Source organism: Boleophthalmus pectinirostris, unplaced genomic scaffold (assembly GCF_026225935.1).
Source record: "Boleophthalmus pectinirostris isolate CB_2022bp ecotype Guang Dong unplaced genomic scaffold, ASM2622593v1 HiC_scaffold_15, whole genome shotgun sequence".
Classification (NCBI taxonomy): domain Eukaryota; kingdom Metazoa; phylum Chordata; class Actinopteri; order Gobiiformes; family Gobiidae; genus Boleophthalmus; species Boleophthalmus pectinirostris.
Genome location: NW_026571070.1, coordinates 10,949,118 through 11,021,206, shown reverse-complemented (window position 1 = coordinate 11,021,206; position 72,089 = coordinate 10,949,118).

The window sequence follows — 72,089 nt, the reverse complement described above, 5'->3', positions numbered from 1 at the left end:
TGATTATTTGGTTTAAACATTCCTAAAATATTTTTTAAAAAGGACATAGAATTGCTGTTGTGAATATGCAGATTTTTCTTTTGTTGGTTGAAGATTTGGCGATGGGGCAGGTTTTTGAAGCTGGTGGAGAGTAGGCGAGACATTTCTACAGATATTTTGCCACAGAAAACCATTAACTAGAAGTTCCACGAGCTACACTTCTGGCCGTTTTGAAAAATATCATGATTTTGGTTGAAAATCAAACACCTAAACAGGAACATGAACGCTCGTACTGACCACACGCTCCTGAAAATGTGCTGTTTAAATCCATTTTGTATGTCTTTTGTCTTTCTTTTCTCATGTGCGCATTGTGTCACCGTGGTAACTGCTACACATCCCTCCATAGACATCCATGCAGAAGTCAGCAGGAGGCGTATTCGGCGCCGCGGGAAGACAAAAAAACCTGGAAACCGCTGCTGCCGCTGCACATTTTGCATTATGCATCCCGTCTCCCGTGTTCTCTTCCTCTCTGTCAGTCTCTCTGTGGTCTGAGAATCCGCAGAGTAAAAGTACTGCATCCCCCCCCGCTCTCTCTTCCTCTTCCTCCTCCTCTTCCTCCTCCTCCACTGTGGGCCATTAGCTGCAGTTTTGCCTTCATCCTCCATCCATCTCGCTCACTTTAATGGGAGCCTCATAATTATTTAGATGATTATATGTTGCAAGCCATTTAGCATGCCCAATGACACATGTTTAATTTATTTGCCTCTCCAGCTTTTCCCCCCCCGAACCCTCACACTGATACACAGAATTGAACTTATATAGCGCCGGTATTGCTTTGTATGGCGCTAGCGATGCAAAACAGTGCCAAAATTGCATGATAAATTGAGGCTGTTGTTGGAATATGCCATGCCACATCGGCTAGCTAATGCGATACAAATAAGGTACGCGAATACGGCAGCGTTTGCTAAGCTAATGGGCTGTGTCTTGGTTGACCGGTGAACCCTCATATCACATCGCACCATTGAGCAAGCTATTAGGACGTGATAATGGCTTCCAATGCAGACAGGAGGTTTTTCTTTTTTTTTTTTTAGTAAGATTTTTATCCCCCAGCTCACAAGTGCTACGGTTAAATCCAGTGATTGGAAATGCTAATGAAATGACCCAGGCGAAGTCGAGGTTTTTGTAGCCGAGTAGAGGGCTTTAAAGTTAAGGGATGTGTTTATTATGAATTATGTAATAGGTTACGAAGAAATAGCGACGATTTTGTCTCTGGGAATCTCGTATTATTATTTCGGAATAGGCTGAAGGTGTAATGGGAGTGAATGTGGCTTTAAATCAAAGCGGTGCAATGTTGCCAGTGACCACACGAGGGCGACAGAGGATTAGTAAAAGGGAAACGTGACTCGGTTTAGACTCAAGAACGTAACAGCTTTAAATATGAAAATAATCCCATTAAGAACCAACCAAATTTGGGTTAAAACATGAAAATTAAGCACTGGATGAAACAACTATGATTGGGTTTAGTCAAACGATCAAAAGTCATTAAATTGTGCATGTATGAGGTTTTAAATGTACAGTATTTGCACGTGGCCATAGTGTATTGTTGTTGTTGTTGTTGTTGTTGTTATTAGAATAAAATAAAATAGAATAGAATGTATTTATTGTCATTATACAGAATAATGAGATTCAGAGCTGCATGAGTTCAGTATGGTTTTAGATCTGTTTTAGACCTGTTTTAGACCTGTTTTAGTCCTGGTTTAGACCTGGTTTCGCCCTAGTTTAGTCTTGATTTAGTCCTGATTTAGTCCTGGTTTTAGACATGTTTTAGACCAGTTTTATTCCTGGTTTTGACCCTATTTTAGACCTGTTTTAAACCAGTTTTAGTCCTGGTTTAGACCCTGTTTTAGACCTAGTTTAGACCAGTTTTAGTCCTGGTTTACACCTGGTTTAGACCCTGTTTTAGATGAGTTTTAGACCTGTTTTAGACCTGATTTAGTCCTGCTTTTTGGAATGTTTTAGACCTGTTTCAGTCCTGGTTTTAGACCTGTTTTAGACCTGTTTTGGTCTTGGTTTTAGAGCTGTTTAGTCCTGGTTTTAGACCAGTTTTTAGACCTGTTTTGGACCCTGTTTTAGACCTATTTTTAGAACTGGTTTAGATCTGGTTTAGACCTGGTTTAGTCCTGTTTTAGACTCTGTTTTAGACCTGGTTTAGTCCTGGTTTAGACCCTGTTTTAGACCTTGTTTCTAGACCTGTTTTAGACCTGGTTTAGTCCTGGTTTAGACCTGGTTTAGACCCTGTTTTAGACCTGGTTTAGACCAGTTTTAATCCTGTTTTAGACCTGGTTTTAGACCAGTTTTAGTCCTGGTTTAGACCTGTTTTAGACCCTGTTTTAGACCTGTTTGTTTTTAGACCCTATTTTAGACCTGTTTTAGACCAATTTTAGTCCTGGTTTAGATCTGGTTTAGACCCTGTTTTAGACCTGTTTTAGTCCAGTTTTTAGTCCTGGTTATAGACCTGTTTTAGATCTGTGTTAGTCCTGTTTTAGACCTGTTTTAGACCTGTTTTAGTCCTGGCAGCGTATGGGAGGGAGGGACAGTCCACGCATGGGAGTCGAGGGGGTGTTATTGACCCCTGATCTAGAAGTCATTGTATTCTTTCTTTTTTCCTTTTTATAAATTGCCTCTTCATTTGTAAGTTATAATTTGTCTAACTTCATAAAAAAAAGTTATTTTAGCATTCCGTTATGTTCATCAGATCAACATTTCATAGCAGCTGCTTATAAAAGTGACACCGAAAACACGATCAGAGTCCCGTCCCCATGGAAAACGTTGTCAGGTTGTGAAGACGCTGCTGCTGAATCCACAGTTTCGTCACATGCCCAGTGTCGGGAACTACACCGGAAGTCGTCATCTGCATGTCTCCAAACTTTTTCCAGTAAACGTGACTAGAGCCTGTACAATAATTTATCCTTTTTAGGTATTTGTAGATTTTTTATATTTCTTTTTTAAGTTGACACAGCCTAATTTTACCATTTTATACATAGAACACTCAAAAATGAATTGCTGATCCTGAATAAATACATAATTAAACGCATTTTGGATAGATTTTGAGCTATTATTCATATAAAATCATACATTTCATCTTCCTTTTCGCCACATTTCGAAAGTCTTTTTCCCACTCAAAAGATATAATATTTAGTTAACTGCTATGGCAAAGGTCTTAAATGAATAATCATTATTCTGAAATGCATGTTTATGTTTCATTTTAACATCAAATTTAGGTTCAGTATTGTTTTGTTGAGTGAATCCATGCCCACAAATCTGTAAACCATGCTTTCGTTTTGCAATTCATACATAAAAAAGACATTAAAACCAGAATAGAAACAATTAAAACGATAAATAACCCTCAAATTAGCTTTAAAAGAGAAGAGAATAAACATGTTTACCTCCCTCTTCTGTTGTCTCAGTGTGGACAGTGTTTGGTCCTGTCATTAGAGCCGTGTACCTGCTGCTTCTGCTCCCACCGCCTGTCACTCTGCTCCTGTCACAACACCAGCCTAATATAAACCATAAACTCAAGGCACAAGATAGAAGAGTCATTATAGAAGCTTGAAATGTACAATACTAATCAAGTTTTACATCTTTCAGCTTCATTTATAGTCACAGTAAACCAATTTTGTAATGTATTGTGATTTTTTTTAAAATATTGTGTTTGTGATTTCCTCTGCTCGACAAGAACTGCTCTTCTCTACGATAAAATCATCTTTCTTTTTTTTTTTTTTTTTCTATCTTTAAGTGTAGTGTTCAGCTCCCACAGATAAATGCTGTCGTTGTGTCCTTGGGCAAGACACTTAAGCCACCTCGCCCCCAGTGTCTGCGTACTCTGGTGTGTGAATGGGTGAAAGGTTCCTTGATGTAAAGTGTTTTGACTTTTAAAGGTGGAAAAGCTGTATAAAAATGTGACATATAATATTTACTTTTAACCCTTTAAAAATAGTTACACTTAAATAAATGTACATCGAAAAAGAAGACCGCAGTATTTTTATGCAGTACAGGTTTTTGTCCAACTTTTTTCATCAATGTCTTTATTTACATACCAAATATTATATCATATTTTGACAATTTAACCCTTTAAATGCAATTTTTGACAACAAAAGTCTCAAATTTTGTGTATAAAAAAAAAAAAAATAAATGAAAAAGATGCATTATTTCGATATTTTTCTAATAATTTTAATTTGTTATAAAATATTGTCAGCACTCATTTTTTTTAACATTCTTTTAGTTTTTGCACAAACTCAAATAGTTACACCCATGGTCCTTCATGACAAAAATAGAAAAAGAATACCACAATATTTTTTATGCAGTACAGATTTGTGTTCAACTTTTTAAATCATTGTCTTGATGTACTTCTGCCCTAATCACACAAACCAAATATAAACGTCTTTCTGTTGCTATAACCTTGTAATGGAAGATACACAGTAAAAGGAAAAATATCAAAACATTCAAAAAGACACTAAAACTAAACATTTTGGAGGGTTTTCAACACCAAAGAATGAAAAATGAATCAAAAAGTAAAAATATGTTGGCAAAGTTATGATTGTAAAAAAAAATGCCATTTTGAACGGAAGTCAATGGGACAAAAATGTACCAAAAGACTGCAGGTGTGAGTATTTTTTACAGACCGTTTAATTAAAGGTTGTATAGAGGATTTTTTAAGGGAAGAGAAATACAGCGACAGTTTTTTTTCAAATACTGTGCATGCGTGACACCACCTTCCTCCTCCACAGCTCCTCAGTAGAAACATCTCCTCTTGCCTCTTTACTCTAGAAATCACACTTGTTTACATCCAGTGCGCGTTCAGAATTCCTGTTGAAGTGACCTGTCTAGAAATAATTTAGCGACCGACACGTCTTCAGTTTTTAGACCCTTCGTCTGCTTCAGTCGTGCAATCGCTGGAAGAGATCTCCAAGAATCACCTCAGTTTGGTTTCACTCCTTTTCCCCTTCACTTCTTCTTTCGGCGACCTCAAAAACGGACTTTCTTTCGCGGCGAACTGGTCGTGGATTCTCGTCCGCCAACGCAACAAACTTTGTGCGAACTGCGAGGAAACTACAGTTTGAAAAAGCCTCTAAGAACCGCTGCATAAACCACGTAATCCCCACCCGCCACGAGTCAGTTACACTAGAAACGTAGGGAGTTTGATTGACAACCTAACAGCCAATAGAAAATGAGGCAGCCTCGTTTTCTATTGGCTGATCTTTATCTGGTGTCACTACGTCCACAGTTGATAGATTTTCATTCTTGTTTTTTTTTTTTGGTCATCATAATTACAAAGCTGCTGCATCTCTGTAAAGGTATTTTAAACTTTAATTGACAATTTGAAACAAAAATAAATAAATCCTCCATATAACCTTTAATGTGATCTAGAAATAAAATACACAAACTGGCCAATTTTAGTGCTATTTGGTGTAATATAGTCAAAGTTATGCAAAAAAAGAAAAGTTGAGATGTATAAAAATATACCTAGGGGTGCAGGAGGGTTAATTATTTCTTTACAGCAACGCAACTAATTATAATTATAACACTATTTCATACATTTTACTTCATTTATTTACATAAAATATGAACTCTAACAATTACTCAGTGAATTCATGACTGTTAATCATGTTGGTAAGTACATTTTACTTAATACTTTATAATACTTAATACTTATTCTACTACTACTACTACTACTACTGCCACTTATACAATACTAAATTACTTAATAATACTAAATTGTACTTGATATTACAGCAATAAAATGTACTTAAAGAGTGCTAGTGAAAATTGTCACGGAGGGTTTTTTCTAGTAAATCTTACCAGTTATTTTTTACAGTGTATGGAAACAAGCACGTGACGAACCCGGCACAAGAAAGTTACACAATGCAGCTTTAAAAATAGAGTATAATCCTTTGTTCAGCTTTTGTTTAGTTCCTTGAGGGGTTGTGGGCGAATACAGATGCCACAAATTATAATATTGTCACCTAATTAATTAATTGAAGAAGAATTTAACTCTGTCAGTGTTATTTTATTTAAATTTTATGCTATTTTTGTCTAATGTATTTTCAGACCACGCGTGCAATAAGGCCAAATGAGCAGAGAGAGTCCGGCACAGAACAGGTAATCTTCCTTATGTTTTAATATCCAGAGAGAGCCGTATTGATGAATGTGGCTCTTTTCTGGGTCACAGTCTAATACTGAAGCAGATGGCTCCATTTAATATGTGGGAAACTCACAAACTTATGCTCTGTTCATTTATATTTAGACAGATCTGCTGCTTAAAACCGCATTTTATTACGAAAATGACTGTTGCACAAATATGTTTTATGGAAATTAAAGAGACGGCATTTAAGACTTTACTTTATAAGATTGAAAAGGGTTTAATCTCAACATGTTCGTTGACTATGAGCACAAAACAGTTTAAGATGGCAATTTTTGTAGAGTTTTGAAACAAGATCATAATACATTTAGATAACAATACCAATACAATTAATTAAACTGTGATTTGGTAAAACAGTAACTCTCATAGCATGTTTTATTTATGGTTTTAATCTGTATTCTTCTGCCATTGCATTGAGAATCTCTGTTTTCCCCTACCCCCCATCCACGCCCACTGCTTTTTACTTATTATTATTTTGCTCTCTGATTATTATAATATATATATTTTTTTTACAGTGATACAGAATTGAGGTGCTTTTCAAGGCTGTTTTTGCACAAATTAGAACATATATATATATAAAAAAAAGTTGCTTTACTATTACTGTTATTTTAGATCAATATTGTGACTTTAAAACATCCAAATTATAACAATATATAATGATATAATATAATAATGAATCACGGGTGTCATAGATTTTGACTACATAACAGACAAAAGTTTATTAATGTCTTCTTTAAAGGTGCACTACGGAACATTTCTTCTCCTTCTTTTTTTTAAAATTTAATTAATTTATTTTGAGGGAATGAATACCGAGCACATTAATAACAAAATAAACAGAAGATATAATGAAATATAAGACTAAGGCCTCATCCACCTATTTGAGTTGTTTTCGTTGCGGATGCAGTGTTCGTCCACACTAATCCGATGGAAAATAGCTCCAGAGATGGAACGATCTGGTGCCTCCAACTCCTACAAATTCATCTGAGTACAGATCTGATCCGGCACCGTGTGGACGCCTGAAAATGTTGATACGCAGCAGCTCTAGTTGTGTCCTTATTGGACCACGTGACTGTGACTTGTGCCTTCCTGATTCGTTGAGTTTGTGACTTCAGTCATGTGACGCTTTTGTGGAAAACAGTTTAAACAAACCAGAGAAAAACAGGAAACAGTGTAACTAGAAATACTCACACTGAACAGACTCACTATCAGCAGAACACCCCTCTGTCACAGAAAGAACACTCATATTCCACTGAGTCGTGTCCTTTTTAATCCAGAAACTGAAACTGAACCACATCAGTGCACAAGGAGTGAACTTAGTTTATGCAAATTAGCCATGTGCTTTTCTGTTTTGTTTTTTTTTCTTCTGTAAAACGTAAAAACAAATAAATCTAAAATAAAACTTAAACAAAACTGTATGACTAGGGAAGGCTTGCGGATACAGAAATGACTTGTCTGGACATTTCCGATACGGCAAAACAGTGATTAGTTTCGGTGTAAATGTAACCTAACACACATACAAAAATAAAACAAAAACAAAAAACAAAACAAACACAACAACAACAACAAACAGCAAAAGAACAGCAAAAGAATAATAAAAACATAAAACTATGGGGCATTTCTAGTGGATGATTCACCATCTGCTTGTCTCCATGGAGATGCGATTGCTTTGTCTAGAATGTTCCACAATACAGATTAAACCTACAGTATCTATAACGAGGACTACGCTGCATTACAGGTCAGATCTGTGGAGAGTCGCCCCTGTTCACGAAAGGAATTATTGTATTTTTGAGCCATAGAAACACCAGTGATGAAAAAATGCTAGATGGAAATGTTTAAAGTCATACTGTGGAACATTCTAAGCAAAGCAAAAACATTTCTCTTAAAGTAGGAAGAGAAAACGGGAATGGGAATCTCACTTCTTTTGTGTCTTTGTTGAGAAAATACAACAAAAAAATAAAAAAATAGAGGCAAATTTGTGCACAAAATAGACTAAAATATTAACAGGATGATTCAAAATACATCGTGTCATTCATTAATTTATCATCCACATACTGTTGTACTGCTTTTTCCTCTCTGTATTTTCATCCGTGTTTTTCCCCTGTGAACTGGGGCACACTGTCACGCTGTGCCTCGTCTTCATCATTATTAATTAGCGTCTAAATGAAGACTGGAGTTTTTCTCACCTGGATCCTTGTGGAAATCCAGCTGATTCTTGCCTCTCAATCAGGAGCAGCGCACAAGTCTGCAATCAAATCAAACACACACACACACACACACACACGCTCCTCTCCTCTGCCCCTGCGCTCTAAAAAAGACTACACGCATCCATTTATCTCAATTAATCCCATAAAGCTCCATTGTTGTCCAGCTAAATAACGACACGGACCCAGATAACAGAGAGGAGCTGATCGTTTCGGGGGCCAAAGGTCAAGCTACGGCGACATCATTGTGTCCGCACGCACAATAGAGGTGATTTTTGGGGGTGATTAGAATTTATAGCGGGTTTTTGGGGCCACATAAATAAGCGTTTAATCATAATAGAAGAAGAAGAGTTTAAGTTTGGATAAAATTAGGAAAGTAGGGCGCGGAAAGTTTTGGGGTTCATAATGCAAAATATAACAATTAAAAACCTGACTTGAGACTTGACATGATAAAATAGGACTAAAACTTGGGACTTGACTTGGACTTGAGGCCTGTGACTTGAGAAGACTTGACGCTTTACCTAAAAATATATGTTTTAAATACTTTTCTCTTTTCAGTTGATGCATGTGGTGCTTAATTTTACAAAAACAAACTGGAACATGTCCCTCCCACTTCTCTGTTGTGGGTCTCGGAGGCATTAGGTCACAGGTGTCAAACATAAGGCCCGGGGGCCAGATCCGGCCCTCCAAGACCTTTAATCTGGCCCTCGGCTGATTTTCTACTAAAATATTTTAATTATATTTTCTATTAAAATATTGTTAATTTTCTGTGGTGTTTATCACAGCAGCGTCTCCAGCGTCTCTGTACGTGGCCCCTCCCACCAGAGCAGCACAAATGAAGACTTGTCTCTTTCCAAACGCTCTTAAAGGACGATCGTTTTGACTGTTGACCGTGACACCCTCATCAGAAAAATGTCCAACATGACAAAAGTGGAGCCGAATGCAGGATTTTACAACAAAAAATAACTTATTCCAATTTACATACAAGTTAATATTAAAACTTTGTGCTGAAATTGTATTTTTCTTAAAGTTTCTGGTTGTTCATAATATTATAATATTTAGTAAAAAAAAGAGTTCATCAATTAAAAAAGATTTCTGTAATAGATTTGTGTTTCTCTGCACAAATATTTGAACTTATTGTTATTTTTGGGGTTTATATGACATGAGTTTTCTGATCCGGCCCCTTTGGATCAAAGTCGGTTGAATACGGCCCCCGGACCAAAATGAGTTTGACACCCCTGCATTAGTGTAAGAACCACAGCCCAGGATAGTTTCTTTACATTGCAGCTTTATTCCAATAACACTAAGCAAACAACATTATCTGACTACAAAACTGGTCCCACTTTTGAAAGGGCCCACAGCCTCCCATTAGACACTACCAACAATTCAGGTGACCAATTACCCCTTTTACAATAAGACATAATTCATACCTTAAAATAAATATTCACATATAATACACATGTATCAGTAAAAACATAAACATCCAATTATACAAATCCCAGTCAGTTCTCTTTTTGTAAACCAAGCACTCCTGCAAACTCTACACTTTTCAAAGTTCCCACCTGAACCTGTTGGAGAGTTTGTGGCAGACACTAACCAGAAGACGGCACCACAGCTGCTCCGAGATGCTCCGAGATCCTCCGAGATCGGCCGACATCGGTAAGTTTTACACTTGTAGCTCCACATTTATCCATATTTGGTACTCAAGACTTGCTAATTCCCCGCTGCCTGTGCTTTACAGCGTGTCCGATCGACTCCAGCGTAGTGCTCCCAACCTCCAACCCACCACCAAGCCCCCGACCCACACCATTCACAAACAACGTCTCACTTTTTTTTTAGCTTTTGTAAAAAAAAATATATATATATTTGCATCACTTTATTGAAAGTCATTTAAAATTACCTTGGTAGGGACTTCACTATCACTGTTACTTTGGATGTAACAGAAGTATTGTGATGTAGTATCCTCAAAAGTACTACAGTAATTTACAGTACAATGCAGTAAAACAGAGGGAACTACAAAGAACATGATCCTTCTTTTTCAGTGCAGTCGACATGACAAAATAACAGATATTAAGCACGTTTAAGTCTGAATACTTTCTGTTCTGCCCGGGTCTTTCTGTGTGGAGTTTGTATGTTTCTCCCCGTGTCTGGATGGGTTTCCTCTGGGTGCTCCGGTTTCCCCCATCAACCCAAAACATGCTACAGGTCTCCAGGAAGAACAGTTGATAGTCGAGGTCAGTTAAATACAATCAATCATTGAACCTGCCCAGGGACGACAGGTGGAAATTAACACTGGGGCTAGTGGCAATAACTGTGTCCTTAGGCAAGACACTTCACCCACATTGCCTAGTATGAAAGTGGTGTGTGCGTGAGTGATGGTGGAGGTCGGAGGGACTGATGGCGCCGATTGGCATGGCAGCCTTGCTTCTGTCAGTCTGTCCCAGGGCAGCTGTGGCGACAACAGTAGTTTACCATCACCAGGTATAGAGTGAATGAATAATGCTGAATAATGCTCTGTGACAAAAATGTCGGTGAAAAGCGCTATATAAATAAAGACTTAGTTACTTACTTACTTGAAGCTCAAAGTAGATGACTTGGATTTATGGGCCAGTGACTCGAAACTCGACTTGGACTTTCCTGTCTTCGACTTGAGACTTAACTCGGACTTGAGGTGAAAGACTTGAGACTTACTTGAGATTTGCAAAAAAACGACTTGGTCCCACCTCTGGACGATACCACTGTTTTTGGTACTGATACGATACTAAATACTTTGGGGACAGAGTTTTTCGATACTGATACTCAACTGATACTTTGCGGTGACGTCATAGTGGGTTTGTCCACTGATCTGAAGGTTGCGGTTCAAATCCCACTCTTGACACCAACCATCATTGGTTGAGCGGTCAGATCCACTGACCCACAGGTTGGCGGTGTGATTCCAGCTCCCACAGATGTTCGTTGTGTCCTTGGGCAAGACACTTAACCCACTTTGTATGAATGGATGAGTGGTTCCTTGTTGTAAAGTGCTTTGAGTGCCTTAAAGGTGGAAAAGCGCTATAGAAAAATGTGACCATTACTATAGTGGGAGGTGTTCCATTGCATTTACAGGCAAAACTTGTCTGAAAAGTCAAGAAAAAAAACACACAAAAATTCAAACAAAACATTTTCAGGAGCCTGTGATCAATACGAGCGTTCATGGTCCTGTTTAGGTGTTTGATTTTCAACAAAAATGTGTGAAAACTGAAAAAAACTGTTGACTAATGCAGTAATTTTGTGTGTGAGCGACTTGTTTCAAAGTACAAAGTCAGCTCACCTGTTGTAGTTCCAGCTCAGTCAGTTCTTTGTGGGCAGATTCTGTCAAAATAAAACTCATTTTAACGTCTAAGTAACAATTGTGGTTTTAGTCCTTTGTGTGAATGAATACTTGGATTTTGAGGAAATAAAATAAGCTTGTATTTTGGAAAATAGTCCTTTTTGGGTTCAAGGTCCAGACAATAGTGATGTACAAAAATGTTATCAGTAAATTTGATTTTAATGTTAGATAAATGTGAATATTGTTGGGTATAAAACTGTTGTTTTAAGAAGAAACATCCAATTTTTTTTTTTTTTACAATTATTCTTGATTACACCAGGACAAAACTACATTAAAATCCTTAATTCTGTCTAAATCAATCTAGAATAAAGTAAAAATCAAATGTGTAGAATGACAAAGTAGAAAAAAACATTAAAAGTCCTTTAAATGTACAGCTACTTTTTGGAATTGTCTGTCAGAAACGGTCAGAAATAACTTAATTTGGTTTCTAATATCGTCATAGTTAAAATACTGTACACTAAATCATGATTATCGATTCACCCCGATTGATCCCTACCAAAAAAAGTACTAAATAAGGAAAAAAACACAACTATAAGTACAAAATTACACCAACATTATATCAAACATTCATTACAATTAAATCATTTGAAGAACAAATGCAGAGTAACAAGTTACTTTTTGAGAAATACACGAGAAGCAAATTCATGAGAACAGCCTTTGTACTTTTTTTTATTAAGATCGCAGCAATTTCGACTTTGATAAAAATGAAAAGCTTTATTCCCGAGGCACGTTTTAATCTGAAAATCAAAACTACAAAACTCCGAAAAGTGTTTGAATAAAATACAAAGTGAGATTGGAAAAGTGTCTTCAGAAAAACCTGTGACACCAAAATAAAACTTGAACACTTTTGTGGATTTGAGTTTTTATGTTTTTACTGCAGATCTTTTCAAAGAATAAAGTGCCTGGAGTATTTTTATAACAGATGTGAGACATACATTCTCTCTAAGCACCGGGAGAGGAGCTGGTGAATCAGATTTTAGGAGGAAATTGTTTTGCAGTTCCTTGTACAATATTTACGCAGTGAATTATTAAATTCGAAACGATGTGTAGCACTGTGAGTTGAGGTTTACACATTATCAATCTGGAAGGACTGAAAGTGATCAGAAAACACATCATCATGACTAGAGTGACCAGAAGTCCCTATTTACCCGGGACAGTCCCAGTTTTGAGCCTTGTCCCAGTGGATTTGTCCAAAACCAATGATTTGTCCCAGTTTTATACAAGAAATGTCCCTTTTGTCCCTAGGTTTATATGATGATGATCTGAACAGAAGACCAAAAGTGGCATTGCGTCTTCACTTTTTATTTCGCGTTTAGACGAGCATTTTCAGCATTTTCAGGAGGAAATCTGTGTGCATACGGTGACGCAAAAGTGTGTGGAATTCGACTGGGTATGTATGCCAGGTGGCGAGGTGGTGACGTTGGTGGTGATGTAAGTGACGTGAACACGTACGCGACGTGAGCAGATCTGAACAGAGTTTTGGGTCTTGGGCAGTGTAGACGGAAACGCTACGGCAGAGCAGATTCAACTTTTCCACTCTGGAGGGTGGTTTCAGATTTTTGCATTTTTAAGCCCCGAAAACGCCGTGACTGTCTAAATCAGGGGTGTCAAACTCATTTTGGTCCAGGGGTCGTATCCAACCTACTTTGATCCCAAAGAGGCTGGATCAGAAAACTCATGGCATATAAACCCCAAAAATAACAATAAGTTCAAATATTTGTGCAGAGAAACACAAATCTATTATAGACATCTTTTTTTAATTGATTAACTCTTTCTTATTATAATATTATAATATTATAACATTATGAACAACCTGAAACTTTAAGAAAAATTCTATTTCAACACAATGTTTTAACATGAACTTGTATGCAATAAGTCAATTTTTCTTGGAAAATCCTGTCCACTTTTCTCATTTTGGACATTTTTCTGATGAGGGTGTCACGGTCAACAGTCAAAACGATCGTCCTTTAAGAGCGTTTGGAAAGAGACAAGTCTTGTGCTGCTCTGGTGGGAGGGGCCATGTACAGAGATGCTGGAGACGCTGCTATGCTAAGCACCGCAGAAAATTACCAATATTTTAATAGAAAATATAATTAAATATTTTAGTAGAAAATCACCCAAGGGCCACATTAAAGGTCTTGGGGGGGCCGGATCTGGCCCCCGGGCCTTATGTTTGACACCTATGGTCTAAACGAAAGACACTTCCGATAAAATATTTTGACATTTTTATCTGCAAGCATTCTCATGTAAACAGGCCCTTAGACCAGTCTGGTCCCTGCCAACGGTAAAGTTGTAATTTGTTTAGGTAAAATACAGAAAAACTGCTTAAAAATGACCAAAACACAAAGAAAATATAACTGTACTGACTCACATGTTCGTCATGAATAAGTCATGAATGGCACGAGTGCGTAACACTTGTATCTGTTTCTTCTGTTTTTCTTGACTTTTATATGAAGCTGAAGTTGTTTTAAATGTGCTGTATAAATAAACATGAATTGAACTGAATAACATTTTTCCTTAGTTATGCTCTCGTTTCACAATTTTATTATTTCCAATCACCCCAAACCAGGGATGTCCCAGTTTTTGGTTTTGAAAATCTGGTCACTCTAATCATGACGACTATATTGTGATTGGTCAAAGCCTCACAACAGCAAAACAAGATGAAAAATCTCACTGTAGTTACATCCAGTTGAGAGAAAAGCACAGACATGTCTATAAATGCACCAAGCGTTTACCTTCTGCACATTTTTCACATACAGGTTTGTCTGCAAAAACATATCAAAACTCATAAATTTAAAATCCTCAAAGCGCCTAAAAGTTAGTTTTGCAAGATCTAGCCTAGCAGTGCTCTGAGCCCGCACTGGCTCTTGCTCTGATTGGTCCAAACGCTCCACGTTGTGCACGTTACATATGTCACATGGGAGGGAGGAACTTGTCCATATTGAGGAAATAAATGCAGAAGAGAACATTTTTTGGGGGGCAGTGAGCATAGGCCACTGAAAACAATACAACACTATCTTGGGTTCACCTGAAGATTTTATTATAGTTCTATAAGAGAAAACACAATGGCATCACGTCAGCCATTTTGGTAGGCAAAAAAAGCGTTCGTATCAGCAAGTCAGCATCAACATCATCAACATTATTGACGTACAACATCAACAATCATCGTACAACAGTACAACATCAACATCGTCAACAGTTATGGGCGAGTTTTAACTTTTCAAAGTCACGTTTTTGATCCTCAACATTCATTGACTTTGAGTAAGACGATGAAGTCATGTCAAAACAATTAAACGCAAAACCTACTTCAAAATAAGACGAGTTATCTCATATGACAGACGTACGCAACGCAACTGTCAACACAAACACGTGGCCCCACTGATTTTTTTTGCCTACCAGCCACTGCGCATGTGCAGAAAAGCCGGATGTAAACAAAAACGTCTTCTCGTTATAGTTCAGCTGTGCTCAAATGAAGATTGTGATGCTTGTGATTTTTTTTTTTTACTGAGAAAAAAGCAAAAAACACACACACAAAGATCAGACCATAAGGGTTATAATATTCCAATGTAAGTCAATGTCCATATATATAAACAGTCTATGATTGAACCTGATCATTTTTAGTAGTGACTGGACTCAAAAACTCACCTTATTACAACAAAAATTAGGATTTTAACATTATATAACATTAATTTTAGCTGTCCCCATCTGTATTTAAGAATATTGGCCTCTGGAATCTAGAAACAGAGCTAATTACATAAACATACAGTAGGATTTCCATGTTTAAAATAGTAAAAAGTACAGTCTCCAGACAACGTATAGCTCTGTAATTTCCTTATTTCTCTCAAGCATCAGATCCCCCCTCTCCCCATCATTTAGGGGTTAATAATCCTTGGCTCCTGTCGTCCCTAAAACCGTCCTCCATTTTGGCTCTGGGAACTCCGCGCTGGCTGTAATTTCACTCTTTTATGGATTGTAGTGAAATACTGATTACCTGACAGAGCCCAATGAGCGCGCCACCCGTGCTAGCAGCTTTTTTCCAAATGTGAATTGACGGGGCGGAGGTGGCTGGTTAGGCCCTATCCCGCGCCGCTGATGAGACGGGCTGATTTGAATTAACCCGGAGTCTGCGGTTCAAACGGCGCCACACGGAGGGACGGCGAGAAAGAGAGCGAGAGCAAAGTTTTATGACAAAGAAAGTCTGTTTAATGACCTGGAAGATTAGACCTATTTATGTGCAGAAATGGAGGAAAGCCGGTGTGAGCGTGTGCGAGGGGAAATGGTCGTTTCCGTGGAGATATTACGGTAAAATTACCTGGGATTCAGATACACACTTCAGTAATTCACGGAGATGTGAGTTTGGCTACAGGGGAAGCTCCCAGTTTTCAGATGGAGGTGATTGATTGACAGGTGGATTAGCCAATCAGAGACAAGCATAATTCAGTATCAAAACAAATCTGTGTATCATTCGTTTATTTGTTTTTCAAAATAAAACAATAACGATTTTCTTCATTATTTGTCTCCAAAACCAAAATGAAAAAAACAGATAACGATTTGTTTTTTTCAGTTTTCGATTTTATTTTTAAATGAATAATGGAAAATCGGATACGCTTCCCGTTTCTGTGACTTAAACCGCAATTTTTGCACCGCATACGGACTGAACCAGGACTAAAACAGGACTAAAACCAGAACTCAACCAGTCTCATTCCTGGTCTGGTCCTGGTCTCAGTTCTGGTCTGGCTCCAGTCTCAGTCCCACTCTGGTCCTGATCTCAGTCCCTGTCTCAGTCCCGGTCTCGGCCCTGGTCTGATCCTGGTCTCAGTCCCGGTCTGCTCCTGGTCCCAGTCTGGTCATGGTCTCAGTCCCAGTCCCAGTCTCAGTCTCAGTCTCAGTCTCAGTCACAGTCTCAGTACCGGTTTGGTCCTGATCTCAGTCCCTGTCTCAGTCCCGTTCTCGGCCCTGGTCTGGTCCTGGTCTCAGTCCCAGTCTGCTCCGAGTCTGGTCACGGTCTCAGTCCCAGTCTCAGTCTCAGTACCGGTCTGGTACTGATCTCAGTCCCACTCTGCTCCGAGGCTGGTCCCAGTCTGATCCTGGTCTCAGTCCCGGTCTGGTCCTGGAATCAGTCCCGATCTGATCCCGGTCTGGTCACGGTCTCAGTCCCAGTCTCAGTCTCAGTCTCAGTACCGGTTTGGTCCTGATCTCAGTCCCTGTCTCAGTCCCGTTCTCGGCCCTGGTCTGGTCCTGGTCTCAGTCCCAGTCTGCTCCAAGTCTGGTCCCAGTCTGATCCTGGTCTCAGTCCCAGTCTGGTCCTGGTCTCAGTCCAAATCTGGTCCTGGTCTGGTCACGGTCTCAGTCCCAGTCTTAGTCTCAGTCTCAGTACCGATTTGGTCCCAGTCCCAGTCAGGTCCCAGTCTCAGTTTGGTCCCAGTCCCAGTCAGGTCCCAGTCTCAGTCCCGGTCTTGTCTTGATCCTAGTCTCAGTCCCAGTTCTGGTCTCCGTCCCAATTCTGGTCTCGGTCCCAGTCTTGGTCCCAGTCTCAGTCCCGCTCTGGTCCCGGTCTGAACCAGGACTGAACCACGACTAAACCAGATCTGAACCAGGACTGAGTGTCGGGACAGGCTCAGAGGTACGCCTGTGTAGACCGTCGGGTGACCGCAGGGGAAAGGAGGGGGCCCAAAGCAGCCCTCGCTCTTTAAGGACACCCTGCTCCACAGACTCGGGGTTCTCCCCCTCTTTCTCTCAAGTCCAAGATTAGTCCTGGTTTAGTCCTGGTTTAGACCTGGTTTAGTCCTGGTTCATGTGTTATAGTCTATGAGTCACGTTCTGTAGGTGATTATGAACGCCGTTAATATCAATAACATGATTCTGCATCATTTTGAGTAAAAATTACCTGACGCACCTGAATAAAGATTTCCTCAAACATGTGTGAAAGAAAAAAAACACAACTCCAGGTCTGTTTTTGACAAGATAACAACATTGTAACACGACTAAAAGCTCACAAGAGTCAGTTTTGTGTGATATAGGACCTTTAATCCCTGTCATTCTCCTAAAAAAAAAGCTGTCAGACAATTTCTATCTTCCTTCCATCCAATTATTTCCAATCAAACTTGACACTTTTGCTTCTGAACCTTTTCTCTCCTCTACCCCCTGCAAACTGTTTAAACTCCAGCCCCGAACGCAGAAGACACAAGACACGTTAACAACTATTTGAACGTGTCTGCCAGGGATGCTTTGGTTTTGACAGCTCGAGCAACAAACACACGATGGAGGACGGAGCCAGGAGCGGAGCGAGGCATGATGGGAACGGCGTCGGCCATGTTGGACCTGGGGGTTTGGAGAGAAGAAGAGTGATGTAAAGTGATGGTGACAAACAAGATGCAGTTTGTCAGTGTCAACAAATGCTTGAAATGATGGATAGGGGAGTGTATGAGACTTGCCTTTCTGAATATAAGTAATTAAATGTAATGTAAGAATTCATTTATTGTGAAATGTACGGCGCTGGTGACTCGGGGCGACGGTGTTTGATGTGTATTAATCACGACAAAACAAGAAGCTAACTGCTGGTTCGTTAACAACATATCCCCCTCAGCAAAGCAATGGACATGTGAGATTAATGACTATTCAAGGCAGGCAAATGATCACTCCTCAGACTCCAAGGTTCAGACTGCAGCCTGAAGTGACCCAAATCTGATTTTTTGGCCTCCATGTGACCTGTATCTGATCTTTTAATGACAGTCTGAACGACACAGATCCGATTTTTTCAAATGCAACCCAGGACACTTGGATATGTGCTCCTAAAACCGATCCGATCTTTTGACATGCGACTTCAGTCTGAACGGCCAAAGCGCATTCATCCGACCTACACGTTATCAACAAGCCACAAACGTCACTATTCTGCGCTGAAGTAGGTGAAAATTGTTAATGAACTCTGTGTCACTCTTGGCTACGTCTCCACATCCACACGTTCCTTTCAACGGACGTCGCTGCCGCTGTCCCACAAAACACCACGACCAAAAACCTCATCCTTCTCCTTCTCAATCTCCTCCTTAAAACAAGTAAGTTGTTCATGTTCTGGCTCCGGTACGAGAGGAACTTTAAAATCTCCAGGTGCTCAATGCTGCGTCCATGTTTGGACAACTTCCATAAACACATAGCAAACTGTGCGGTTGACGTCATCGTGTCTCCAGTGCACATGTGTCAGGGAATTGACCCCGACCTCAAATATTAAAGAACACGCCAGGGACACAGTGGTTGGTTTTACTTGCGTGTTACGGCCCCAGGCCTTAGTTCTAATATTTCTGCAGAGTTCTCTTGATTCCTGCTGCACGAGCCCTGGTCTGTGATTGGTGGGGCAAGTGACGCCCACCTCACTGCAGCCACCGCCCCTATTTAAGGAGATTACCAGCACCTGTTCGGGGCTGCTGGCCTTGGTGGCCAGTCTGCCATTTTGGTTTTGTGTTGTGTGTTGTCTAGTTTTAGTTTTTGTGCCTTTTTTGATTTGGTCACTCGATTCTGTTTGTGGGTTTATGTGGTTTAATTTGGGGAACTTGTGTTTTAGTTTAGTGTGTGTCCCTAAGTTTTACCACTCGTTTTTGTGTAAGCCTGCGTGACCGCTTTTCTGGCACAAAACTGTTTATTCTGTTGTTCTGTTTCTTAGTTTAGGTTGTTTTCTGTATATTTTTAGCATTTTGTTAATTTACCTTTACATTCCTGTTAATTAAACATTACTTAATTTATTCCATTTTACATCTTGGTTTTATTTTTGTTACTTCCCTTACCCCAAACGAGCTGGGTCGTAACATTGCGCAAGGAGTAGGAGAGAGCTGCCTGTCTCATCCTAACTGAAGCTCTCTTCTCTCGAATGTTCTTTTATTGTAGAGCACACAATTAGCATACAGTAGGTTACTTTGAATACAGTACCTATTGTTCACATGTTGTCTCATGACTGACAAGCTTCCACTGACACAGCCCCCCATTATACACAGGTTTCTGTGGGTTTTTTCGGAAGGTTCAATGGCCACTTTATTTCGTCATTTTCCATTGAGAGAGATTCAAGTTGATTACCAAGTACAACTGCCACCCCGGAACGACGTCTCTGACCAACTCAAAATCAGGGGTAGCTTTATACTACATCTTGACAAAACATTAACTTGTTGATTTAGCATATACAGCAAGAAAATGAACAATACTGCTGACCCAGTGCACCTTATCATGGGTGGGAACATGCCACGGGGTCCACATATGTCAGTTTTTCTGCTTCGTGGCACTCAAAGTCAGAAAAACATGTTCTTTGCACTCAAAGTCCAGAAAAACATGTTCTTTATGGCACTCCAAGTAGAGAAAAAACATGTTATATAGACCTATAGATAGTCATACGTGTTTCCCACCCTGTTGTCATTCCAAAGTCCATAATATTAGGTGAATTAGCATGGCCACCACATAATATTTCCCACATTTCCCATTCCAGGTGATAGATAACCTCTAGCAATTCCCCAGAGTTCTGTGTTAACCTCATGATGTTTACCATTACTATTTGTTTCTCCCGGTACATTATCTTTAATGAGTCAGCCGATGCATCAGCAAGATCACCTGATACAGCTTGAACGCAACAAGACAAGTAAAACAAAAAGCCAATGTAGATAACTTATACTACATCATGATTACCTTTACATGAGAAATGCTTATAACATAAAAATTCTCTAACAACATGTGGGACACTTTCGGGCCGTTTTACGTTCACACTGGAGATCACATACAAGTCACATTTAAATGGAAATGTGAACGACCTCGCAAAAACATCGTATTTCACCAAAAAATCGGAATTGAGCGTTAAGCCCCTGCAGTCCCAATAGTACAAACCATACTCCTGCTTTGGCTTCTCTTCACTGCTCAGTGTCAACTTTTAACCCCTTTTTTAAATCGAAAAAGGGTTAATAACTTGACAACTTGCTGAAGCTTAGATTTGTACAGAAAATCACACACTAGACCAGAGCAGACCAGACTATGACTCACTGGTCTCATCAAACCCTGTACTGAACAAAGCCTGAAAATAACTACACTTATTTTAACACTCTAAATATAACATTTTCCCCTATTCAAACCAACATAAAGACGTTTAATTCCGCAAGCCCTTTAATTTGTCACTATTGAACCCTGTGTATGCATCGAAATAACAGTTTACGATAAAACTAGTGTGGAAAGTTGCAGAGAGAGTGTGTTGTTTGAAAGAAGGAACAATATTCTAACATGTCTGGAAGCTCAAAAAAGTTATTTAAAGCTGTACTATGTCACTTTTTTTTACTTTTTTCACCAAGGAAATGTTGTTGCTGATTGTTCCACAGTATGATATTAAAGGTGTGTTGTTTAACTTTTCCGGTGGAGGTTTCGTAAAAAACTTTTCTCCGTGGGGATGTTATTGCTTTGTCTGGAATGTTTCGCAGTATAGCATTAAACCTTATTTCTATCTTCAAGGAGACCAAACCAGACCAACACTGCAAAAAACCAAAATCTAGCCAAGTTAAGATGACTTGAATTAAGAAAGTTTGATCATGATTTGAGTAAAGTTCACTTGACGAGTAAAATGATCCGCCAGTGGAACAAGACTTTTTGTACTTAAAATATCAAAATGCATCTCAATACACTTAAAATAAGAAAAACAACAACTTTTTGAACTTAAAATAAGAACCAAAATCATTGCTTGATTTAAGAAAAACACACATATTCCATTGGTAGATAATTGGACTTGTCAAGTTGAATTAGGGCTGTCGCGATAACCGCAAAAATTAATCACGGCGATACTAAGAGGCCCGTCGCGGTGCATGTTGGGCCACCGCGATCACCGCACATGACCAGCGTGACCCAACCCACAGTCCTGCACGGGTCCATTTTTGGAGACCCGCTTCACCCGCGCAGTACAGCACCGCACCCGCCCGTAAAACCGTTATTTTATCAAAGTTAAACCCTCACCCGCCCGGACCCGTTAACATTCCACCCGTTACCCGCCCGTGCCCGTGATAAATCACACACAAATTAAAATCATTCTAACCGAAGCATCCAACAGAATATGAATTGAAAAGTTACGACTTCAAGAATTACAATCACAAAATGAAATGAAACGGTTACGCTTTCTTCAGTACGAACACAAATTCACAGACGCGACTCGACTGTCATCACTTCACAGGCTTTATTTACTGAGCGGAAGAAACATGCCACAGACTGAACCAAGACTAAACTAGGACTAACCCAGGACTAATCCAGGACTGATTCCAGGACTAATCCAGGACTAATCCAGGACTGATTCCAGGACTGAACCAGGACTAAATCAGGAGAAATTCCCTAACCACGACAGCCCTAAATTGAATCGACTCAAATAAAGTTAAATTAAGTAAAAGTTCTTTAAGTCATTTTAATTTAGCTAGATATTGTTTTTTTTTTTGTTTGTTTTTAAATCAAGTGATGATAGAGGTCAGATCTGTGGAGAGGCGACCCCGCTTACAGTCAGAATGTTGTTTTTCTAGGTATTTTTTGAGCTAGAAAACAACCTGTAATTGAATAAACGTATGGTAGCTGTTTAATGTGATATTGTGGAACATTCCAGGCACAGCAATGACATAAAAATCTGCATGTGACGGACCCCTCATGGAAAAGTTACACAGTGCACCTTTAAAATCCCCGTTAAAAACTCATTTAGGCTCTAACAGGACAAACTTCAGACGGCCACGTTGTGAGGTAGTGTTGCAGAGCGAGGGGACCCGATGGTGAATTTGTATAGTCTATATCTGGTCTATTTGCTTCGCGCCGATGCAAACCGGGCAGCTGATGGAGCCAAGAGCCGAAACCGAGAATCACAGGGGGGTAGTTCCTCTGGGCGATCCAACTCACACAGGCCTGAGTCTGTCTGTGGGCTCCTCTGATTCATTATATCAGTTAGTCATCGAGTTTGCGTCGTGTGGGTAAAAATAGCGTGTGTAGTTCACAGGATTGTGTGCTGCGTTTACTCTGAAAATGATCAAATATATAAAGCGACAATGTAGTCTATAAGTGTAAAAGCTTAAAGAACATTGTTTTGGTTTTTTTTTTGTATTGTTTTTGGACTTAAAACAGGCTCTTCAGGACCTTTGCTTTGGCATTTCATGATTTAGGACTTCAAATAATGACAAATTTTATATATTAAAACCCACACACATCATGTCCAAGCTTCAGTGCTCCTCATAATCTGATCTGGTGCAGCTTGCGAAAAACTGCACAGAGTTTTTTAGCCTGATTTATCGGCTGGTTTCACTTCGGGGAAACCGTCTGACCTCGCAGCATTATGATTCGTTCACTCGATGGTAGGCGGGTACTTTTTTTATTTAACCAGTCACTGCTATTTTGTCGTGATGTATGTAATGCACCAAATCTTGTGTTAGGTCTGCCTAAACATTGTAAACAAGAAGAAAGACAAGAGATTAATTCAGTTTTACTCGCGAGGAGAACGGGCAGAGAGCGGGCATCAAAACCAACCGTCTCCACACGTTCTGATGACTCAAGGCTGTTCTCCTCTTTTTATTTCATTAGGAGGCCCTAGTTACAGAACGATAATTCTCAAGGGGAAGGGGAAACAGCAAAGACATAATAAGAAACTGATGAAGCTATGCATAGTACAAACACATAAAACATGATTAACAATCAGGAGGTGCCTTAGGTCAGACACCATCATAACTCTTGCATGTGTGACAGTGGGAGTTGGCTTCATGTGAGGAATCATCTCGAGGTTCACAAGAGCGATAGGACACTGCACACAGTTGTCAAACACACAGAGGTTTTTCATTTTCATACAAGTGATTGGTACATTATAAATCAAAGAATTGTAGTTACATAAATGGTTAACTCATAGGCCTAGAATATCACACAAGTATTTAGCAAATATGGGATAATAAAATTATTCTGACATCTTGTAAGAAGAAGAGCAATAACATCTTTCCTCTTGACAAAATTCTCCAAACATTCTCTTTGTTCCGGCTTTAAATCCTCAATCTCAGGAATCGTTGCCAACACAGAATGTCTGTCTTCGTCTACATCCATCTCAACTGCTTTGTTCACTGTTGTGCTGTACCACAAAAGGGACCCAGACAGGCGCTTGAGTTTGACGTCATGACTTCACAGCTCTTCACTGATTGGCCGGTGCGCTGTCTACAACTTCCGGTGTTCTTGTAAACCAGGGATCTCCAACCTGTAGCTCGGGAGCCACCAGTAGCTCGCCACCTCCTTCCAAGTAGCTCGCCAAAGAATTTCTGGATTATACATTTTGTGCTGAATAACAAAAAAAATGCTGAATAGAATGACTGTTAAAATATAAATGTATCATGTTCATGCCTAACTTTACTTTCTGCACTAATAAATAGATAATAGTATATGTTTTAAAGGCTTCTATCTAAGGCCGTGGTTCTTATAATTACTCAGTTTTTTGCGGTGGCTAAAACGAGTTGCTCTCTGGCATTTTCGTTTTGTAAAGGGAACTCACGGAGGAAAAAAGGTTGGAGATTCCTGTTGTGAACCGTCTAGTGTATTCTGATTCCTGACCTAGTCGCTGGAGAGAAATTAAATTGAGCGGAGGCACTAGGTGGTGCCAGCCTGGTTAAAGTTGTTTTTGTTTTTTTTATCCCTGACATCACAATCCTGGAAATTTTCAAACAAAGCTTTCTTTTCATTTTTTTTTTTTTTTTTTTTTTTTTTTTAATCTTTTTACATTTTTGAACAGAGCAAAATACAATTCTAGGTACAGGTTTGGATTCGTATTACCAGGAAAACACCCGGATTAAGCGACTCCCCCTACCCACCCACCCCTTGGTCCTCAATTCCCAACTTTTGAGGAAAAATGCCAGAGCCAAATTTTGTTCCCAGACCGACCCTGTCCAGGTATACATTTATATTCTCCAAAAAGTTTGTATACAGTAAAAAAAATGTGTTATGATGTAACTTTTTTGCTTTTTCTCCATGGAGATGTTATTGCTCTGCCTGGAATGTTCCACAGTGTGACATTAAACATATCTATTTTGCATTTATTCAATTTTAATTGCTAAGATCTTGAAGAAACACTCGTAGTGTGAGCTGGCTTGCATCTCCACAGATCTGTTCTGTGACTCGGCCCGGCTGCTCCTCCCGCTTATGTGAGTTTAATGCAGTACTGTGTAACTTTATAGGCAAATCAATACGTTTTCCATGGAGACAAACAGCTGATGGACGTAGTATTTTAGTAAAAGAACTTGTAAACAAATCCACCAATATTATTATACCACATTTTTCACATATACAATAAGAATCCAGTTGAAAATAAAAATATAAAATGTGCTTTCCACTATCTACTCCCGAAAGTTTTGAAATATTGTTGATCAAGTACTTTCTATTACGAATTCACTTGGTTTTACTGTACACTACATTACTCCACAATACATCTTTGAATGACTCTGATAAGTCCAAGTTGAGAACAGTGCAGTCATGGGGTTTTCTGACAGGAAATGAAATATTGGGTCCTTGTAATGGTTTATGAATTAAGGCCCTGATGGTTTGGCGAAGGGGAGAGGAGTGCATTAAAGTTGGATATAGAATTTGTGATAGAAATAGGTGCAATGATGGAGGATGTGGGGATCTTTTATATAAATTGTCTGTATGGGGTAAAAATGAGGAGGTAGAGGGGGAGAGACGGGGCTATAGGATGTGTGTGTGTGTGTGCGTGAAAGTGTGTGTGTGTGTGCGTGCCGATCATTCAAGATGGCAGCTCTGAGGCCGGAGCGTAAAGAAGAAAAATGAAAACTATTAGCGGCTCACCGGGTCTGTTGGCTTTGGTGTGTCAGCGATTATTAGGGCGAGGGACAGACTCTGATCCTGGGACAGAGAGAGGAAGAAGAGGAGGAGAGAGGAGGAGTGGAGAGGGGGAGGAGAGAGTACTAGATTCTGATTATTAAGATCACGGGATAGTCTCTGGTCCTGGGACAGAGGGGGAAGAGAGAAAAGAGGAGAGAGAAGAGAGGAGAAGGAGAGGAGACTTGGGGCAGTGAAAAGAGAGAGAGAGAGGAGAGAAGAAAGGACTGAAGAGAGGAGAGGAAGTGAGGAGAGGAGAAGAGCAGAAATAGAAGATGAGAGTGAAGAGAGGAGAATGAGAAAGGAGAGAAAGAGAAGAGACAGAGAAAAGGAGAGAGAAGAGAGGGAGGAAGGGAGCGGAGGAGAATGAGAAAAGCGCTAGAGAAGATAGGAGTGAAGGTGAGAGGAGAATGAGAAAGGAGAGAAAGAGAGGAGAGAGGAAAGAGGAGAGCAGACAGAGAGAGAAGGCGAGAGAAGACGGGAGGACAGTAAAGAAACGAGAGAGAGAAGAGACGGAGAGAGAAAATAGGAGGGAAGAAGGGAGTGGAGGACAGGAGAATGAGAAAAGAGAGGGAGGAGAGGAGAGAGTAGGAGGGAGAAGATAGGAGTGAAGAGAGGAGAAGAGAATGAGAAAGGAGAGAGGAGAGGAAAAGGAGAAGAGCAGACAGAGAGAGAAAGTGAGAGGACAATATGAAACGAGAGAAAGAAGAGATGAAGAGAGAAGATAGGAGGGAAGGGAGGAGAATGAGAAATGAGAAAGCGGACAGGAGAGGAAAGAGGAGAAGAGTAAACCGAGAGGGAGAGAAGATAGGAGTGAAGAGATGAGAATGGGAAAGGAGAGAGAGAGGGAAGAGGAGAGAGAAGAAGAGCAGACAGAGAGAGGAGAACAAAGAGAGAAGAATGAGAAAGGAGAGAGAGAGAAGAGACAGAGAAAACGAGAGAGAAGATAAGAGTGAAGAGAGGGAAGAGGGGAGTGGAGATGAGAGGAAGAATGAGAAAGGAGAGAGAGAGAGGAGAGAGGAAAGAGAGGAGCCGACAGAGAGAGAAGGCGAGAGAAGATGGGAGGACAATAAGAAACGAGAGAGAGAAGATAGAAGGGAAGAAGGGAGTGGAGGACAGGAGAATGAGAAAAGAGAGGGAGGAGAGGAGAGAGAAGGAGAGAGAAGATAGGAGTGAAGAGAGGAGAAGAGAATGAGAAAGGAGAGAGGAGAAGAGCAGACAGAGATAACGAGAGAGAAGATAGGAGTGAAGAAAAGAAATGGAGAGAGAAGGACTCTTGATTCAGATTATTAGACTGTGGGACACTCACTGGTCCTGGGGCAGAGAAAAGAGAGAAGAGAGGAGGAGAGAGGACAGAAGAGAAAAGCCAGACGGAGTAGAGCAGAGATAAGAAATCCATGAAGAGAGGAGGAGGAGAGGAGAGAGGACACTATTAGAGAGAAAGAGAGAGAAGATAGGAGTGAAGAGAGGAGAGAGGGAAGAGGAGGAGAGAGGAGGAGTGGAGAGTATTAGATTCTGTTTATTAAGATCACGGGATAGTCTCTGGTCCTGGGACAGAGGGGGAAGAGAGAAAGAGAGGAGGAGTTGAGAGAAAAGATGAGGGAGAAGAGAGGAAAAGGAGAAGAGCAGACAGAGAGGGAGAGAAGACAGGAGTGAAAAGATGAGAATGGGAAAGGAGAGAGAGGGAAGAGGAAGGGAAGAAGAGCAAACAGAGAAGGCAAGAGAAGATAGGAGTTAAGAGAGGAGAGGAGAATGACAAAAGAGAGAGAGGAGAGAGGAAAGAGAAGAGCAGACAGAGAGAGAAAGTGAGAGATGAAATGAGAGAAAGAAGAGATGAGGAGAATGAGAAAGGAGAGAGAGAGGGAAGAGGAGAGAGAAGAAGAGCAGACAGAGAGAGGAGAAAAAAGAGAGGAGAATGAGAAAGGAGAGAGAGAGGAGAGACAGAGAAAACGAGAGAGAAGATAAGAGGGAAGAGGGGAGGGAGGAGAGGAGAATGAGAAAAGTGATAGAGAAGATAGGAGAGGAGAAAGGAGAAGAGCAGGAGAGAGAAGATAGGAGTGAAGATGAGAGGAGAATGAGAAAGGAGAGAGAGAGAGGAGAGAGGAAAGAGAGGAGCCCACAGAGAGAGAAGGCGAGAGAAGATGGGAGGACAATAAGAAACGAGAGAGAAGATAGAAGGGAAGAAGGGAGTGGAGGACAGGAGAATGAGAAAAGAGGGAGGAGAGGAGAGAGAAGGAGAGAGAAGACAGGAGTGAACAAAGGCGAGGAGAATGAAAAAGGAGAGAGGGGAGAAGAAAGAGGAGAAGAGCAGACAGGAGAGAGAAGGAAGGAGAAGACAGGAGTGAAGAGAGGAGAGGAGAATGAGAAAGAAGAGAGAAAGGAGAGAAGAAAGGAGAAGAGCAGACAAAGAGACGGAGGGAGAAGACAGGAGAGAAGAAAGGAGAAGAGAATGAGAAACGAGAGAGAGAGAGAGATAGAGAAGAGGAGACAGGGAGAGAAGGAGAGAGAAGATTGGAGTGAAGAGAGGAGAGAGGGAATAGGGGAGGGGAGGAGTGGAGAATGAGAAAAGAGAGGAGAGGAGAGGGGGAGAGCAGAAGGAGAAAGGGAGAGAGAAGATAGGAGTGAAGAGGGAAGAAAGAGAAAGAGCAAGGAGAAGAGGAGAGAGGGGAGTGGGTGAGAGGAGAATGAGAAAGGAAAGAGAGAGGAGTGAGAAGGAGAGAGAAGACAGGAGAGAAGAAAGGAGAAGAGAATGAGAAACGAGAGAGAGAGAGAAGAGGAGACAGGGAGAGAAGGAAGGAGAAGATAGGAGTGAAGAGAGGAGAGAGGGAAGAGGGGAGTGGAGGAGAGGAGTATAAGAAAAGACAGAAGAGAGGAGAGAGAAGGATAGAGAAGACAGGAGAGAAGAAAGGAGAAGAGGATGAGAAACGAGAGAGACAGAGAGAGAAGGAAGGAGAAAAGGAGAAACGAGAGAGACAGAGAGAGAAGAAGAGAGAAGATAGGAGTGAAGAGAGGAGAGAGGGAAGAGGGGAGTGGAGGAGAGGAGTATAAGAAAAGACAGAAGAGAGGAGAGAGAGGAGAAGAGCAGAAGGAGAGAGAAGATAGGAGTGAACAGAGGAGAGGAAAGAGGAGAAGAGCAGACAGAGAGAGAAAGATAGGAGTGAAGAAAAGAGAGAGCACTCTAGATTCTAATTATGAGGCTGTGGGACAGTCTCTGGTCCTGGGGCAGAGAAACGAGAGAGAAGAGAGGAGGAAAGAGGACAGAAGAGAAAAGACAGGGAGGAGTAGTTGAGAGAAGAAATCCGTAAAGAGAGGAGGAGGAGGAGAAAGAGGAGAGAGGAGGACAGTAGATCCTGCGTTCATTGTGCTCACTGTGCCTTGTGCAGCGAGAATGTGAGTTTTCATTTTCTCAAAAGAAAAGAATAATGGAGTAATGGACTGAAGAAAAGTTGTTTGATTGTGCTTCTATTGGCTGGTAAAATGTAAGTTTAAAGTGCACTCTGTAACTTTTCTTGTGAATGAATGCGCGTATCCGTGGAGACGGGATTGCAAGCCTGTAATTTTCCACAATATAACATTATACATTATAACTTTTGCATTTATTCAAGTACAGCTGTTTGTGTTCTTAATGTTAACAGGCTCTCCTCTCCGCTGAACTGACCTGTAATTTAGCCAGGTGATGTATCCATGGAGATTGAGAAGTTTAACCCTTTAATGTTCACTCCAAGAAAAAAACTATTTAAAAATTATTTTTTTGTACTTTTTAAGTTATTGGGTCACTAATAACAAAAATAAATTAAAAAAAATATGTATAGACCCCCCAGTTTTAAAAATATATGCCTCTACCAAATGGTCGAGGTGGTGCTTGATGGTAAAAGTATCTAATACATATCTATAAATGTATATTATCAATAAACTTATTATTTAATAACTAGAAATACAAAAAAGAAAGTAGAAAACATAAAAATACCAGAAAACAATTCATGTCAATTAAATTTCATTCCAACAAATTAATTTCGCTCCCATTTTCTGCATAAAATTCCAATACTTACGTGACAATAGTACTTTGAAAAACATATGGGGCATTTATGTATTTCCCCTGTCTTAAAATAATAAAAAAGGACACCTGAGGACCTATCCAACTTCTCAGTTGTGCTGTGTAAAATCTTCAAAGAACTTATTTTCTTGCATTGAACAAATTCAAAAAGGATACAAATCTCTCAAACTAAATAACGGTAACCAGTGGTAACCCTCGGCACATTATTTTTGATGATACGCTACAAAGCGTTCCCTCACTCCGATCAAGCGCAGGAAAACATTGCACTTCTCACATTTCCATCTTGACACACCCCTTGGGCAGAGGCTGCACCGTCCCTGGTTGTCAGTGTGAAGTGGCCAATGTCCATAGTTGTCGTAGCGTATGTCTGGTTGTGGCCGTGGGGGTCTTGGGGGGAGGCGTTTCTTCTCACGGGACATTTATGCCATACTGTGGATTATTCCCATCAAAATAACATCTCCATGGAGGCAAGCAGGCGGTAGACCATTCTCCAGAAGACTTTAAAGATATTAGAATGTTGTTTTTTTTATTTAATTTTTCACTTTACACTCATTTATGTTCAGTTGTCTTTTTTTTTTCAACTTTTGTTATGAAATTTATGGACATTTAAATGAACTTTTACAAAGCAATATCATAATTTGTTAATTCCAGCGGTGCAGAGGTGAGTTTTATAGAAAAAAACATTTACTGCTTATCTTATTTAGTCTGTGAGTTTAAGTTTTCTCTCTTTTATCAGTTAAATATCATCAAACGAGCTGCTATAAATCCTGCCAAAAAATTATTTATTTATTCATTTTGTTATCTGCGAAAGGTTTAATCTCAAACATTTTTTACACTTTCCTCAGATCAGACACAATTCGTTTCGGGGCTTATGTGTTCAGACGTGGATTTTTGTAAATATATGATCATAATACCTGTGCCTTAAAGTTAGTTATTCATTCATTCCGCAGTTGTACACTTTTATAGCCGCAACTGCCCTGAGACAGACTGACTGAAGTTGGGCATTTTTACCTATAAACCTCACCGCCCGACATGGACATAGCGGGATGTGGTGGATACTTCTTCCACCACTCCATCGTGTCAGTATTATTTCATTTCATTTCCATTACGTTAATTGCATTATTTCTTTTTTTATTTATTATTTATTTATTTCGACTTATATTCTAATTTGAGTGCACACATTTTAGTTAATATAAGTCTGATTTACTTACATTTGTTCTTTTTGGGGTTTTTTGAGCACTGTACTGAGGATCCTTGGGAGAAACCATCGTAAATCAACAAGGGGGGGTTTAGTTTGCTTTAAGGTCACTTTATTATCACTTATTATTTTCTGTATTATAATTATTTGCCTTTTGTTACTTTGATTAAAGGTTGTATGGAGGATTTTTTGTTTTGTTTCAAACTGTCAGTGAAAGATTAAAATACCATTACAGAGACGCAGCAGCTTTGTAATTATGATGACCAAAAAAAAAAAAGAACAAAAATCTATAAACTGTGGACGTGTTGAGGCCAGATAAACATCAGCCAATAGAAAACGAGGCTCCCTCATTTTCTATTGGCTGTTAGGTTGTCATTCAAACTCCCTAGTGTAACTGACTCGTCGGAGCGCGGGGATTACGTGGTTTACACAGCGGTTCTTAGAGGCTTTTTCGAACTGTCGCTTCCTCGCATTTCACACAAAGTTTGTCGCGACGGCGGACGAGAATCCACGACCAGTTCGCCGCAAAAGAAAGTCAATTTTTGAGGTCGCCGAAAGAAGAAGAAGAGAAGGGGAAAAGGAGCAAAGTCAAACTGAGGTGATTCTTGGAGATCTCGTCCAGCGATGGCGCGACCGAAGCAGACGAAGGGTCTAAAAACTGACGCGTCGGTCGCTGAATTACTTCTAGACAGGAAACTTCAACAGTAATTCTGAACGCGCACAAGGACTGTCGCTGTATTTCTCTTCCCTTAAAAAAATCCTCTATACAACCTTTAAGTTAGTAGTTTAGTTAATTATTTAGTTTAATTCCTCCCTCTTGTGTTTAGCTTTAGTTGGTCCTCATGTATTTAAACAGCCCTGTTTCTTTGTCTGGTTGGGTTAGTTGTGTTCTGTTCAGTTTTTTTTTTTTATAATTTGTCTAATTTGAGCCTTAGTTAAATTATATCTTTTTTTTTTTTTAAACTTTATTAAATTTAAACTTATTTTTATACCTTGTCTTTGCCTTTCTGTTCGGTCCACTACACGGGATAAGTGTCTTGCCCAGTGGCACAACAAGATGTGCTTACAAGTCCTATGTTACACAAAATTGACTCTTGTGAGTTTTAAGCCATGTTATACTGTATTTTCAGACGATAAGTCGATCCGGACTATAAATTGCACCAGCCAAAAAATGAGTAATGAAGAAGAAAAAAAACATAAGTCACACTGGACAATAAGTTGCACTTTTTGGGAGAAACTTATTTTATAAAATCAGAGACCAGGAACCAGACAATGTATAGTAATAACAAGGTAAACAGAGCGTCGCTTCCTCTTCTGTGTCGCTGTCGTCAGACTCAGCATCAGTTCCAGTTAGAATTATTCCGGCCTTTCTGAATCCCGACAGGATGGTTTCGTTTGTCACTGAAGTTCAGGCTTTGTCCATCCATCCAATGACTTCAGGAAACTTTCATGACGCACCCGCCCGGTTGCCGTGAAGCTGTGTTCTCCATCCCCACTTTCCGTCAGTCCCTCACAAGTTTCTCACTCACTCCAAGCTTTCTTTCTGCTGCTCAATTACTGTTTTCAGCTGAATATTTCACTACTTACAGCAGGACAGAGGCTCTTTCTTCAGGAGACATGCGCAGTAGAGTGAAGTGACAGTGGTACAAGAGGAACAGGAGCAGCAGATACTGACACACAAGACTAGAGCCTCTCACGACTGTCAGTGTGAACATTTTAATATATAAGTCACACTGGAGTATAAGTCACAGGAAACAACCAAAGCATGAAAAAAAGTACAACTTATAGTCCGAAAAATATGGTAATACTGTTACCTCATCAAAAACAGACCTGCACTTGTATTTTGTTTCATTCACGTGTTTGGATCATCTTTTAAACCAGGAGGACTAAACCAGGACTAAACCAGGACTAAAACCAGGACTAAACCAGGACTAAACCAGGACTAAACCAGGACTGAACCTGGAGGATGAAACTAGGACTGAACCAGGACTGAACTTGGACTAAACCAGGTCTAAACCAGGTCTAAACCAGGACTAAACCAGGACTAAACCAGGACTGAACGAGGAGGACTAAACCAGGACTAAACCAGGACTAAACCAGGAGGACTAAACCAGGACTAAATCAGGACTAAACCAGGACTAAGCCAGGAGGATGAAACTAGGACTGAACCAGGACTGAAGCAAGTCTAAATCAGGATTGAACCAGGACTAAAACAGGTCTGAACCAGAACTAAAACCAGGACTAAACCAGGACTAAGCCAGGAGGACTGAACCTGGACTGAACCTGGACTAAACCAGGACTAAACCAGGACTAAAACAGGACTAAAACAGGAGTAAACCAGGAGTACTGAACCTGGAGGATGAAACTAGGACTAAACCAAGATTGAACCAGGACTAAAACAGGACTAAAACAGGACTAATCCGGGACTAAAACAGGACTAAAACCAGGACTAAACCAGGAGGACTGAACCTGGACTGAACTTGGACTAAACCAGGTCTAAACCAGGTCTAAACCAGGACTAAACCAGGACTAAAACAGGACTAAAACAGGACTAAACCAGGACTAAACCAGGACTAAACCAGGAGGACTAAACCAGGACTAAACCAGGACTAAGCCAGGAGGATGAAACTAGGACTGAACCAGGACTGAAGCAGGTCTAAATCAGGATTGAACCAGGACTAAAACAGGTCTGAACCAGAACTAAAACCAGGACTAAACCAGGACTAAGCCAGGAGGACTGAACCTGGACTGAACCAGGACTGAACCAGGTCTAAACCAGGACTAAACTAGGACTAAACCAGGACTGAACCAGGAGGACAAAACTAGGACTGAACCAGGACTGAAGCAGGTCTAAACCAGGATTGAACCAGGACTAAACCAGGACTAAACCAAGACTACACTAGGAGTAAACCAGGACTGAACCAGGATGTGGATCATCTTTTATTATTAGTCTGCCTACTCCTCCAAATCTCAAAATGCTCTGTTCCACCTTGTGATGTCATGTAGCAGTAAGTAAACCAGGACTAAACCAGGAGGACTGAACCTGGAGGATGAAACTAGGACTGAACCAGGACTGAACCAGGACTGAAGCAGGTCTAAACCAGGACTGAACCAGAACTAAAACAGGACTAAACCAGGACTAAAACAGGACTAAACCAGGACTAAACCAGGACTAAAACCAGGACTAAACCAGGAGGACTGAACCTGGACTGAACTTGGACTAAACCAGGTCTAAACCAGGTCTAAACCAGGACTAAACCAGGACTAAACCAGGACTGAACGAGGAGGACTAAACCAGGAGTGAACCAGGACTAAACCAGGAGGATGAAACTAGGACTGAACCAGGACTGAAGCAGGTCTAAATCAGGATTGAACCAGGACTAAAACAGGTCTGAACCAGAACTAAAACCAGGACTAAACCAGGACTAAGCCAGGAGGGCTGAACCTGGACTGAACCTGGACTAAACCAGGTCTAAACCAGGACTAAACTAGGACTAAACCAGGACTGAACCAGGAGGACAAAACTAGGACTGAACCAGGACTGAAGCAGGTCTAAACCAGGACTGAAGCAGGTCTAAACCAGGATTGAACCAGGACTAAACCAGGACTAAACCAAGACTACACTAGGAGTAAACCAGGACTGAACCAGGATGTGGATCATCTTTTATTATGAGTCTGCCTGCTCCTCCAAATCTCAAAATGCTCTGTTCCACCTTGTGATGTCATGTAGCAGTCGTTTTCAAGTCCTCCAGTTACAGGGCAAATACTTCAAATCCCTCTCTCCGCTCTATGACCACATTTAGTTTGAGGTAAGTACATATGCTAAATATCACAAACCGCTACCTCTGCAGTTTATAAAGGTCAGCACCACCCCAGTAAAGTTATTAAAACATTATTAATATAAGAAAGTACATTATACCACTTCTTGAATATTACATTTCCGTCGACTATAACTTAAAGAGCCTGACGGGGACATGAGTTATAAATCACACAAATGAAGGTCACCGTAGCCATTAGTGCACAGCCTGCTGGCCGGACGCGCGTACTGCACCGTTCGGTTCGTACCTATAGTTTTGTGCGTCGTGTCCTTGGTTTTGTGGGGCCCCGTTGGAAGCCGTCTCCTCCACAGGCCACGGCTCATTGCTCATTACAGGTCTGAGAGTGGAGAGGTTGGGGAGACACGTATAAATGAGTGTGGTGCTTTTGCCTGGAGCTGGCGCGGGTGTACGGTCGGACTATTTGGGCCGTGATAGACTGTGGCACCGGAGCTGTTTACAAGCAGTGAGTCCGTAGCCCAGAGCGGTGCAGACGAACGGGGACATAACAGCAATATAGGTTTGTAAATAGGAGAGAGGGGGCGATTAGGGGTTCATTTTTCATTTGGATGTGGTCCATGTGAACATGATTTAAAAGAACGACGTTTTCGATTTGAAATGTAATGAGCATGACATAGTACCAGATGTTCAAAACAGATTTTAGTGTAATTTTGATTTCAATGATTAGTAGAATGTAAAATGTGTGTTTGTGCAAATGTGGTCATATAGATTGTTTATTAAAAAAAGAAGTAGTAGTATAAACGGTTTCAGTCCAAACATAAAGGTGTGAGCCCAGTAAAAATCTGTAATATTTGATTTTTTATTTGATTTTTTTTTCATGTTAATCATGTTAATAACGCCGTTAATAATCACCTATAGAACATAAATCATAGGCTACAACACATGAACCAGGACTAAACCAGAACTGAACCAGGAGGACTAAACCAGGACTGAACCAGGACTAAACCAGGACTAAACCAGGACGAAACCAGGAGGACTGAACCTGGATTGAACCAGGACTAAACCAGGACTGAAGCAGGACGAAACCAGAGGACTGAACCTGGGCTAAACCTGGACTAAAACCAGAACTAAAACCAGGACTAAAACCAGGACTAAACCAGGACTGAACCAGGACTGAACCAGGACTAAACCAGGACGAAACCAGGAGGACTGAACCTGGATTGAACCAGGACTAAATCAGGACTAAACCAGGACTGAACCAGGACTAAACCAGGACTGAAGCAGGACGAAACCAGAGGACTGAACCTGGATTGAACCTGGGCTAAACCTGGACTAAAACCAGAACTAAAACCAGGACTAAAACCAGGACTAAACCAGGTCTAAATCAGGGCGAAAACAGAACTAAACCAGGAATGAACCAGGACTAAACCAGGACTGAACCAGGACTAAACCAGGACTGAACCAGGACTAAACCAGGACTGAACCAGGACGAAACCAGAGGACTGAACCTGGATTGAACCTGGACTAAAACCAGAATTAAAACCAGGACTAAAACCAGGACTAAACCATGATTGAACCAGGAAGACTAAACCAGGACTAAACCAGGTCTAAATCAAGACTAAACCAGGACTAAACTTGGACTTGAGACTTGAGAGCGAGAGAGAGAACCCCGATCCCACAGAGCAGGGTGTCCGCAAAGCGTGACTGGGCAACGGCTGCACTTAGCTCTGTATCAGTTCTGTCACCCGACGGTCTACGCAGGCGCACCTCCGGGTCTGTCCTGACACTCAGTCCTGGTTCAGTTATGATTTAATCTCCCTGGTTCAGTCCTGGATCAGTCTTGGTCCCTCGTGTCGCAGGTCACTATAGGACAGTAGTGCAGATTTCATGAGTCTATGCAGTTTGTTTTCACCATTGCCAGTACAGTAGCTCCGGTTTGACATTTAAGTTGTAGCTATTCTATGTTTGTTGTCTTTAATTTTTTTTTACAATCTCAATTTGGGAGAAGTGGGTGGACGGTGTACCCCCACGTAATAACATAAGGAATGAGGAGGGCTGAAACTTGTAGCAGGAATGGCCTCAAAATGAAGAAAAAATACAGTGCGTTTGTAGCTGATTGCTTGTTATATTCTAACAGATTTTTATTTCAGACAAAAGTTTATTTTGTTTTCATACCTGGCAGGTCTTACTCAAAGTAGTCACAGGCTTTTGTGCCGTCTTCCTGTTGTTCGAGACAGGACAGCGCCATCTGCAGTCCAACATCTTTAGGACGGTATCGCAGGTGTGTGACAATGAGAAGGCCGCCTTGGTCTGGTTCATTGTCCCATGGGTTTTTGTATTTCTATTCATTCATTCATTAGTTTTTCAATATAAAACCAACAACTTCTTCATTATTTGTCTCCAAAACCAAAATGAAAAATATATAATGATTTATTTTTTTCATTTTTCAATTTTGTGTTTAAATGAATAATGGAAAAAACGGATAATTTACGTTTCCTGTTTCCATTTCCCGTTTTCAGTCGTGGTCTGGTCCTGGTCTCAGTCCCGGTCTCAGTCCTGGTCTGGTTCTGGTCTGGTCCCGGACCTGATTCAGTCCGCAAAAGTCCGACATCTCAGTTTAACTCACGGAAACGGGAAATGGTCGTTATCCGTTTTTGCCATTATTCATTTATCACAAAAAACTGAAACAAATCGTTATCCGTTTTTTCATTTTGGTTTTGGAGACAAATAATGAAGAAAATAGTTGTTTTTTTCGTTTTCTTATTTTTGATTTTATATTGAAAAACGAATGAACAAATGATACACAGATTATATTGCCTTTTTAAATTGAAGGGCTGTGACTGGCTGATTAAGACAGACAAGAAGTTACAGCATAAAAACGAGGAAATGTCACATCTTCCTCACTGAATTCCCCCCACACCTTATTTTGTAGACATTTATTTTTTTTTAACCAAAGGATTAAAGACATGTAGCTTAAATTGAATTCAGTACGTCTTGCCCCAAACCTGTGTTATTTCGTCCTTCATCCACTGCTTCCCTGTTCACATTGTACAAATATTTGAAGTGTTGTTATCTCCTCAAAACATTTATATTCTGCTCAATTGTGTTTTGTGACAGTAATCCAGGGCGGGAGCGAGAAGGTGACGCAAGAGGTCGAGCAAAGTAAACCGTGTGTAACGTGTGTGTGACATGCGTGTTTGTGTGTGTGTGTGTGTGTGTGTTGTTTGTGTGTGGTTATTGGTCCTGGTTAATCCTCGGGGCCCCGCGTCAGAGCATGCATCCATCACTGTGTATCCTGTGAGCCAGAGGTGAGCCAGAAAACATTAACCTTGAACCAGGGAGGCAGAGAGAGAGAGAGTGAGAGCGAGGGATGGAGAGAGGGGGAGGGAGAGAGGGAAGAGAGATGAAAAAGGGTGGGGGTTGAGAGACAGAAAGCGATGGGAAAGAGAGGGGTGAATAAAGAGAAAAGAGATGGGGTCATGAAGGGAAGGGAAAGAAAAGAGAGTGGGTTAGAGAGAGAGAGGGAAGGAGAGAAAGAGATGGGAAAGTGAGAGAGAGAGATAGAGAGGAGAGGAGAGAGAGAAGAGAGCGAAGAAGAGAAGAGGGACAGTGGCAGGGGGAGAGAAGGAAAGAAAGGGGGGAGAAAGAGGAGGAGAGAGAAAGAGGATGGGACTTGACAGACAGAAAAGGATGGGAAAGAGAGCGGGTTAGAGAGAGAGAGAGGGAGGGAGGCAAAAGAGAGATGGGAAAGTGTGAGAGAGAGGAGTAGAGGAAGAGGAGAGCGAGAGATGAGAGTAACAGAATGGAGAGAAAGGGACAGTGGCGGGAGGGAGAGAGGGAAGAGAGATGAAAAAGGGAGGAGGTTGAGAGACAGAAAAAGATGGGAAAGAGTGGGGTGAATAAAGAGAAGAGAGATGGGGTCATGAAGGGAAGGGAAAGAAAAGAGAGTGGGTTAAAGAGACAGAGAGGGAAGGAGAGAAAGAGATGAGAAAGTGAGAGAGAGATAGAGAGGAGAGGAGAGAGAGGAGAGGGACAGTGGCAGGGGGAGAGAAGGAAAGAAAGGGGGGAGAAAGAGGAGGAGAGAGAAAGAGGATGGGACTTGACAGACAGAAAAGGATGGGAAAGAGAGAGAGAGGGAGGGAGAGAAAGAGATGGGAAAGTGTGAGAGAGAGGAGTAGAGGAAGAGGAGAGCGAGAGATGAGAGTAACAGAATGGAGAGAAAGGGACAGTGGCGGGAGGGAGAGAGAGGGAAGAGAGATGAAAAAGGGTGGGGGTTGAGAGACAGAAAGCGATGGGAAAGAGAGGGGTGAATAAAGAGAAAAGAGATGGGGTCATGAAGGGAAGGGAAAGAAAAGAGAGTGGGTTAAAGAGAGAGAGAGAGAGGGAGGGAGACAGAGATGGGAAAGTGTGAGACATAGAGAGGAGAGAGATGGGAGTAACAGATATAATAAAAAGAGGAACAGTGCAAAAAGCTGAAGAAAAAAAAACTTTTCTGTCCACGAATGCACAAAGCACAAAACATGGTGTGTTAAAATTGACTCAAGGAATCAGTTTTAATAGTTTTTCTTTGTTTATTGTTTGTTGAGTTTTGTTGAGTCCAATCTGTTCTAGAGTTAATGTAACATTTTTGGAAAATCTTAATTAAGTAACACTGGAACAAGGTTCCTGTTTCCGTAACTTAAACTGCGATGCCAGACTTTTGCGCCGCATACGGACTGAACCAGGACTGAACCAGGTCTAACACAGGTCTAAATCAGAACTAAACCATAATTAAACCAGGACTAAACCGCTCTCAGTTCTGGTCTCAGTCAAGGTCTGGTGCCGGTCTCAGTCCCGGTCTGGTTCCAGTCTTAGTCCTGGTCTAAGACATGGTCTGGTCCCATTCTCAGCCCCTGTCTGGTCCTGGTCTCAGTTCCTGTCTGGTCCTGGTCTTAGTCTGGTCTTGTTTTTTTCCTGAACTCAGTCCCAGTCCCAGTCTCAGTCATAGTCTCAGTTCTGGTCTGGTTCCGCTCTGGTCCTGGTCTGGTCTCAGTCCCCGTCTTCTCCTGGTCTCAGTCCCGGTCTGGTTCTGGTCTGGTCCCAGTGTCAGTCCCGGTCTCAGTGCTGATCTCAGTCCTGGTCTGGTCTGATCCTGGTCTGATCCTGGTCTCAGTCTTAGTCTTACGTACGTCTGGCGCTTTGACCTCACCTTTGACCTCAACGCTTCGGCGTGATTGGTCCACCACCCCGAGGTCAGCCCCTATCGCACCAACAACAAAAAACATTACAAATACCCCCTAAAAACCATCACCAGGAGGTTTTACTTGACCAAAAATTAGATCACTGAAACATTGTAACACAACAAAACGCCACAGTTGTACTCCGGAATAATAATCGTAGTTGTTTTCAGTCTAATTCAGGAGAGAGTTTTCAGCAGAAGCAGTTGGAGACGAGCCAAAGTTCACGTGGAGCAGTGGAGCACGGCGCAGAACAACAGTCATCACGAGTCTATTACTGTAATGAGGACACTTGTTGCTAAAGCACAAATGAGAAGGCTCCGGCGCTGTGCTGGAAGAGAACGGGACATTAGCACAAGCTTCTATTACCTCCCCTCACAGTTTGTATAAGGGACGTTTAGTGTGCAAACAGAAGCAAACAGAGGCAAACGAGGGCCAAGTACAGGGCTGCAGGATTAATTGCAACCGAATCGAAACTTGAATGGACGCAGTTGGCAAATCTGCAGTTTCTGAAGTATGATAATTTCCTCCACAAACAACAAAATGCCTCCATAAAAGTAGTTTAGTTGTATATATTTAGATAAGTACGCTATGAAATGTGATTCTTGTTTTGGCGAGTTTCAGCTGACGTCATTGTTATTAAAAGCCCGCGTTGCATGCTGGGAAATATTTTGGTCGGAGGCAAGAAACATGATAGCGTCAAACACAGTGCATAACCTTGAGTATTTATCTCCGATCATGGTAAATTCCTGCTGCATTATCGGATGCACAAATAGAAGCACGGAAGAAGGAAAATGTCTTTTTTGTATTCTGAGTGAAAAGATCCGCTAACGGTGAATTAAATGGCTTTCAAACATCCGCAGAGCAAACGTAGAAGATCCTAACAAACCGTGGACTCCAACAAGTTCAACAACACATCGAGACTCTTGGAGGTTTTCATCTTTTCTGCTGTGAATGGCCCAGGAGTTTCCACCAACTAATTGTGGATATCGCCAAAGTGAATATTCTGACCAGAAATTTGGTTTGTTCCAGGCTCTGTAGGGGTTGAAAAGGGTGATTTGGCATCCGTTTCTGGTCAAATGGTCTTGGGTCCTCTGCCGTTAGAGTGGATAAATACCCGGGATCAATACCCTTTACGTGTTTTCTCGCTCCGTCCGTCATGTTGAATTAGTGTTTCTTGCTGCCGACCAAAATAATTCCCAGCAGGCAACGCGCGCTTTTGTCAACAATAAAACTCGCCTATTAGTCTGTCAGGTTTTTGTCAATTCTTCTTATGAAAAATATGAACTTGGAACAGAATCCTCTTACTTAAACATAAATAGCAAATCTAATCTTTACTAAAAAATAAAACAAAACAAACAAAAAACACAATTAAATATGTTTCCCTAATTTTTCAGCCCTACCAAGCAGTTTCATAATCACTCAGAAAGGTTGTGGGTTGAATTCCCCAGGCCAGGCAAGTGCAATCCCTGAGTGAGTGAAATATACTAATGAATATGGCATTCTTTGTATTGAGATTGTTCTTCCTGCAAGTAACATTTTTACATAAGCAACTGAAACTTGCAGTGAACATGCTGCTAATGTAGTAACCTGTTGCCTTCTAGCAGGCGCTTCAGGTCAGTTCCAGCTAGGACCAATAGACTCAGGGACAGCTTCTTCCCCAAAGCTGTCAACTTTGGGGATTGTCAACTGTTTATTTGTTTTATTTATTATTAATTCTTGCACTTTGACGGAGCAGCTCTGAATTTCATTATACTATTGTAGAATGACAATAAAGGCTTTCTATTCTATTCTATCTCCAATTATGAAAGGTGCTGGTGTTTCCCCGTTTACACCGAGGGTCCGTGCCGTTCTCTGAGCACTGGACCCACTGGACTGGGGAAAGCGAGAATGTGCTGTGGACTACAGATCCGGGCGGGCTGCTCCGGTCCTCCGTGCTTGAGGAGCGCGGCTGGTTCCGAGGTGGTGCAGAGCATCTGGACAGAAGCGCGAATCCAGTTTGGTCCATTATATATTGTTCTGAGCGGTCCGTCCTCCGTGCGCTTGGTTCTTCCTGGGGAAAGTGTTTCTCAGGCCGAGGCACCAGCTCAATCTTGACTCACTATGGAGCGACGTTCACACTTTGGTACTTGCTCTGATCTACGTGTATCACCTTCTCTGTATTGGTCATTGTTGGCAAAATAATTCAAAAATGAGTCGCGGCTTCATCTGGAGAACAATCTGTTATTGCACTGGTTTGTCTTTTCAGGCAGAGGAGACGCGTGCACCCTCCCATGATGCATTTCGAGTAGTTCGTTTGAAGCTACTGTCTAAGGTTTGAACCCAAGTTTGAGATCACACCAGAGAGACCGCACCAGAGTTTGACATTTGGTGCGGAATCAAGCGGACTGAGACCACCTTTAGTCCTGGTTTAGTCCTGGTTTTAGTTCTGGTTTAGAGACGTGGTCTGCGAGGCACTCTTTACACAGCGTATGAGAGAGGGGGGTTTGCAGTTCACTTTCGCGGCCCGAGGTTGGAGACCCCTGATTTAGACCCTTAAAAACTACCGCTTCATGACATCACAAGGTGGAACAGAGCATTTTGAGCTTTGGAAATTTGTAGACAGATCTGGCGCTTTGACAGACATGAATTACTCAGACATGTGGATTAGGGATGGGCATGATTAGTCGATTAATCGATAATTGATCATTAAGAATTTCATCTGTTACGTTCATTTTAATCGACAAACCGAATGTAGGTTGCTGTGTGTATCGTGACCAAACAGGGTCTGTACATGTGTCTCTCTGCATCAGAAGGAGCGAGACACAAACATTCGGTCAGTCTGCAACGTACCGAAGCACAAATGTGTATTTAACGATGACTTGTACAAGAAATTCCACGCTTTCCGTTTCGTCGGGACAAGTGTGAGTCCATGTGCACAGTTTACAAAGCAGCACATATGTTTCTGTGTGCAGGGGGAAAGTTTTGTCACGTGAGAGTCGCGCAATGTCGATGACGAGTCCCCACCTCCCTCCCCCCGTACGGTGTCCTGGTTTTGACAAACGCAAATATGTTCACACTAACCTGTATTCCACTGAGTCATGTCTTTTAATTTGACAGAAATGGACCACATCAGCGACACAAGAGCTGTAGTTTTATCTTTGCTTAATTTATGCAAATTAGCGATGCGGTTTTAAGTTTAGTTTCTGTGAGAGTTGCGCAAAACTGAATTAAAAACATTATAATGTCAAACGGGCTGATGTGGCTCTAAAGCGGTGACGGTTTATATGTCGTAAAATTGAATTTATTTATGCTGATTAGTAGTGCAGATAGTAATAATAATGATGATCATTTTAATATAAAAACGTTAATGATTAATCAATAATCAATCGTTAATTCTTCCGATGATCAATGTGGATGAAACAAAACACAACTCCAGGTGTGTGTTTGATGAGGTAACAACATTATAACACGGCTTAAAGCTCACAAGAATTCATTTTGTGTAATACAGGATCTTAAATTACTGCAAAGCTGTGAAATATCAAATACCATTGAAGTTTATTTGGTGTAGTATAGATTTAATTTTTATATTTTGACCAATTATCAGGCCTTTGTACCAGTGTATTTTGAAGATATTGTTACACTTTTTGCCTTGTGGCTGTAGTGGACTTAAAGAACAGATGTAATCACAGTGGTTCTGCGGGTTTCATCAGATAGACTCTTCTACACCTTATCAGCGAGAAGAGACAAAGAATCAATTCAACATCTAAAAACAGAAAAGAGAGAGACATGAAACAGTAGTTAATTACTTTGATTTATAGTTAAACCACAAATGTAAAAATATTTAGTTAAAAAAGCATTTGACTTGAGGGTGTGCATAAGTCTGACAACAAAAAAAACAGAATAAAGATCATTTCAAACAATAGACGTTGGATTGATAAAATTGTAAAGGACTTTTTAATTACTTTCGTTTTTGATGTTCATCACAAACAGACCTGGAGTTTGTGTTTTGTATCATTCACACATTTAACACACCAACCCTGCGTATTTAAACTGTGTTTTTCTCTCAAACGCTTGATTCCACCTTGTGATGTCATGTGGTAATACAGGAAGTGCTTCACGTGTGTTTTTAAACTCCATACTCCTTCTCGAGGTTCATTTAGATAACTTCAGCTCTGGAATTGACAATCTCTACTGAAACTTAACTCTCTTAACTTGAAAACTACCACCTCATGACATCACAAGGTGGAACAGAGCATTTTGAGCTTTGGAAATATAGACAGACTAATACAGGATCACTCATACTACAAATAAACAATGTCTAGGTAAGTTAAAATGACTTAAATTAAGAACATTTTACTTTATTTGAGTAAATTCATCTTAACAAGTACCAATGGAACAAGTGTGTTTTTCTTAATTCAAGCAACATTAGTGTCATGGTGTTGATTTTAATTGAATTGTTATTTCTCCACCTGTGTGTTTTTGAGTTTTACTTCCTGTTGTATTTATTGTTTGCCCCGCCATAATGTGTCTCATTCATCTTTTTGTGTATGTACCCTGTTTTCTCCTTTGCCCTTTGTTGGTTCATTTGTCATTATCAGTTTCACGTCTGTTTGGATTTCTGTGCTTGGTCATTCTTTGTTTTATTAAACCACTTCAGAAATACAGTCTTGCATTTTGGGTCCTACTTCTGCTCTAAACGTGACAATTCGATTTTGTACAGTTGTTGTTTTTCGTATCTTAAGTGTAGCTTAGTTGCTCTGGCAGCTCTAATAAACTTACAGGAGGCGTCCCAACAAACGTACAGAATCTGCAGAGATATTATTAGTGAAGAGAGAAGGATCTGTAATTACCTCTGTCAAACTCTGGATGCACCAGTTCATCAAACAACTATGGACGAGACCTGGAGAACCATTCGATGGTGAATTACCACACACTTTTGCGTCACCGTATGCACGCAGATTTCCTCCCGAAAACGCTCGTCTAAACGCAGAATAAAAAGTGAAGACGCGATGCCGCTTTTGCATCTTCTGTTCAGATCGTCATCATTAGGGCTGGGTATCATTAAGAGGTCGCAGATATGATACATACCTCGATACATACGATACGATACATACCTCGATACATAAGCCACGATACGATACATACCTCGATACATAAACCACAATACGATACATACCTTGACACATACGATACGATACATACCTCGATACATACGCCATGATATGATACATACTTCGATAAATAAGTCACGATACGATACATACCTCGATAAATAAGCCACGATACGATACATACCTCGATACATACGCCATGATACGATACATACCTCGATAAATAAGTCACGATACGATACATACCTCGATTAATAAGCCACGATACGATACATACCTCGATACATAAACCACAATACGATACATACCTTGACACATACGATACGATACATACCTCGATACATACGCCATGATATGATACATACCTCGATAAATAAGTCACGATACGATACATACCTCGATAAATAAGCCACGATACGATACATACCTCGATACATACACCGCCATACAATACATACCTCGATACATACGCCGCGATATGATACATACCTCGATACATAAGCCACAATACGATACATAGCTCGATACATACACCACGATACGATACATACCTCGATACATAAGCCACGATATGATACATACCTCGATAAATAAGTCACGATACGATACATACCTCGATTAATAAGCCACGATACGATACATACCTCGATTAATAAGCCACGATACGATACATACCTCAATAAATAAGCCACGATACGATACATACCTCGACACATACGCCATGATACGATACATACCTCAATACATACGCCACGATGCAATACATACCTCGATAAATAAGTCACGATACGATACATACCTCGATTAATAAGCCACGATACGATACATACCTCGATACATAGGCCATGATACGATACATACCTCAATACATACGCCACGATGCAATACATACCTCGATAAATAAGTCACGATACGATACATACCTCAATTAATAAGCCACGATACGATACATACCTCGATACATACGCCATGATACGATGCATACCTCAATACATACGCCGCCATACAATACATACCTCGATACATACGCCACGATATGATACATACCTCGATACATAAGCCACAATACGATACATAGCTCGATACATACACCACGATACGATACATACCTCGATACATAAGCCACGATACGATACATACCTCGATACATAAGCCACAATACGATACATAGCTCGATACATACACCACGATATGATACATACCTCGATACATAAGCCACAATACGATACATAGCTCGATACATACACCACGATACGATACATACCTCGATACATAAGCCACGATACGATACATACCTCGATACATAAGCCACGATACGATACATACCTCGATACATATGCCACGATATACATACCTCGATACGGTGAGCTTTCAGTTCGATACAGAATATTTCAAATCAGTTCGATATGGTTAAATCATGGCATGGTCTTTGTTAAACCAGTTCTTGTGCAAAGTTCGTAAGAAACACACACATTTTACTCAGTGAAAATGTCAAATGTGTCACGTAAACAAGTTTTCTTCCACTAAACAAGCAACGAAACTGTAGCGGCGTAACAAAAGAATTGAGTAAAACATACCGAAAAATACTCTTGGCGATATATCAATACAGCAGTCCACGATATCGATACAGTATCATCACATTAAGCAATACGATATTTGGATATTATTCATCATATAAACATAGCCTTAGTTAAACGTGTGAATGAAACAAAACACAACTCCGGGTTTGTTTTTGATGAGGTAATAGCTTTATAACATGACTTAAAGCTCACATTAATACATTTTGCTTAATATAGAACCTTTAAACCGCAATGTTAACTTTTCCTTTTGCATCCCCCATTGATTTCTGTTGGAACACTGCACACAGATCGTACGGAGGGTCTGACACTTTTGAAATGCTAAACGGAGCCAGGGTACAAATTAGCTCTGGAAATGCATGTAATTAACGTCCCCAATGACTTCCAATAATCAAAGCCGCCATCTTCTGAGAAACTATTACTGTAGAATTATTACCGTGGCAGGTTTCACTAATCACTCACCAGCAGCAGTAACCTCGCGTGTCAAGTATATGCAGGGCCAATCGCAAGCTATCACCCGCACCGGACAGTCTGCGTTCAGCTGACAGGCCCAGTCCAGGCTATTGATGTCAACCTTTAGCTCAGAGTTATCACGCGCGCACAGGCAGGCTTCATATCGAATAGAAAGCGCCGGGGTTAAATAAAAGAGGAAGGCATTCACTTTAGATCAGCTCGTGGGCTGTCCGGGTGCCACAGCTCAGAGATGCAGGGGCAGATAGGGACGACTGCCGATGTCAACATGTGTAGTGTTAGGGGAGACTCGCTGTGTCTTGTTTACTCCGGGAGGGTAAGCAGAAAAATAATATGGATTTGTTTATTTTTTTTGTGTTTTAAGGCGCTGTATCTGCTGTTTTAAAAATGTGAAAAACTGAACTTTGTAAATGGTTTGCAGTGGTCCATAGTTATTCCTCAGTTTTTTTACATATTCAGAGCAATCTAACTAGTCAAGATGATGAGTTTATAAGCACTTTCAGACCTAACTTACTATCAATATCACTACAGTTTTACTTCCTAGGTCATAGACATTAAAAATGCTTTAAAAATACTTTATAATTAGGGGCTGCTTTAACATTATATGTGTACCAACCCAAAAAATGTCCTCAACTGCATGCACAAACAAGACCAACCTTAAAATCAACATTAAAATGCTGATAGTTACTCTGATTCATTAGGTAATTCTTTTTAACTTCCCATATCCAAGGAGATCGTGCAAAAGACTCCCTAAAGAGGACATTTGATATGTTACAGGGTTTTTACATCATGTCTGGCAGCAGATGTGGCAGATGACCTTCCAGAGGAAACACTTGAAGGGAATGAACCATGTCACTAGTTCTGTTCGTTGTATTTATGGACAGAATTTCTAGGCCAGGCATGTCCAAACTATGGTCCACTATGGTTTTTCTTGGCTGTCAGGCTTTCAGGTGAATTGGCCCAGATTACCTTGCATCAATTAAAAATTAACTTTTTACTGCAAGTGGAAATTCTACCCTGATAAAGCCAATATTTAATATTTAGTGTGTGATTTTAAAGATCTTAGCATGAAGAAAGGACGGATGGCTCATGTCTAATGTTTGTTGTGTTAAACATGCACATATTTCGATTATTCACCGTATTGAGCTCCAGTCTGCGGCCCTCGATCAGCCCTCTGCTTCATCTGTGTTTAGATATGTGGCCCTTGATGAAAAAAGTTTGGACACCCCTGTTCTAGGTACAGCCAGGGGCCAGAGGATCTCATCTTTGCTGCAGATGATGTTGTCCTGCTGGTTTCATCAGACCAGGACCTACAACATGCATGGGAGCAGTTTGCAGCTGATTGTGAAGCGGCTGGAATGAAAACCAGCTCCTCCACCAGAGCTGTCCTGGGCATGTCCCACTGGGAGGAGGCCCTGAGAAAGACCCAGGACACACTGGAGGGACTATGTCTCTCCGCGGATCTGGGAACACCTCGGGGTCCCCTCGGAAGTGCTGGATGAAGTGTGCGTGGAAAGGGAAGTCTGGGAGTCCCTGCTTAGACTGCTGCCTCTGCCATATGGTCCTGGATAAAGCGAAAGAAAATGGATGGAATGAATGAACCATTTCATCATCAATCGAAAGACCAGAGCGGATTAAGGCCTTTCCTTTCCTGTGTTCACCTGGTTTCCCGCTGGATGCTGCTGTGACCCTGCAGGACACCGAGGAGGGACACTTTTGGCTCTTCTACAGGATCTGCTGACCAGTCCTCCTGTGAAACTGCACTGAGACCTTTGACTGAGACACAAAGGCAACTGAGAAGCGCTGTGTAAATGTTGCTGTAGCAAAACATGAATCTCCTCCAGGATCAATAACATATCTCTGTCTCTTTCTTTCCAATTATTGTAGTAAAAATACACTGTAGTAAATATAATAGTCATAAAATAAAACTTGATTACATGACCCTATATTACGCACGATTGTTTGAGCAAAATCCATCACCTCTGAACACAAGTGACTGCAGCACCAATCAGCAGACACTCCAGCGCCGTCTTGAATAATGCTCATAATCTGCCCATGAATCACTGTAACAAATCGCTGATCTGTTTTCCAATCCTACACCACATTTAACTCGCACTGAGCCTTCCATTGCATTTGTTCCCTTCTTCTTCCAAAAAAAAAAAAAAAAAAAAAAAAAAAGAAAAAAAAGAAAAAAAATGTCCTTCGATAAAACTCATCAATGATTTTAACCAACAGCCCTGAATGCACCACGCTCTGATGCAACCCCGTGTGTTTATTGATTAATAAGCGAAGCGAGGGTCCCATTTTCCAGATATACTGTCTCTCCCTCCTCGCGGCTGTCTTGGGGGCTTTTTCCTTCGGGACTAATGCGATTCACTTGAGCTGATCCAATCCCTTCTCCATTGTTTTTATGTACTGCTGTTTAGCGCTCCCCCAGCACCACTGACTACCTGTCTCCTGAAAGGACCATAAACATAAATCACACTTGTTAGGGGCGATTTCGCGGTGAAAAATGCAGAATCAAACTCCACTGAAGCGCTCGTGCTGTTTGGGAATACAGACTGAGTTCAAGACATTATTGGTGTCATTAAAGACCAGATGAAAAGCTGTCAGTGTAAGTCATAGCAGTCTTACATTGTTTTATGCTCACTGTTCACTTTTAAAGGGCCTGTACCCGATTTTTCTTTCCATGTATTTGCCCCAGAACAGACATATAAACAGCACTTGTGGTCAATATAAATCCACTGTGTACTGTCTAATTATTGTTTACATGATGTTTTTTATTTCCGAATTATTTGTTCTTAATTAAATACTTTCGAAATAAAATATTGTCCTTCAAGTTTACATGGAAATAATAATTCTGAATTGATGTTTACATGGAAAACACATTAAATTGTCTTTATTTAATTCCGCTCAATGTCTAGGGGTGGGGAAGGGTTCTGTTTGGACAAGGACACGAACGTATTTACGTCGATTGGAAGAAAACACACACTTCAACTGCTATCGGCTTTTCTGTCATCTCGGTTTGTCGTTACGCCACGGACACAAACATGATCCAAACATTTTTCACAGTTGTTCTGTTAATAATGAAGCAGCAGCTGGAGAATTCTCTCATCACGCTTTACGTCTGTCAGCTGAGGAGGAGAAGGGAAGAGTGTCGGAAGAAATGAGGAAGAAGACAAACTGAGTCTAAATCTGCTCTACCTCCGCCCACTAATGCATCCCGCTTGCAAATCCAAAGAGCAGTGGATGAAAGTCCGAAGCCAGGACTGGATTGTGTCCAAAGGGCAACCCAATGAGCATGAACTGAATAAACGTTTACATGATCAAGGATTAAATTCATTTGGCTTTAAAATCGGAATAAACCACCCACTTACTTCAGAATTAAGTTTAATTCCGAATAATAATTTTCATTAGGAATTAAGTGTTTACATTGTTGTTTTAAAGCAGAATACATTTTTATTCAGAATTAAATAATTTTTAAACGGAACTGAAGCTCTCATGTAAATGTGGCAACTGTTTGAGAATCAGGAATTGAGTGGTTGGCATGCCAGTTGTTGTTAGCATTACCGTGATGGCATAGTTCACTGTGGTCTCTGAAAGTCGTGAAAACAGCTTATAAACTCAGGGCCTGTTTACACGACAACGCTTGAGGGTGAAAACGACAAAATATTTTATTGGAAGTGCCTTTCGTTTAGGGGGTGACAGGTTTTTTAGGCCTTAAAAACGCAAAAATCTAAAACCATCCTCCAGAGTGGAAGACTTAAATACGCTCCGTCGTAGCGTTTCTATCTACACTGCCCAAGACGCAAAACTCAGGTCAGATCTGCTCACGTCGCGTACGTGTTTACGTCACATACATCACCACCAAGCATCACCACCTCACCGCCTGGCATGCATACCCAATCAAATTCCACACACTTTTGCGTCACCGTATGCACGCAGATTTCCTCCCGAAAACACTTGTCTGAACAGGGAATAAAAAGTGAAGACGCGACGCCACTTTTGCGTTTTCTGTTCAGATCGTCATCATGTAAACGTTGCCTCACTTTGGTCGATGCTCAAGAACTCATAGACTAAAAGAATAACTTTGGACCACTGCAAACTGATCAAAAAGAATTAGTTCTTCTACTAGTTTTTCACATTTTTAAGCAGCAAAATTCTAGTACAGCACCTTCCAAAATGGCTCAAACTATATCACAGAGAGAATCCATCATTGTCTATGTTTGCTTGAAAACAGTAAACGTGTATACACTTCTGGGCAAATTAATTCTAAGAAAAGAGGTTGTTTAATTACATAAGTGGCTAGAAATTATATGGATTAACCCAATTCTATATCCTGTCGATGTTGTTGTTGCTGTTGTGTCTTTGAGCAAGACACTTCACCCACCTAAAGTGCTTTCTCGTGTTTGATTTTAGCTTTTTGTCATAAATCTGTTGTTTCGTTGTCGTAGTTGGGCATGGGAGTGGCATTTATTTAAAATATTACTTTTCATTTATTCTTATCACAATGTAAAAAGCTTTCAAAATAACCGCAGAACTGAAGTTACGTAATGGTGTTTTGGTTTTGGTTTAACTTTCTACCTTTTTCAACTAGAACCGATCGCCCATTAGTCTGTCCCCCGACTCCACTTCACTTCACAATAATGAGCCTCCTCTTGTTTTGTCACTAATGTTTAAAACGCTCGCTCTCTCTTTGTGTCTCTTCGGTATGGCGGCTCAGCGCACCCTCCCTCACCTCTTATTTACAAGATTCATGTTTATCTAATGCAAAAATCAATTGCTCGGCGGCGTGGGGAAGTTAGGGCCGGCCGAGCGGTCATCGGAAGCTACTTAACGGCAGATCTACGGGTGCTTTAGAGGGTCGTAAAAGAGAAGGATCACAAAAGCGAAGGAAAAACACAATGCGATGTCCAGATGCATGGGGTCAACTGGTGTCAGCGGTAAAGAACATTATCACCTGTCTTTAAGCACCATTAGGGCCCTATAGCATGTGGACTATTGTAGTGCTTGACTGATGGAAAGTATACAATAGAAAATCATTTGCTTTTTACAGCCCTAAAACCAAATTATAATGGCACTCTCCTTAATGACTATTGTCGAATAATTGTCATGTATTCTACTGTAGTTCATGTGGGCCATTACGATATTTCTCAGAGGTCCTATACAACACAAAATGGATTCTTATTGTTGAGTTTTAAGTCATGTTAACAGCTACATTTTATTTTTGGTTTAGTAGAAATGGGCAATTCCAGGTTTAAAGTTATCCAAATAATTCTAGTGATGGTGTATGGAGTTTAGAAAAAGCACTTCTTGTATTACCGCATGATGTCTCGATGTGGAAGAGAGTGTTTTCAGTTCGAGAGAAGAACTCAGGTTACATTATAATATAGTTCTGAAAATAGCATAATATTTAAAGCAAATTCCAGACATATTCTATTTTGTTTCCCCTTTTTTTTTCATTTTATTTTTTATGAGTTGCAACTTTACTGTATAAAAGAAGTGGACTAAGCCAGTGTGAAATCTGGACTCAAGAATCCGGGTTCCATATTTGGAAATCCAACTGCGAGTATCATAGCAACCGCAAGAGCAGGTCATGATTGAGGTTGTTAAATGTGCCCGCCCTTTTCACCGGAAAGCGGGAAGGGGGCTTACCCTGCTTTCGATCATCCTTCCGAATCAGTTTTTCAGGGAATTTGCCTAGAGACATGTGTGACACGCCCCTTTTCCTGGTGCGGCGTGACTCAGACATTGAAGGAAAAAGTAGACTATGCCCACAGTGACATGTAAATATAAGTGTTTTCATTGTATTTGGACACTTTGGTGGTTTAAATGACAATTTCAGTCACTCGTAAATCACAAGCTGGCAGACACTTTCACTTCAAGTGTACGCAGACACTGTTGGGTCTTGCCCAAGTTCATCTGTCTGGAATCACACCAGGTGGGTTTGGCTCATGTCTGTTCAGTGTGTGTGGTGAGGCCAATATTGAACAAATACTTGTTTTAACAAGCGATAATGTCCCTAAGGTTGTAACGGAAGAGAAATTATAACCTAAAATGAAGTGCAAATTTCAAAAATTAAATGAATTAAAGTGGCAGCGTTTTCATAAGATGAGGGAATAGTCATAATCATAATCCACGTAGTCCAACATGTGAAACATAATAAAACGCTTCAAGCTTGGACATGACGTCAAATCAAAAAGGCCCAAGTGGACGATAATCAAACTCAGGGTCAGTTAGCAACAAAACGCATTAGTTGTCAATCAGACCTGTTGCTAACGTCAGTGATAGCGACCTCGGGGAGTGAAGGCATCTGATTGGTCCGTTATTTATGTTCATATCTTGATTTAGGGACAAAATAGCAAAATAAAACATGCAGGATCAGGTAGAATGGGTTAATATGGACATTTTAAATCTCTGATTGCAACTTGATTCTGCAATTTTCTTTCAATACACAACATTTAAATTTACACTGTAATTTTGATGAGCTATATTTAGTTTGCATCACACTAACAAAAGACATATGGATTTTCTATAGTCAAAACACTTTTAGACAGGCTTATATTTGCAATTGTATTTTGCATTAATTGTAATCATTAACTTGGGTTTTAAGGGTGAAAACCAATATTTTGGAGTTAATTGGCTTGGGGGAGGAGACATGGGGTATAAAAGAGGGCCACTCTCCCTCCCTCAGTCAGTTTAGACCTGGACCTGCACGTGGAAGGTAACCTGCTACAGATTTAAGCATTTTTTTTTTTGCTGGTGTATGTATATATTGTAAATACCTTTTTTTTTTTTTTTTTTTCACCCTTTTTTGTATATAGCACTCTTCAAACTTTATTATTTGGGAACGTTGACACTCATTAAACAATCAAAACATCCTTCTGACGACGCCATCGTCATTACACTAAAATAGAACCCCGTCACACTTTAATATTTGTAAACTTCAAATTGAAATCTAGTTCTGTGTTTGAGTGACTGCTTCAAATGAGCTATGATATTTATATTTATAGCAGATGCCCTCCCACAAATGTCCAAATCAACTATCTCATCTTTCTCGCCATATTACCTAACTTGTCCTCTCTTTAGACTGCATACTGCTAAAAGTCATTAAAATATATTCATTGGGAGTATATGTTATGCATTACTCGGACTACTCTTACACATAGGCCCATAAATCAGCTGCGAGATTTGACGCCGGGGCCGCACGCCACTATTACACTTTAATAGACTAATTGACCAGCTATGATGATCCTTAAATTGACTCTCTTCATCAAACCGAGGCCAGCCGAGACAACCATGTAACGCAATGTACCCACTCCTCCTCTCTATCCCGTACACCTCCACCTTATTTCCTGCTCCCTTGCACTTACATAGATCAGCACTTCGGCCTATTGCTTCACTGGCTCTCGCTTGGCCCCTAAAATTCACTTTTCTCCACCAGTAAGCACTATCTTCTTCACGGCGACCCCCTTACACGAAAACCTTGCCATCTGTCAATGTCGTTTTGTACGAAATGGCTGCAATTAATTGGAAAACAATGTCGGGGGCAAGTGGGAGGGTCAAAGCAATATGCATCAAGCGCCTTCGGGTCACTTCCTCATCTCCTCCTCGTTGCTCCTGACAACCGGGGATGTCGGACTGCATCGACGCGGATTGGGTTAGCTTCCTCGGCGTGTTAGCAGTGGGTGTTATCTGCGGGACGGATGCGGTAGGGAGGGAGGTAGGTACACTCTATCCGTCTGTGTCTGTGTAACGCGGTGATAATCGATGGAGAGGAGCAGGAGGTCTCGGGGGACGTGGCCTCTTCTCTGCAGGAAAACTCGGACTGAAATACAGCTGCATGAATGAAGGTGATGGACAGTGAAGGCTATGGGAGCAGGCAGAGTCAGCACAAGGCTCTGTTTAAAGGGGACACGACTGGAACAGACTTTTATGAGATTTTAGACATGTTATACTGGTGTTTCCTCGTCGTTACCTCACTCAGAGTTGTCTATTTTAACCTACCTTATTTTTCGGACCATAAGTTGCTCCGGAGTATAAGTCGCACCAGCCAAAAAATGCATAATGAAGAAGAAAAAAACATATATAAGTCACACTGAACTATAAGTAACAGTTTTTTGGTGAAATTTATTTTCTAGATTCAGAGACCAGGAACCGACATTTCATATTGAAAGTCAAGTTCTAATAATAACAATAGAACAGAGAACAACAGACTGTTAACGTCACATATGAACAGTTCTTCAGATCAATTATAGCATAAATAACAGAACAAGTTTAACAAACTCTCCATCTCACTCCAAATCACTAAATCCATCAAATTCTTCATCTTCAGTATCAGTTCTGAGCAACTCCGTGACCTCTGGAGGTAAACAAAGCCCCACTTCCTCTTCTGCGAAGCTGTGGTCAGACTCGACATCAGTTTAAGTTAGAATTATTCTGGCCTTTCTGAATCCTGACAGGATGGTTTCAGTGTCACTGAAGTCCAGGCTTTGTCGATCCATGCAATGACTTCCAGGAAAGTTGCATGGTGCACCCTCCTGATCGTCACAAGTTTCTCTCTCACTCAAAACTTTCTTTCTGCTGCTCGATTACTGTTTTCGGCTGCATATTTCACTACTTGCAGCTTGTAATCTACAAAATATGATTTTCTTTTTGGGGGCATTTGTGTTCAGTCTTCTCAGTCTTCTTAAGTTTGTTTAAATTTTAAATTTTCAGTGGTACAGAAGTAATGACGCAATCGACTGACATGATACAGACAGGACAGAGGCTCTTTCTGCAGGAGACATGCACAGTAGAGTGAAGTGACAGTGGTACAGGAGGAACAGGAGCAGCAGATACTGACACACAAGACTAGAACCTTTCGCAGCTGTCATTGTGAACATTTAATATATAAGTTGCACTGCCGTATAAGTCGCAGGAAACACCCAAACCATGAAAACAAGTGTGACTTATAGTCCGAAAAATACAGTAGTTCTGTCACATTAATTATATCAAAAGGTCAATGTATCAAAGCTGGAACAATATACCGTATTTTGGGGCTCAGTATTTATCATTTGTACAATTTATTTGCAAAAGTGTTGAGGTTTTTGCCATTTTTATTTAACAAAAATAAGTTTTATGATGTAGAGTGGAGAATAAATAACTTCTATGGATGATTATTGTTTAATTCTTTAGTTTATTTGATGCAGCTCAGGCTTTTTAATGATATAGTATATTTAAATACTGGTTTACTGGGAATATTCTGCTTTATTGTTATTGTGTCAGTGACATAAAGTAGTTTCAATATTATTGTTTATCACAGTATTTCTCTATAGCGATATACAGCATCATGTTTTATCTTAAAGTTGAGATTATTATTCTCTCATCTATTTTCATACATAAGGCACACTGTCGATTTTTGAGAAAATTAAGGGATTTTAATTGTGCCTTATAGTCCGAATATAAACAATTATGCCATTTGATTGTTTTAATTAGATGAATGAAGTGTATTATCATTTTTTTTCCAGTCTATAACATTTCAAGATGAGAAAACGCCAATCGAAAAACAGTGAAAGTCAATATAGACTAACATAACACAACTCCACATGTTACTTCTAATCCTAATTCCTTTTCTGATGGGCCCATAATCTCAAACCCTCCGTCTCACCACACATTTCTCGCTGGTGTCTCTCCGGTGATGGCCTTCCCCAGTCTGCAGCCTCAGCACATCGAATCAGTGCTTTTCAGGGTTGACTGAGCAGCTCCACGCCCCCCCTAACCGCCGCCAGTGACCCTGTCTATATGCAGTCTACCATTTACCGCCCAGGCTGCTTCTGCTGACACAATAATGCAACTCTCCCTTTCACGGGCTCAGCTGGTCATCTTCATGTCAGACCCAGATGCCCCGGTGATTCATGGGAACGCCGCGCAGCCAAGGTGAAAGAAATGTGGTGAAAATGTGGCGAGTTTGATGGAGAAGCGTGCAGAAGTTTGAGGAGGGCTGTTCAAAATGTAAAGGTTTTCTGTGGAGCTCTGAGGTAGAAACAGAACAGAAGAATCACTCGTCTCTGGATGAATTATACAAGATTATAATGTGGACAACTGGACTTTCGAGTGTATTTAAAGGAGCACTACATATGTTTTCTTTTGAGGAGAGACCGCCACCTACTCACATGTTATTAATTTGCTTTGAATGTTCCACAGTATTAGCCAGGCTGGCGCCACCTCAATTTCATTTCTCTCCAGTGACTAGGTCAGGAGTCAGAATACACTAGACGGTTTGCAAGAACTCCGTAAGTTGTAGACCGCGCACCGACCAATCAGTGAAGAGCTGAACCAACCCGAGTTGCGACAGCAGACTGCATACACTGTACTCCCTTGGACTTCCTTTGTCAAATACAAACTTAGCATTTTTTATTGCACCTTTAATTCGCAAGTTCATAGTGGTCCTTGACAAACGTGTTCACTCTCTGCTTTGTTTGCTGTTGTGCCGGCAATCACTTGGACACCACTGAGCGTTCTGGCACATTACGTACGTCATGACCAAATAGCAGCGATTGGTTAAATAATCTACCGTCAAGCGAACGAATCCTAATGCTGCGAGGTCAGACGGTTTCCACTGGCTGATGAATCAGGCTTCCACAATATGGCATTAATCTATACATTTGGTGTGTTTTTATGTGTAATATGCATTCATGAGCACAGGGGTCACCTCTCCAAAGATCTGATTAGTTGGCCCTTTGGCATCACCTGGTTCTCTCTATGGAAATACAGCAGACATGTAATTTAAGAACACTGAGCAGTTAAATGTAATAGTAAGATAACTCAAAAAGGCTCAACAGGAGAACTGATCAGTTTCAGGCAGTTTGATGGTGGGTAACAGCCCTTAGGATAAAAGTGTCCCTTCTCTGAGTCTTGCAGCTTCACAGCCAGGGGGAGCCAGGTGAACTTTAGAAACACAACAGGAGAGCCATCGTACTTCTGCACATCGCGGTACGGAGCCTGCGCAGCTGCTGAAAAGAAGGACCTGCAGCGAGTGATGAGAACAGCTGAGAGGGTGGAGGGATCCTCTCTCCCGAACCTGGCCACCATCTCCCCCTCACGTCTCCGCACATGGACGTCCAACATTCTGCAGGACCCCACACACCCTGGGAACTGTATTCTCCCCTCAGAAAGGCTTCAAACTCCCCTCACACACACAAACAGGCTTGCACAACAGCTTCTTTTTTTATTGGTATGAATGTGAGAATGTGTCTGTTCATTCATTTTTACTGCTACAGATTTGCTTTGTCGAAGTTTTGCTGTATTTTGTACAATGACAATAAATCTAAATCTAATCTAAATCTAATCTTCTCTGCTCTGTTGTTTCAGTCTGTGTCAAGAGGGGACATTCCCTCAAAGTATTTCCTCTGGAAGGTCCTCTGCTGCATTTGGAGTAGAAAATCTCTGTTGCACTTCAGATATAGCTCCATGAAACTTCAATACACAAGCTATAAATTGTCCATTATGACAGATTTAAATTATATAGTGGATACACACAAGTGAATAATAGTTGGATCAATATTCACTGATAACAGATTTGAATGAAATCAAGCCAATTTTCCCCATTTCTACAATATTCTGAATACTCTTAACTAACTTTCTTCACACACTGATTAACACATAGTTTAAAACCTTGTGCACATCTTGATCAAACTTAAACCAATTCATAACTCACACAAGTGTAATCTCCGTCACTCGTGGATTCCTCTCTCAAACACTTCGTCTCCTCTAAAAATACCAGAGCACATCTAAAGACATCACAACTCCCTCATCGGCCATCATGAAAGGAAAACTCGCTTGGTTTGTTCTACTGTGTAATTAGCATTAAAATGATTCATCTGATCCATGTCATGTTGCAGACAACCAGTAGTTATGTCAGCCACCATTTTAAAAAGTACCGCTAAGGGGCTCAATTACCTTCATCTCAACACAACTAGTGTCTGTGCGCTGCATGCATGGACTAATACGGCATGATTTGATTATTCTGCTCAAGTAAACCCACTGCAAATGAATCCTCAGCTCCACTTGTAAAGCTCAAAGTGCACTGATTAAGGACACAATATGTCACAGATCTCATTCACACAACTCAGGAACATGAACACAGTTCTGAAGAGTTTAAAGATGCACTGTGTAACTTTTCTGATGGAGGGTAAGATACCTGCATGAATCTAACTATGTTACGGCAAATGGTTACACTGTTACTACTACTACTACTACTACTACTACTACTACTACTACTACTACTACTACTACTACTACTACTACTACTACTACTACTACTACTACTACTACTACTACTACTACTACTACTAGTACTACTACTACTACTACTACTACTACTACTACTACTACGCTACTACTACTACTACTACTACTGCTACTACTACTACTACTACTACTACTACTACTACTACTACTACTACTACTACTACTACTACTACTACTACTACTACTACTACTACTACTACTACTGTACTACTACTACTAGCTACTACTACTACTACTACTGCTACTACTACGCTACTACTGTACTACTACTACTACTACTACTACTACTACTACTACTACTAGCTACTACTACTAGTACTACTACTACTGCTACTACTACTACTACTGTTACTACTAGTATTACTACTGCTGCTGCTACTAGTATTACTACTCCTCCTCCTCATCCTACTACTACTACTACTACTACTACTACTACTAGTACTACTACTACTACTACTACTACTACTACTACTACTACTCCTACTACTACTGTACTACTACTACTACTTACTACTACTACTACTACTACTACTGCTACTACTAGCTGCTACTACTACTACTCCTACTGCTACTACTACTACTACTACTACTACTGTACCAGTGCAAGTACTTCTACTTCTGCTACTACTGCTACTACTACTCCTGCTAATATTACTGCTAATATTACTGCTACTAGTATTACTACTGCTGCTGCTACTAGTATTACTCCTCCTCCTCATCCTACTACTACTACTACTACTACCTACTACTAGTACTACTACTACCACTACTACAGCTACTACTGCTACCAATATTTTACATCCATGCATGACACATTAAGAGTTGGTGTTTTCTGAGTGGAATTGTGTGTGATACTACTAATACTTCTACTACTGCTACTGTTACTGCTGCTACTACTACTACTACTACTACTACTACTACTACTACTACTACTACTACTACTACTACTGCCATTCCAGCTCTCACAGATGAATACACTTTTCCACCTTCAAGGCACTTTACATCATGGAATAACTCACCCATTCACACAAACATTCACACACCAGTGTACACAGACACCGGGGGGCGAGGTGGGTGAAGTGTCTTGCCCAAGGACACAACATTCATCTGTGGGAGCTGGAATCACACTGATAACCTGTGGGTCAATGGATCTATTATTGCTTCGCCTGAAATGTTCCACAGTTTGGTTTTAAACACTAGATTTTGCTTCATTACATGTGTTTTCATTGATCAAAAAATACCTTGAAAAATGTGTTTTCTTACTATGAACAGATTCACCTCTCCACAGATCTTGATGCACCTGGGACTTGTACTACGAAGCTGGCTGAACTTATCCTGGATAACTTTCTCTTACCTGGATTGACAAACCCAGACAGGAGTGGCGTACACAGAAAAAGGAGCAGGGTTGGTTCCAGTCGACCAACCAGAATCAGAAATAGAAAAGGTAAGAGCTGCATACTTCACATGAGGAACTGTCAATCAAAATCACAAAATATACAAAGAATTTAAGTCATAGGAAAATGAAGTGGCTGCGTTTATGTGAAGTCAGCATTTAGCGGCCAACCGTACCCTCACAAATTTCGCCAAAAGCCTAATTGTCCAGCCAGTCCCTTCTACATTCTGTTTGAATCCAGAAGGGACTGTAACCGGACCACTGAGTGTGAAAAACCTCCATCCAAACTTGAGACGATCCAACAACAGTCGCTAATTTGTCTCACTTGGAAACATCCCTCAAAAAATCTCGTACCATTCAGAACAAAATATATAACTTCTTTCAAGAAATAAGTAATAGTTTGGTGTTTTGTTTGTTGATTCCGTAAAAATCCACACTGTTTCTCAGTTCTGTCTCAGCTTTTTTACATGTCATGTGTGTTTTTGACTTGAACGGAGCTTGCCTCTCTCTGATTGGTTTATCCATCTGTCAGTCACGCCCTCTGAAATCAGGGAGACAGGACACAGCTCCAGATTCACTCGTTTTTGTAACGTTTTTGTTTTTTCAAAGTCTGTGGTTCTCGGTGACAGTTTAGTCCCAGTTTTTATGCAGCACTTCTAGTCTAGATACAAGTCAAAACTGAGTTATTATTATTTGTAAAATGTGGTGCAAAATGTGGTGCAAAACTGCAAAAAGATTGGAGATAAAGTCGACAGGAAATAGAGTCACTATCGCATATCTGCAGCTTCACCTCGATCCGTGTGGATGTAAACAGATGCACATGAGGAACTACTCTTGCCTTTTTACTTTTAAAGAACACCTCAACCTGGATTAATAGTGAAGTTTTTTGGGCTGAGGGTCATTATTTGCAGAGGACAAATTCCATGGACAATGTGCATGAGATGCTGCAGTTTAAATTTACAACTTACTTTCTTTACAACCAGAACTGAACCAGAACTGAACCAGGATTAAACCAGGTCTAAACCAGGACTGAACCAGGATTAAACTAGGTCTAAATCAGGACTAAACTAGAACTAAACCAGAGCTGAACCAGGACTGAACCAGGTCGGAGCAGAGTTCTGCGACCGGTCCTTTTGCTCATGGATATCTGACAAGTCTGTGCAGGTGTGTCTCTGGTGTTTCCTCGCTGCTGATATCGCGGTGATTTTAGTGAATGTATATGAAGAAAAACCCACCAGTACAATTCAGGTTAAACGATCATTGTAACGCGCGTTATTGACATTTGTACCGAGTAAAATATTACATTTTTTTCCCCTGTAGTGCAGAACATTACTGTGTTACAGCAAAAAGCAATGCATTACAGTAATTTGTTACTTTTCTAACTCATTACTCCCAACACTGCTCCTCTGCCTCTGATGCTCTTTTTTATTGACTTTTATCGTAGCGTTGCTGATGTTTGGTGATTATGATTTGACAGAGCAGCTCAGAGTCACACTGACACCACACACGAGGACGCAGCGGCTTCAAAATCGCCCACGAAAACACAAAGTCGGCCTGAACACACCTCCCTGAACTTGGGGAGAAGCAAATCACAGCCAAAATCGGACAAACTCTCCTGTAGTGCGTCGCTGCCTTTAATAAGCAGCAGTAGACATTAGCCGTAGACATTTTATTCTAACTGCACTGATAAAATTTGTAGCTTTTTGTTTGTTTTTTTCCCAAATCATCATGCAAATGTTGATGTACTGTTTCAAATGTTACCAAAAATAGCCTACCTAGTTGTTATAAACCTTGAGCCTCTGATAATCTCCTGGGGGATAACGCCTGGACCGACCTGGTTGTTCACTGTGCCATTCAAGCCTTTGTTTTGTGGTGTGGAGTGCCATCTGTCAGGCTTACCTACCAGAGCCAATGCTCCGCTCCACTGCTCCGGGGCCCGCACATATTTCACATGTTAGCCTGAAAAAAGACCTGTCCTCTGGGATCCTGCTTACCGCTCTGATGTGGCGCTGTTCATCAAAAAACAGATAGACCAGAGATGGAGAGGCAGCGGGCAGCTAGAAACTCTCCCATCATGCTTTGCTGGTCTGTTACTTTTGGGCTTGGTTGGCAATTGCGCTGTTGGATTTTAGAGTGTAGTAGTGTTAAGCATATTCATAGGTTTTATAGGAGTCCTGTTTAAAGGTGTCATTTTGAGGACTTCTAACCATTCAAAAGTGACAATATTTGATTTTGACATGACAAATGTACGTATAGTAAAATACCAAAATAATAGCCGGGGCATTTATTTGTTTCAATAACTTAACAGACCAGGCATTTAGTCCAGTGAGATTAATTTGGTCTTACGATACTTTATGTTATTAGAGTTTGTTTTTTCATACCTGACAGTTTTGACTCCTCACTAGCGGTCTTCCTCCGACTACTCATCCACTCGAAAGACAACATAGAACCAGAGCGTAAATGTAATGTCATATATGAAATACCCTGCATGTCCTGCAACAAAACACACATCGGAGACACAGGGAGGGCGTTCAGTAGGAAAAAGCAACACAGAACAGAATGTGAGAAGGAAACGGTGAAGGCGTGCACAAGAGAAACAAAACACAAAACAGAACAGGAACAACACAAATTGACCATTTCTGACCACTTTAAAAGAGAGAACCACATTATGGGATGAACATCACTGGGACAGAGGAAAACAAACGTCGCTGGATTAAAAAGGCAATCGAAATACGGAAACGTGCCCACGGGACGATAAACCAGGACGAGGGGGCTTTTCTACTCTCACACACCTGGGATACTGTCCTGAGGAAGTCGGACTGCAGATGGCGCTGTGGTCCTGCCTCCACCAGTTGGAAGACAGCACCAGAACCTGTTTAAATCAGCTGACCGGACATGACACAGCAACATCACTTGACTCTGAGGAAGTGAAAACTGTCAGGTATGAATAAACAAACTCTTGGTCTGAAAAAAGAACCTAATAACATAGACCAGGCATTTATTTGAGACCATTAATTCCTTCCTCACAAAATAGTCACTCAGCAAAACTGGGAAAATAATATGGTACTCAAATTCTTTTAACCAGTACGACTGTAATTTACAGTTTTTATGGCACATCTTGGAGGAGGCGTCACCGTTATACGATGGACCTGGCGACTACCTTCTACTACTGCCTTCCTTGTCGGCACGATTCCTGTCGGCTCGTCCCCTGCCTTTCCTCGCCCCTTTGCCACAACTTTCCTCTTACACCACAGCAGCTACGATGACATTGCTGCTTCCTCTGAATTAGAAGTCTGCGTGGAACAGTATTGTCAGTCCCGCTCCCGCCCGCAAAGAATTGTAATTTTCATTCCCCCTCCCACCCGCATCTGCGATATTTTGTCCTGCCCGCAAATCCAGCAAGATGGAGACATTCGCTTTCTTAAGCTCTATTAAACACAGAGAAGTGGAAAGGAATTGTTTAAAATGTGCACAAGCTTAGGCTGCATAAAATGTTTTTATTAATGTCAAATAAAGTATCCAGCACAAATGTAGTGTTATAGACATAAATTAATCATTTGTATTTTACTTTCCACTCATATTTAGTTTGCGGGATTGCAGTTTATCATCCCACCCACACTCAAAATGTGTCCCGCGCTGCACTGTTTTTTAAGTAATATCACCAAAACTCCCAAAAACTGCTTCCATTTCCTGCCTGTTGCACCATCTTTCGTTTTTATGTCACTTCGAATTAGGGATTTCACAGCCACATTATCTGTTCCACCACTTTTTCAGTGTTTACAGAAGTCATCTTGACAATGGGCTTGTTTCACAAAAAATAAGGTCCAGTTCTTCGTAAAATGGACAGGTTACACGTCCACGGCCGCTTTGTTGATTTGGCTTGCAGGCTCTTTATTTTTTGTTGATATTGGAACCAGGACCACCTGTAACCACGCTCGCTTTCGATAAGACCCCTCCAATTTGGCCTGAACACAGCGATCCCCCCAAATATTAACCAACTTGGTAACCTTGCTTTCCCTCCATGAAGTCACATGTCAAAAGATCGGATATGTATCGGTTTTAGGAGCACATATACAAAGCTCCGTTCATTCTGCAGGGCTCAATGTTCAATTTGGATTTTTTTGTGAAATCCGATTTTTTCGCGAAGTCATTCACACTTCCAATTAAATGCGACTTGTATGTGATCTCCAGTGTAAACCTTAAACGGCCCAAAAGTGTCCCACATGTGGATTGGAGGACACAATGACATCACACACAGCAAGTACGCTCAGTGTTTACGGAAGTCGCCTAAACATTGGGCTTTTCTCCATTTCTTTGCAAAATGGATAGGTTACACGTCCACGGCGGCTTCGTTTGTTTGAGTCTTTAGCCTCCTTGTATTTGGCTCACAGGCTCTTTATTTTTTATTGACATTGGAGCCAGGACCGATCCCCCCAAATATGAATGAACTCGCTACCCTCGCTTTCCCTCCTTTCACTAGACTCCGAGCCTGACGTGTAGGTGGGATGAATGTGACCTGGCCGTTCAGACTTAAGTCACATGTCAAAAGATCGGATATGTATCGGTTTTAGGAGCACATATCCAAGGTGCATGAGGGTGAAAAATCTGATTTGGGTCACTTCAGGCTGCAGTCTAAGTTAGAGCATATTTCTCCAGACCTAATACAGAAGCTACAATAATATAATAATACAATAGAAGCTTTCCCATCACTGTAACCTCCAATTCTCTCCAAACTCAACTGTCATCTGTCTCTCTCCAACTCTTCAGCCCAAGGTCAGTGTCCGGGGCGGGCCATAACTCAAGGATCAGATAATTAGGCCCAATGATGATGAAGGGAGTAATGGAGGAGAGAAAGTGCACACGTCAGGGTTTATTAGAGACACTTTGAGGAGAGAAGACCAGAACGCAAAGGACAAAACCCCGAGAAGTACAGACGACTCCACTGTAACTTATAATGTCAGTTTGATTGTGAAGAATAGCAATAGGGTTTTAGCTTCCTGTTCCTGTTCCTGTTTTTTTCCCATTCAAACGATGCAATATTTTGGTGCGATAAATTGTTAATCGCTATGGCAACGGTTCTAATTTTTCATCATTCTGAAATCCATGGATAATGTTGGTGACTTCACAGGACATCAGAGCATCCAATTTCCCATTATATGCAATATTTTAAGGACTTACTTTTCTCCCCATTGAAAGGATATAATAATATGTTGTTTTAAATTGTTAATCACCATAGCAACAGCCCTATTTGTATAATTCTGAAACACAGTGTTTGTGTAAAGTTTGAGGATTGTGAGGACAAATAATAAATGTTCACCTGACATCACAGCATTTGAAAATCCCTATTCATAAGTTTCAGCTTTATCTGCAGCGTTCTGAACACTTTATTTATTTATTTTATTCAAGAGATATATTTTGTTTGGAGTTGTTACCGTAATTTCCGGACTATAAAACACTTCTTTTTTTCTCACGCTTTGAACCCTGTGTCTTATGCAATGATGGAGTGAATATATGGACTGATTCTTTGTTTGGCACATTGTCCATTCACATATCTCTTCTTTCTTCTTTGGTTTGGTTTGCAACAGTAAACAGTTTATTGTTGTGGGATACAATAAGTTACGATGCAAAATGAACATTAGTGAGGGGGGATACGTTTAACCTGTATGTGTTAAATTCAGGCGAGTGCGTAAATGACGAGAACAAACGTCTCAAACTTCAGCAGCCGGACATCCACTCATACCTGGCTGATAGAATTAACCTCGACCCCGGGAGAGTCTGAAAACCGCTGAAATCCTACGAGACACTGACATGATACAGACAGGAAAGTGGCTCTTTCTGCAGGAGACATGCGCAGTAGAGAGCAAGAAGAGATGGGGTGATGCGCCGAGGAAGATGCTCGTTTGATTGTGTTTTGAACAGTTATTTTGCGCTTCATGCACACACCCTCCTCATGGAAAACACACGAAGAAATGCAGATGATGCAGCTTTTAAGTCAAAGGTAAAAGCTGTGGAAGAAGGAAACAGAGCTGCTGCACGTGGGCTTGGCATCAGTGAGTCGATGGTGAGATTTTGGCGACGGCAGCGTGACGAACTGACTTTTCTTCGAACTTTCAGAGGCGATAAAAGCAGGCGGCCTGAACTTGAAAATGTTCTTGAAGATGTGGACACCTGCGGATTATTTTCAGGTGCACTCAACAGTCCAGAAATCATGGTAGTTACTATAGCAATGGCTCTATGAAACTATTTAAAAGTATCTATAAAACCCATTTAAAAGTGAGTCGAGGGACAGATCAGAATTTGCTTTTAAACTGTCAGATTACAAATTTGTTGACCTGATTTATGGTCAATATATCTGTAATTACAGCACCTATCCACATGAAACAAGAACTGGCACAAAGTTCAGTGTCTTCACCTTTAGCACAAATGAAACACTTTGTTTTGTCACACTATAACTTCAGAAAGTGCTGACATTATTCAACCCCAAAGACGTGAGTGAAAGGACCATTTCTAAGCCATGAGATAACACAGCATTTTTGTCAAGCAGGAGACAAACCGTCCACTAGAAAAGTTCCACAGCGCACCTTTAAACCGTCTTATTTTCCAAGACGAATCCTTGAAACTTCCCACATTTCAAACCTTATTTTCCAAACACTTCCAGAATATCATCTCAGCTGTGTCTGTGTGTCTGTGTGTCTGCTCCATGCACAAAGCTGCACTGAGGTATAGTTATTACCATACAGAAACCCACCGACTGAAGTCAAATACCATTTAATTACATATTTGAAGTATTTGAATTGGGCGAGGGAATGAAACGCGCTTTGAAGGAGGAAATGCCATATTCCAATCAAACGTCTGACTGTGCGAAGGTTAATGAATGCCATCGCCTCCGCGCCAGTACATTTTCTACAGATGCATAAATTAGATAAAGACTCCGAATGCGCCGCTTTGTACAGGCCGAAGGGACGCCTCACGCTAACACAATTACATGGATGTGCAGACTGACTCTTTAAAGGGATTATGTGACAGCAGTAGTAGTAATAGTAGTAGTAGTAGTATCAGAAGTAGTTGTAGTAGTGGTAGTCGTAGTAGACAATTACATTCAAAAAACGCCACGCATTAATTTGTAATACATTAATGTAAAATATAGGTTGGCGAATAGGTAGTATGGTAGTAGTAGTAGAAGTTTTAACAGCAATAGTAGTAATAGTAGAAGTACCATTTTGTATAAGCATTTTTTTTTAGTGATTGCTCTTAGTAGTAGTAGTAGTAGTAGTAGTAGCAGCAGCAGCAGCACCAGTTGTAGTATTTTTGTGTCCGATAGCAGTAGTGGTTGCTCTTGTAGTAGTAGTAGTAGCAGCAGTAGTAGCGGTTGTAATATTTTTATTTTAGTATCGGTAGCAGTAACAGTAGTATTAGCAGTAGTAGCAGTTGTAGAAGCACTTGTAGTATTTTTTTATATTAGTATTGATAGCAGATCTGATAGCAGAAGTACCAGTAGTAGTAATACTACCAGTAGTAGTAGCGGTTGTAGTATTTTTATTTTAGTATTAGTAGCAGTATCAGTAGTAGTAGTAGCAGTTGTTGTATTTTTATATTAGTATTACCAGCTGTTGTTCTGATAGCAGCAGTAACAGTAGTATTAGCATTAGTAGCAGCAGCAGCAGCAGTAGTAGTAGTAGTAGTAGTAGTAGTGGTAGTAGTAGTAGCAGCAGCAGTAGTAGTAGCAGCAGCAGTTGTAGCAGCAGCAGCAGTTGCAGTATTTTTGTATTAGTAGCAGTTGCTCTTGTAGTAGTAGTAGCAGTAGCAGCAGTAGCGGTTGTAGTATTTTTATTTTAGTATTAGTAGCAGTAACAGTAGTAGCAGTAGTAGTAGCAGTTATAGTATTTTTTATATTAGTATTAGTAGCAGTTGTTCTGATAGCAGAAGTATCACTATTAGTAGTAGTAGTAGTAGTAGCAGTAGTAGTAGCAGTTTTTGTATTAGTAGTAGAAGTAGTAGTTTTTTGTATTAGTTGTAGTAGTAGTAGTTTTTTGTTTGTAGTAGTAGTTGTTTTTGTAGTACGAGTAGTAGTAGTTTTTGTATTAGTTGTAGTAGTAGTTTTTGTAGTAGTAGTAATAGTAGTAGTAGTTTTTTGTATTAGTTGTAGTAGTAGTAGTTTTTTGTTTGTAGTAGTAGTTGTTTTTGTAGTACTAGTAGCAGTAGTTTTTGTATTAGTTGTAGTAGTAGTTTTTGTATTAGTTGTAGTAGTAGTTTTTTAGTAGTAGTAGTAGTAGTAGTAGTTTTTGTATTAGTTGTAGTAGTAGTTTTTGTAGTAGTAGTAGTAGTAGTTTTTGTATTAGTTGTAGTAGTAGTGTTTGTTGTAGTAGTAGTAGTAGTAGTAGTAGTAGTAGTAGTAGTAGTTTTTGTAGTAGTTTTTGTATTAGTTTTGTAGTAGTTTTTGTATTAGTTGTAGTAGTAGTTTTTGTAGTAGTAGTAGTAGTAGTAGTAGTAGTAGTAGTAGTTTTTGTATTAGTTGTAGTAGTAGTGTTTGTAGTAGTAGTAGTAGTAGTAGTTTTTGTAGTAGTAGTTGTTTTTGTAGTACTAGTAGCAGTAGTTTTTGTATTAGTTGTAGTAGTAGTTTTTGTAGTTTGTAGTAGTAGTAGTTTTAGTAGTAGTAGTAGTAGTAGTTTTTGTATTAGTTGTAGTAGTAGTGTTTGTAGTAGTAGTAGTAGTAGTTTTGTAGTAGTAGTTTTTGTAGTAGTAGTAGTTTTAGTAGTTAGTAGTAGTAGTAGTTTTTGTATTAGTTGTAGTAGTAGTGTTTGTAGTAGTAGTAGTAGTAGTAGTAGTTTTTAGTTTTGTAGTAGTTTTTGTATTAGTTTTGTAGTAGTTTTTGTATTAGTTGTAGTAGTAGTAGTTTTTGTAGTAGTAGTAGTAGTAGTAGTAGTAGTAGTAGTAGTTTTTGTATTAGTTGTAGTAGTAGTGTTTGTAGTAGTAGTAGTAGTAGTAGTTAGTTGTAGTAGTAGTAGTATTAGTACTTGTATTAGTAGTAGTAGTTGTTTTTGTATTAATATTACTAGTTTGTATAGCAGCCGTAACAGTAGTATTAGTTGGAGTAGATGTATTAGTATTAGTACTTGTAGTAGCGGTAGTTTTTGTATCAGTTGTAGTAATAGTAGTAGTAGTAGTTTTTATAGTAGTTGTAGTAGCATCTGTAACTGCAGTATTAGGAGTTAGAGAAAAGTGGAATACAGAAAACTATCACCAAGACTTGCATAACAAAAAGCTAAAATTGAATCCCAATCAAACACACATTTTAGAATTTGGACAGAGTTAAAATAAAAATAAAAAAACTAAATCTAAAAGGGTTGAAACAAATAAAGAGTAGTTGCTTTTCCAGTTGAATGATTGTGGATTTGCATAAAGCTTGAGTTATCCTCCGTGTTGATGACAGACAGTTAGACGGAGCTGAGTTTGAATATCTCAGCCTGATTACGAACAATGCATCTCTACCATAATTGTCTCTTATCATTAGCTCATCTCACACTAATTATAGCTCATAATTAACGAGCCGTGATTTGGAGATTATTATGAATTTCAAGTTAAAAGCCTGTAAAAACATTAGGCAGGAAAACTGAGTCGACTTTGGTGACTTTAATGTGATAAAATTAGCTTTAATACGGACAGTGTGTTTAAAGGTGCACTATGGAACTTTTTGGTTGGTGGTCCATCACCCATGTCATTGCTCTTACTAGAATGTTCCACAGTGTGACATTAAACAGCTCTACCTGGTTTCATAGCTCAAAGATATCTAGAAAAACATGGATTCTGACTGTGATTGGTCTAGTAACTTGGTCTGGTTTGGTTTCCAAGAAAACAGAAAAAATGAAATTACCGGTAGTAAGTCAAACTTTAATACCATACTGTAAAATATTCCAGAAAAAACAATGACATTTCCATGTATTAGTTGTAGTACTGCTAGTAGTAGTAGATTTTGTATTAGTCGTAGTAGTATGTAGTAGTAGTAGATTTTGTATTAGTTGTACTAGTAGTGGGAGTTTTTGTATTAGTTGTAGTAGTAGCAGTAGTAGTTTTTTTTATTACTTGTAGTAGTACTACCAGTAGTAGTTTTTGTATTAGTTGTAGTGCTAGTGCTAGTACTAGTAATAGTAGTAGTATTTTTTTGTATTAGTTGTAGTAGTAGTAGTAGTAGTTGTAATGCTGTTCCTTCATCAAAGAGCTTCAAGATGTCATCCATACATGTCTATGTAATATAGTGATCTCTCCATGGCCCTGTTTGAACGCTCCTTACACTTACCGTATTTTTCAAACTAGTTGCTCTGGAGTATAAGTTGCACCAGCCAAAAAAATGTGTAATGAAGAAGAAGAAGAAAAAAAAAAAAAAAAACATATCTAAGTCACACTTTTGGGGGAAATTTATTTTTATAAAATCAGAGACCAGGAACTGACATTTCATCTTGAAAGGCAAGTTCTAGTAATAACAATAGAACAGAGAACAACAGACTGTTAACGTCACATATGAACATTATTCAGATAATTATAACATAAACAACAGAACAGAACAAGTTTAACAAACTCTCCATCTCACTCCAAATCACTAAATCCATTGAATTCTTCTTTGTAAACAGAGCGCCGCTTCCTCTTCTGTGTAGCTGTCGTCAGACTCAGCATCAGTTCCAGTTAGAATTATTCTGACCTTTCTGAATCCCAACATGGTTTTGGTTGTCTTTATGTTTGTTTAAATTTTAAATTGTCCGTAATACAGAAGTAATGGTGCTATCGACTGACATTATATGAGACAGGACGGTGGCTCTTTCTCTTTCTTCTGCAGGAGACATGCGCAGTAGAGCGAAGTGACAGTGGTACAGGAGTACACAAACGTAGAGAGCCTCTTGTGGCTGGAGTATAAGTCACAGGATCACCCAAACCATGAAAAAAAGTGCAACTTATAGTCTGAGAAATACAGTAACTATAGGATTCTGTCCATGCTCAGCCTATAAGCCTTCATCAGCCATTCTCCCTCATGACAATCCTCCATAAATTTACAAAAGCAGGAGCAAAACTGTACACAACAACTGACTGATTGACTGACTTAGCGGCAAGAGCAAAGGAGAGACTCGTTAAAAACCAAAGTGAAACTCATAAAACATGTTAATGCACTGTTTTCGGCGAGCACGGCGAGGTAAAACGGCGCTCCAAATATGTTATGGGTTAGCAGTTAATACCCCATAGAAGTAAATTAGGGTTAAGGGACCTTTGATAAAATACAGTCTCCTTCAATTGTGTACAAATGGTCTGCAAACACAATTACGTTTTATGAGCTGAATAAACATGTGATCCACAGAGGGGCCTTGGCGAGATGTGGTCCCTCTGCTCGCTCTGGGGCACTAATTGCATTTGTCATAGAAATCTGTCCACATCCTTCTGCTGTGGCTCTT